Source organism: Acipenser ruthenus, chromosome 15 (genome assembly GCF_902713425.1).
Source record: "Acipenser ruthenus chromosome 15, fAciRut3.2 maternal haplotype, whole genome shotgun sequence".
Lineage (NCBI taxonomy): Eukaryota > Metazoa > Chordata > Actinopteri > Acipenseriformes > Acipenseridae > Acipenser > Acipenser ruthenus.
The window spans coordinates 24,965,117-25,026,064 of record NC_081203.1 but is presented as its reverse complement, the minus strand read 5'-3'; the positions used below and the strand labels follow the sequence as shown (position 1 = coordinate 25,026,064).

Below are 60,948 nucleotides of genomic sequence, written 5' to 3'. Positions count from 1 at the left end.
TTGCATTAATACAGATAAAGCAGAAAAATAAACGTGGTTCTAGCAATAAAGTAAACTGCAGTAGGCCTCAGAAATAACGCATACAGTATATTTACACCAAATGTTTCCACACTTTATACACTTTAAAACAATTTCATAGCCAGCCTCATAAACCAATGCTTTCGATTTTTAAAAAAATCCTCAAATAAAATTTGAATGTCATTTATCTAAACTGATTATATTAACTGACTCGTTTAACTCCATCATACTGTAATATACCGTATATTTATGTTTTTTTTGTTTTTTTTTTGTTTTTTTTTAAATAAAAGTAACAGTCTTAAGCCATACACCAAATTAACTTCCCTACCTGTTGTGTTGTATTTTTCACAGTACACTATTGCATGCTTCATGTTAGCGTACAGGTCTTTACATGTTTGTAAGGAGTGTATGTTTAACTCTACCATATGTGTAGTATACAGTGTAGTAGCTCTGTAATTAAGGTCAGTGATATTTTACTAGATGTAGAACAGGTATAGCATTGTCAATCATCCTTAATAAACAAATATATAGTATGAGCTAACATAATCTTAAGAGTAAGTTAAATGTATATTACTAGCCATTTTATAGCATAGCTCTAGCCTTAAACACTTACATGTTTGCAGAGATCACTCCATAAGATAATAATGAGAGATACAATAAGTCCAAAGCAATGACAGGAGGAAACAATAGCCTTTTAAATGTGTGCCTACTTCTTTTTGCCTTTAGCACTCTTTTGAGACTCTTTTTCTACTGTTGCATCGCTGCTTGATGCTGCTGTAGGCATTTCTGAAGTTTCAAAGTACTTCATTTTTTCAGAGTGCATTGTGTCTTTTAGCCTTTGGAGTGACGAAATTGCCTCCTCTGAGAGTACTTTTCCTGAAGCTGTATACCCTTGCTGTGATGGAATTCCTTTGGTTATCACAACTGTTTCCTTCTCCTCACCAAATCTTTGTTTCACAACATGCCTTTCAACTGAGACACACTTTTCTGTGGGCACATTAAAACTCGTTTGAGCTGTTTCTTCAGGCAGCCAAGGTGCAGAGCCCAGTTTCACAGTAACTTTTTCTACAGGTAATTTGCATTCTGTTTGAACTTTAGTGATAACTGTTGGATGTTCGATGGTAGGTGTGCCTTTTTGTGTGGAAGACTTAAAGGTTGTTATTTTGCCTGGCGTTGTTGTATCCCCTTTCACAGTTTGGGCACTGGCCACTGCGCACTGTTGTGATTGATCTCCTGATGAGGGAACAGTGGTGATATTTATTTTTTCAGGTAATTTTGGTTCTAGTAGAATTAATTCTGTTCTGGCTGTTGATGTAATAATATCACTGGGAACCACATCATGGCCAGCTATCAAGATGTCAGGTTTTGTGTATCTCACAGTAACTTTTGAAGGAGTACCAATTGATTCATTAGCAGTGCTGGAATCAACACCCTGCAGGCCTTCAGTTGATTTGACATCTCCTTGAACAACATCAACATCAGCAGCTAAGCTTCCTCTTAACTCTTCCGTAGGGGTGCCAAGCTTCTCTTTATCAGAATCCTTAGCCTTTTTTGAAGGAGAGAAATTACCTCGTTTTGGAAAAGTAAACCAACCACTTTTTTCACTTTTTGACGTGGTTTTTGACGTGGTTTCATTTTTTTCAGTAGTTTCTGAAGCCTTGTCTTTTGAATCATCGACAGCACTTATTGTTTCTGTCTTGTTGCTTTCTTCAGAAGAATCGGTAAAACCTAGCCTCGGAAGCCTAAACGTAAATTTACCAGACTTCTCCTTATTTTTTGTGCTGTCTTTATCCTTAGACTCAGAAGCTGTATCTAAACTTGAGTCTGGCACAACTTTTGTTCTTTTTTGTTTTGCTTGTTTTGCTGTGTCTTGCTGAGAAATTTGAACTACAGGTGTTCCAACAATCACCTCTCCAAGGACATTGGATATACCATCATTTACCTCAGCGTGAGCAGTTTTGTCTGCTGGCAAATTTACTTCCTCTGTTTCTGGTGAAGAAGCATCAGGATCTAAATTAGGCAAATGAAATTCAAGATCTAGCCCTTTAAACAATTCTCCAAACCCTGGCAGGCGTATTTTGGATAATGTATGCTTCTCCCCTGAGTCTATTTTGATGTCTGATGTTTGATGGGGATCTTTTTTATCAGCCTCAACATTTTCTGGTAAAAGTTCACTTGTCTTTAACTGTGATCCTTTGGCGCCTGCTTCTGATTTAAGCAAAGGTATATCAAAGTCGGGTTTTGATATGCTGCACTCTATTTCAGAACCCTTGTCCTTTGAGAGTGGAACGTCAGTTTTAATGTTACAGTCTGCGGTTTCTACTTTTGCCTTACCGGTTGGCTCTTGTATGTTGATTTTAGGGAATTCAGCTTCTGGTTTGCTTAATGAAACATCTATTTCAGGGATTTTGATTTCTGCATCTGTATCAGGAGTCCCTGCTTTAACTTTAGGACCAGAAAAACCAAACTTAGGCATTTTGAACATTGGTAGTTTAAATGTGCTATGAGATCCTTGCATGTCAATCTCTTTGTCTTTAAGTGGAGTTTGCATTTTTGGATTTTTCATTTCTACCTGAGGCCCTTGAATGCCTAATTCCACTTTTGGAATGGATATATCTCCTTCAGGTAATTTCACATCTGAATCTAATTCAGTAAGTTTGACAGCAGGTTGTGTTGCAGACACATTTATTTCAGGTTTAGGTAGGTTCAGATCGATGTCAGTTTCACCTGATGTGAGCTGCGGACCTTTTAATTTGATGTCTGTTTTTTCCAAGCTCACATCACCTTCTATTTTAGCAGCCTGAAGCCCAGATGCTGACACTCTAAATCTAGGCATTTTAAGGGGTGGCATTTTGAATTTTCCTTTTCCTCCCTCTGTTTCAATTTTAGGGATGTCCACATCTGCTTCAACAGATGGACCTTCAATATCTATCTCCGGTCCCTTAAGCTCAACTTCTGTTTTTGGTGCAGAGAGATCAATTTCTCCTTTGGGCATACTCAATTTAACATCAGGACCTTTGACTTTGGGGAGAGAAAGATCAAACTCTGGCATTTTGGGCATTTTAAATTTGCTGTCTTTCCCTTCTACATCGACTTTTCCCTTGACATCAAAGGCTAATTCAGGTGTTTTGATGTCTATATCTGGACCTTTAAGATCAACAGCAGGTTGTGTTGCAGACACATTTATTTCAGGTTTAGGAAGGTTCAGATCAATGTCAGTTCCACCTGACGTTAGCTGTGGTCCTTTAAAGTCAATGTCTGCCTTTGGAAGAGAGATGTCTGCTTTTGGCAACTTTACTTCGCCTTCTACTTTAGGAGTCTTCACCCCAGATGTTGACATGCCAAATGTAGGCATTTTAAAGTGTGGCATTTTGAATTTTCCTTTTCCTCCCTCTGTTTCAATTTTAGGGATGTCCACATCTGCTTCAACAGATGGACCTTCAATATCTATCTCCGGTCCCTTAAGCTCAACTTCTGTTTTTGGTGCAGAGAGATCAATTTCTCCTTTGGGCATACTCAATTTAACATCAGGACCTTTGACTTTGGGGAGAGAAAGATCAAACTCTGGCATTTTGGGCATTTTAAATTTGCTGTCTTTCCCTTCTACATCGACTTTTCCCTTGACATCAAAGGCTAATTCAGGTGTTTTGATGTCTATATCTGGACCTTTAAGATCAACAGCAGGTTGTGTTGCAGACACATTTATTTCAGGTTTAGGAAGGTTCAGATCAATGTCAGTTCCACCTGACGTTAGCTGTGGTCCTTTAAAGTCAATGTCTGCCTTTGGAAGAGAGATGTCTGCTTTTGGCAACTTTACTTCGCCTTCTACTTTAGGAGTCTTCACCCCAGATGTTGACATGCCAAATGTAGGCATTTTAAAGTGTGGCATTTTGAATTTTCCTTTTCCTCCCTCTGTTTCAATTTTAGGGATGTCCACATCTGCTTCAACAGATGGACCTTCAATATCTATCTCCGGTCCCTTAAGCTCAACTTCTGTTTTTGGTGCAGAGAGATCAATTTCTCCTTTGGGCATACTCAATTTAACATCAGGACCTTTGACTTTGGGGAGAGAAAGATCAAACTCTGGCATTTTGGGCATTTTAAATTTGCTGTCTTTCCCTTCTACATCGACTTTTCCCTTGACATCAAAGGCTACTTCAGGTGCTTTGATGTCTATATCTGGACCTTTAAGATCAACAGCAGGTTGTGTTGCAGACACATTTATTTCAGGTTTAGGAAGGTTCAGATCAATGTCAGTTCCACCTGACGTTACCTGTGGTCCTTTAAAGTCAATGTCTGCCTTTGGAAGAGAGATGTCTGCTTTTGGCAACTTTACTTCGCCTTCTACTTTAGGAGTCTTCACCCCAGATGTTGACATGCCAAATGTAGGCATTTTAAAGTGTGGCATTTTGAATTTTCCTTTTCCTCCCTCTGTTTCAATTTTAGGGATGTCCACATCTGCTTCAACAGATGGACCTTCAATATCTATCTCCGGTCCCTTAAGCTCAACTTCTGTTTTTGGTGCAGAGAGATCAATTTTTCCTTTGGGCATACTCAATTTAACATCAGGACCCTTGACTTTGGGGAGAGAAAGATCAAACTCTGGCATTTTGGGCATTTTAAATTTGCTGTCTTTCCCTTCTACATCGACTTTTCCCTTGACATCAAAGGCTACTTCAGGTGCTTTGATGTCTATATCTGGACCTTTAAGATCAACAGCAGGTTGTGTTGCAGACACATTTATTTCAGGTTTAGGAAGGTTCAGATCAATGTCAGTTCCACCTGACGTTAGCTGTGGTCCTTTAAAGTCAATGTCTGCCTTTGGAAGAGAGATGTCTGCTTTTGGCAACTTTACTTCGCCTTCTACTTTAGGAGTCTTCACCCCAGATGTTGACATGCCAAATGTAGGCATTTTAAAGTGTGGCATTTTGAATTTTCCTTTTCCTCCCTCTGTTTCAATTTTAGGGATGTCCACATCTGCTTCAACAGATGGACCTTCAATATCTATCTCCGGTCCCTTAAGCTCAACTTCTGTTTTTGGTGCAGAGAGATCAATTTTTCCTTTGGGCATACTCAATTTAACATCAGGACCCTTGACTTTGGGGAGAGAAAGATCAAACTCTGGCATTTTGGGCATTTTAAATTTGCTGTCTTTCCCTTCTACATCGACTTTTCCCTTGACATCAAAGGCTACTTCAGGTGCTTTGATGTCTATATCTGGACCTTTAAGATCAACAGCAGGTTGTGTTGCAGACACATTTATTTCAGGTTTAGGAAGGTTCAGATCAATGTCAGTTCCACCTGACGTTAGCTGTGGTCCTTTAAAGTCAATGTCTGCCTTTGGAAGAGAGATGTCTGCTTTTGGCAACTTTACTTCGCCTTCTACTTTAGGAGTCTTCACCCCAGATGTTGACATGCCAAATGTAGGCATTTTAAAGTGTGGCATTTTGAATTTTCCTTTTCCTCCCTCTGTTTCAATTTTAGGGATGTCCACATCTGCTTCAACAGATGGACCTTCAATATCTATCTCCGGTCCCTTAAGCTCAACTTCTGTTTTTGGTGCAGAGAGATCAATTTCTCCTTTGGGCATACTCAATTTAACATCAGGACCTTTGACTTTGGGGAGAGAAAGATCAAACTCTGGCATTTTGGGCATTTTAAATTTGCTGTCTTTCCCTTCTACATCGACTTTTCCCTTGACATCAAAGGCTACTTCAGGTGCTTTGATGTCTATATCTGGACCTTTAAGATCAACAGCAGGTTGTGTTGCAGACATATTTATTTCAGGTTTAGGAAGGTTCAGATCAATGTCAGTTCCACCTGACGTTAGCTGTGGTCCTTTAAAGTCAATGTCTGCCTTTGGAAGAGAGATGTCTGCTTTTGGCAACTTTACTTCGCCTTCTACTTTAGGAGTCTTCACCCCAGATGTTGACATGCCAAATGTAGGCATTTTAAAGTGTGGCATTTTGAATTTTCCTTTTCCTCCCTCTGTTTCAATTTTAGGGATGTCCACATCTGCTTCAACAGATGGACCTTCAATATCTATCTCCGGTCCCTTAAGCTCAACTTCTGTTTTTGGTGCAGAGAGATCAATTTCTCCTTTGGGCATACTCAATTTAACATCAGGACCTTTGACTTTGGGGAGAGAAAGATCAAACTCTGGCATTTTGGGCATTTTAAATTTGCTGTCTTTCCCTTCTACATCGACTTTTCCCTTGACATCAAAGGCTAATTCAGGTGCTTTGATGTCTATATCTGGACCTTTAAGATCAACAGCAGGTTGTGTTGCAGACACATTTATTTCAGGTTTAGGAAGGTTCAGATCAATGTCAGTTCCACCTGACGTTAGCTGTGGTCCTTTAAAGTCAATGTCTGCCTTTGGAAGAGAGATGTCTGCTTTTGGCAACTTTACTTCGCCTTCTACTTTAGGTGTCTTCACCCCAGATGTTGACATGCCAAATGTAGGCATTTTAAAGTGTGGCATTTTGAATTTTCCTTTTCCTCCCTCTGTTTCAATTTTAGGGATGTCCACATCTGCTTCAACAGATGGACCTTCAATATCTATCTCCGGTCCCTTAAGCTCAACTTCTGTTTTTGGTGCAGAGAGATCAATTTCTCCTTTGGGCATACTCAATTTAACATCAGGACCTTTGACTTTGGGGAGAGAAAGATCAAACTCTGGCATTTTGGGCATTTTAAATTTGCTGTCTTTCCCTTCTACATCGACTTTTCCCTGGACATCAAAGGCTACATCAGGTGCTTTGATGTCTATATCTGGACCTTTAAGATCAACAGCAGGTTGTGTTGCAGACACATTTATTTCAGGTTTAGGAAGGTTCAGATCAATGTCAGTTCCACCTGACGTTACCTGTGGTCCTTTAAAGTCAATGTCTGCCTTTGGAAGAGAGATGTCTGCTTTTGGCAACTTTACTTCGCCTTCTACTTTAGGAGTCTTCACCCCAGATGTTGACATGCCAAATGTAGGCATTTTAAAGTGTGGCATTTTGAATTTTCCTTTTCCTCCCTCTGTTTCAATTTTAGGGATGTCCACATCTGCTTCAACAGATGGACCTTCAATATCTATCTCCGGTCCCTTAAGCTCAACTTCTGTTTTTGGTGCGGAGAGATCAATTTCTCCTTTGGGCATACTCAATTTAACATCAGGACCTTTGACTTTCGTGAGAGAAAGATCAAACTCTGGCATTTTGGGCATTTTAAATTTGCTGTCTTTCCCTTCTACATCGACTTTTCCCTTGACATCAAAGGCTACATCAGGTGCTTTGATGTCTATATCTGGATCTTTAAGATCAACAGCAGGTTGTGTTGCAGACACATTTATTTCAGGTTTAGGAAGGTTCAGATCAATGTCAGTTCCACCTGACGTTAGCTGTGGTCCTTTAAAGTCAATGTCTGCCTTTGGAAGAGAGATGTCTGCTATTGGCAACTTTACTTCACCTTCTACTTTAGGAGTCTTCACCCCAGATGTTGACATGCCAAATGTAGGCATTTTAAAGTGTGGCATTTTGAATTTTCCTTTTCCTCCCTCTGTTTCAATTTTAGGGATGTCCACATCTGCTTCAACAGATGGACCTTCAATATCTATTTCCGGTCCCTTAAGCTCAACTTCAGTTTTTGGTGCAGAGAGATCAATTTCTCCTTTGGGCATACTCAATTTAACATCAGGACCTTTGACTTTGGGGAGAGAAAGATCAAACTCTGGCATTTTGGGCATTTTAAATTTGCTGCCTTTCCCTTCTACATCGACTTTTCCCTTGACATCAAAGGCTAATTCAGGTGTTTTGATGTCTATATCTGGACCTTTAAGATCAACAGCAGGTTGTGTTGCAGACACATTTATTTCAGGTTTAGGAAGGTTCAGATCAATGTCAGTTCCACCTGACGTTAGCTGTGGTCCTTTAAAGTCAATGTCTGCCTTTGGAAGAGAGATGTCTGCTATTGGCAACTTTACTTCGCCTTCTACTTTAGGAGTCTTCACCCCAGATGTTGACATGCCAAATGTAGGCATTTTAAAGTGTGGCATTTTGAATTTTCCTTTTCCTCCCTCTGTTTCAATTTTAGGGATGTCCACATCTGCTTCAACAGATGGACCTTCAATATCTATCTCCGGTCCCTTAAGCTCAACTTCTGTTTTTGGTGCAGAGAGATCAATTTCTCCTTTGGGCATACTCAATTTAACATCAGGACCTTTGACTTTGGGGAGAGAAAGATCAAACTCTGGCATTTTGGGCATTTTAAATTTGCTGTCTTTCCCTTCTACATCGACTTTTCCCTTGACATCAAAGGCTACTTCAGGTGCTTTGATGTCTATATCTGGACCTTTAAGATCAACAGCAGGTTGTGTTGCAGACACATTTATTTCAGGTTTAGGAAGGTTCAGATCAATGTCAGTTCCACCTGACGTTACCTGTGGTCCTTTAAAGTCAATGTCTGCCTTTGGAAGAGAGATGTCTGCTTTTGGCAACTTTACTTCGCCTTCTACTTTAGGAGTCTTCACCCCAGATGTTGACATGCCAAATGTAGGCATTTTAAAGTGTGGCATTTTGAATTTTCCTTTTCCTCCCTCTGTTTCAATTTTAGGGATGTCCACATCTGCTTCAACAGATGGACCTTCAATATCTATCTCCGGTCCCTTAAGCTCAACTTCTGTTTTTGGTGCAGAGAGATCAATTTTTCCTTTGGGCATACTCAATTTAACATCAGGACCCTTGACTTTGGGGAGAGAAAGATCAAACTCTGGCATTTTGGGCATTTTAAATTTGCTGTCTTTCCCTTCTACATCGACTTTTCCCTTGACATCAAAGGCTACTTCAGGTGCTTTGATGTCTATATCTGGACCTTTAAGATCAACAGCAGGTTGTGTTGCAGACACATTTATTTCAGGTTTAGGAAGGTTCAGATCAATGTCAGTTCCACCTGACGTTAGCTGTGGTCCTTTAAAGTCAATGTCTGCCTTTGGAAGAGAGATGTCTGCTTTTGGCAACTTTACTTCGCCTTCTACTTTAGGAGTCTTCACCCCAGATGTTGACATGCCAAATGTAGGCATTTTAAAGTGTGGCATTTTGAATTTTCCTTTTCCTCCCTCTGTTTCAATTTTAGGGATGTCCACATCTGCTTCAACAGATGGACCTTCAATATCTATCTCCGGTCCCTTAAGCTCAACTTCTGTTTTTGGTGCAGAGAGATCAATTTCTCCTTTGGGCATACTCAATTTAACATCAGGACCTTTGACTTTGGGGAGAGAAAGATCAAACTCTGGCATTTTGGGCATTTTAAATTTGCTGTCTTTCCCTTCTACATCGACTTTTCCCTTGACATCAAAGGCTACTTCAGGTGCTTTGATGTCTATATCTGGACCTTTAAGATCAACAGCAGGTTGTGTTGCAGACATATTTATTTCAGGTTTAGGAAGGTTCAGATCAATGTCAGTTCCACCTGACGTTAGCTGTGGTCCTTTAAAGTCAATGTCTGCCTTTGGAAGAGAGATGTCTGCTTTTGGCAACTTTACTTCGCCTTCTACTTTAGGAGTCTTCACCCCAGATGTTGACATGCCAAATGTAGGCATTTTAAAGTGTGGCATTTTGAATTTTCCTTTTCCTCCCTCTGTTTCAATTTTAGGGATGTCCACATCTGCTTCAACAGATGGACCTTCAATATCTATCTCCGGTCCCTTAAGCTCAACTTCTGTTTTTGGTGCAGAGAGATCAATTTCTCCTTTGGGCATACTCAATTTAACATCAGGACCTTTGACTTTGGGGAGAGAAAGATCAAACTCTGGCATTTTGGGCATTTTAAATTTGCTGTCTTTCCCTTCTACATCGACTTTTCCCTTGACATCAAAGGCTAATTCAGGTGCTTTGATGTCTATATCTGGACCTTTAAGATCAACAGCAGGTTGTGTTGCAGACACATTTATTTCAGGTTTAGGAAGGTTCAGATCAATGTCAGTTCCACCTGACGTTAGCTGTGGTCCTTTAAAGTCAATGTCTGCCTTTGGAAGAGAGATGTCTGCTTTTGGCAACTTTACTTCGCCTTCTACTTTAGGTGTCTTCACCCCAGATGTTGACATGCCAAATGTAGGCATTTTAAAGTGTGGCATTTTGAATTTTCCTTTTCCTCCCTCTGTTTCAATTTTAGGGATGTCCACATCTGCTTCAACAGATGGACCTTCAATATCTATCTCCGGTCCCTTAAGCTCAACTTCTGTTTTTGGTGCAGAGAGATCAATTTCTCCTTTGGGCATACTCAATTTAACATCAGGACCTTTGACTTTGGGGAGAGAAAGATCAAACTCTGGCATTTTGGGCATTTTAAATTTGCTGTCTTTCCCTTCTACATCGACTTTTCCCTGGACATCAAAGGCTACATCAGGTGCTTTGATGTCTATATCTGGACCTTTAAGATCAACAGCAGGTTGTGTTGCAGACACATTTATTTCAGGTTTAGGAAGGTTCAGATCAATGTCAGTTCCACCTGACGTTACCTGTGGTCCTTTAAAGTCAATGTCTGCCTTTGGAAGAGAGATGTCTGCTTTTGGCAACTTTACTTCGCCTTCTACTTTAGGAGTCTTCACCCCAGATGTTGACATGCCAAATGTAGGCATTTTAAAGTGTGGCATTTTGAATTTTCCTTTTCCTCCCTCTGTTTCAATTTTAGGGATGTCCACATCTGCTTCAACAGATGGACCTTCAATATCTATCTCCGGTCCCTTAAGCTCAACTTCTGTTTTTGGTGCGGAGAGATCAATTTCTCCTTTGGGCATACTCAATTTAACATCAGGACCTTTGACTTTCGTGAGAGAAAGATCAAACTCTGGCATTTTGGGCATTTTAAATTTGCTGTCTTTCCCTTCTACATCGACTTTTCCCTTGACATCAAAGGCTACATCAGGTGCTTTGATGTCTATATCTGGATCTTTAAGATCAACAGCAGGTTGTGTTGCAGACACATTTATTTCAGGTTTAGGAAGGTTCAGATCAATGTCAGTTCCACCTGACGTTAGCTGTGGTCCTTTAAAGTCAATGTCTGCCTTTGGAAGAGAGATGTCTGCTATTGGCAACTTTACTTCACCTTCTACTTTAGGAGTCTTCACCCCAGATGTTGACATGCCAAATGTAGGCATTTTAAAGTGTGGCATTTTGAATTTTCCTTTTCCTCCCTCTGTTTCAATTTTAGGGATGTCCACATCTGCTTCAACAGATGGACCTTCAATATCTATTTCCGGTCCCTTAAGCTCAACTTCAGTTTTTGGTGCAGAGAGATCAATTTCTCCTTTGGGCATACTCAATTTAACATCAGGACCTTTGACTTTGGGGAGAGAAAGATCAAACTCTGGCATTTTGGGCATTTTAAATTTGCTGCCTTTCCCTTCTACATCGACTTTTCCCTTGACATCAAAGGCTAATTCAGGTGTTTTGATGTCTATATCTGGACCTTTAAGATCAACAGCAGGTTGTGTTGCAGACACATTTATTTCAGGTTTAGGAAGGTTCAGATCAATGTCAGTTCCACCTGACGTTAGCTGTGGTCCTTTAAAGTCAATGTCTGCCTTTGGAAGAGAGATGTCTGCTATTGGCAACTTTACTTCGCCTTCTACTTTAGGAGTCTTCACCCCAGATGTTGACATGCCAAATGTAGGCATTTTAAAGTGTGGCATTTTGAATTTTCCTTTTCCTCCCTCTGTTTCAATTTTAGGGATGTCCACATCTGCTTCAACAGATGGACCTTCAATATCTATCTCCGGTCCCTTAAGCTCAACTTCTGTTTTTGGTGCAGAGAGATCAATTTCTCCTTTGGGCATACTCAATTTAACATCAGGACCTTTGACTTTGGGGAGAGAAAGATCAAACTCTGGAATTTTGGGCATTTTAAATTTCCTGTCTTTCCCTTCTACATCGACTTTTCCCTTGACATCAAAGGCTACTTCAGGTGCTTTGATGTCTATATCTGGACCTTTAAGATCAACAGCAGGTTGTGTTGCAGACACATTTATTTCAGGTTTAGGAAGGTTCAGATCAATGTCAGTTCCACCTGATGTTAGCTGTGGTCCTTTAAAGTCAATGTCTGCCTTTGGAAGAGAGATGTCTGCTTTTGGCAACTTTACTTCGCCTTCTACTTTAGGAGTCTTCACCCCAGATGTTGACATGCCAAATGTAGGCATTTTAAAGTGTGGCATTTTGAATTTTCCTTTTCCTCCCTCTGTTTCAATTTTAGGGATGTCCACATCTGCTTCAACAGATGGACCTTCAATATCTATCTCCGGTCCCTTAAGCTCAACTTCTGTTTTTGGTGCAGAGAGATCAATTTCTCCTTTGGGCATACTCAATTTAACATCAGGAGCTTTGACTTTTGGGAGAGAAAGATCAAACTCTGGCATTTTGGGCATTTTAAATTTGCTGTCTTTCCCTTCTACATCGACTTTTCCCTTGACATCAAAGGCTACTTCAGGTGCTTTGATGTCTATATCTGGACCTTTAAGATCAACAGCAGGTTGTGTTGCAGACACATTTATTTCAGGTTTAGGAAGGTTCAGATCAATGTCAGTTCCACCTGACGTTAGCTGTGGTCCTTTAAAGTCAATGTCTGCCTTTGGAAGAGAGATGTCTGCTTTTGGCAACTTTACTTCGCCTTCTACTTTAGGAGTCTTCACCCCAGATGTTGACATGCCAAATGTAGGCATTTTAAAGTGTGGCATTTTGAATTTTCCTTTTCCTCCCTCTGTTTCAATTTTAGGGATGTCCACATCTGCTTCAACAGATGGACCTTCAATATCTATCTCCGGTCCCTTAAGCTCAACTTCTGTTTTTGGTGCAGAGAGATCAATTTCTCCTTTGGGCATACTCAATTTAACATCAGGACCTTTGACTTTGGGGAGAGAAAGATCAAACTCTGGCATTTTGGGCATTTTAAATTTGCTGTCTTTCCCTTCTACATCGACTTTTCCCTTGACATCAAAGGCTAATTCAGGTGCTTTGATGTCTATATCTGGACCTTTAAGATCAACAGCAGGTTGTGTTGCAGACACATTTATTTCAGGTTTAGGAAGGTTCAGATCAATGTCAGTTCCACCTGACGTTAGCTGTGGTCCTTTAAAGTCAATGTCTGCCTTTGGAAGAGAGATGTCTGCTTTTGGCAACTTTACTTCGCCTTCTACTTTAGGTGTCTTCACCCCAGATGTTGACATGCCAAATGTAGGCATTTTAAAGTGTGGCATTTTGAATTTTCCTTTTCCTCCCTCTGTTTCAATTTTAGGGATGTCCACATCTGCTTCAACAGATGGACCTTCAATATCTATCTCCGGTCCCTTAAGCTCAACTTCTGTTTTTGGTGCAGAGAGATCAATTTCTCCTTTGGGCATACTCAATTTAACATCAGGACCTTTGACTTTGGGGAGAGAAAGATCAAACTCTGGCATTTTGGGCATTTTAAATTTGCTGTCTTTCCCTTCTACATCGACTTTTCCCTGGACATCAAAGGCTACATCAGGTGCTTTGATGTCTATATCTGGACCTTTAAGATCAACAGCAGGTTGTGTTGCAGACACATTTATTTCAGGTTTAGGAAGGTTCAGATCAATGTCAGTTCCACCTGACGTTACCTGTGGTCCTTTAAAGTCAATGTCTGCCTTTGGAAGAGAGATGTCTGCTTTTGGCAACTTTACTTCGCCTTCTACTTTAGGAGTCTTCACCCCAGATGTTGACATGCCAAATGTAGGCATTTTAAAGTGTGGCATTTTGAATTTTCCTTTTCCTCCCTCTGTTTCAATTTTAGGGATGTCCACATCTGCTTCAACAGATGGACCTTCAATATCTATCTCCGGTCCCTTAAGCTCAACTTCTGTTTTTGGTGCGGAGAGATCAATTTCTCCTTTGGGCATACTCAATTTAACATCAGGACCTTTGACTTTCGTGAGAGAAAGATCAAACTCTGGCATTTTGGGCATTTTAAATTTGCTGTCTTTCCCTTCTACATCGACTTTTCCCTTGACATCAAAGGCTACATCAGGTGCTTTGATGTCTATATCTGGATCGTTAAGATCAACAGCAGGTTGTGTTGCAGACACATTTATTTCAGGTTTAGGAAGGTTCAGATCAATGTCAGTTCCACCTGACGTTAGCTGTGGTCCTTTAAAGTCAATGTCTGCCTTTGGAAGAGAGATGTCTGCTTTTGGCAACTTTACTTCACCTTCTACTTTAGGAGTCTTCACCCCAGATGTTGACATGCCAAATGTAGGCATTTTAAAGTGTGGCATTTTGAATTTTCCTTTTCCTCCCTCTGTTTCAATTTTAGGGATGTCCACATCTGCTTCAACAGATGGACCTTCAATATCTATCTCCGGTCCCTTAAGCTCAACTTCTGTTTTTGGTGCGGAGAGATCAATTTCTCCTTTGGGCATACTCAATTTAACATCAGGACCTTTGACTTTGGGGAGAGAAAGATCAAACTCTGGCATTTTGGGCATTTTAAATTTGCTGTCTTTCCCTTCTACATCGACTTTTCCCTTGACATCAAAGGCTACTTCAGGTGCTTTGATGTCTATATCTGGACCTTTAAGATCAACAGCAGGTTGTGTTGCAGACACATTTATTTCAGGTTTAGGAAGGTTCAGATCAATGTCAGTTCCACCTGACGTTAGCTGTGGTCCTTTAAAGTCAATGTCTGCCTTTGGAAGAGAGATTTCTGCTTTTGGCAAGCTCAGTTCGCCTTCTATTTTTGGAACCTTGACCCCAGATGTTGAAATTCCAAATTTAGGCATTTTCATTTGTGGCATCTTGAATTTTCCTTTTCCTCCCTCTTTTTCAATTTTAGGGATGTCCACAGATCCCTCAAGAGATGGAGCTTCCATTTCCACATCAGGAGCCTTGATTTCAACATGTTCAGGTAAAGCAATGTCAGCCTCTGATTTGGGCAGACCGAATTTAATTTCAGGACCTTTGACTTTGGGGAGTGAAACATCAAAGTCTGGCATTTTGGGCAATTTAAACTTGCTTGCTTTCCCTTCTACATGGATTCCTTTACCCTTCATATCAATGTCTAACCCAGGTGCTTTCATGTCTACATCTGGACATTTAAGATCAACAGCAGCTTGTGCTGCAGACACATGTATCTGTGGTTTCGGTAGGTTCAGGTCAATGTCAGTTCCACTTGTTGTAAGCTGTGGTCCTTGTATATCAATGTCTGCCTTTGGAAGAGAGATTTCTGCCTTTGGCAAGCTCAGTTCGCCTTCTATTTTTGGAACCTTGACCCCAGATGTTGAAATTCCAAATATAGGCATTTTCATTTGTGGCATCTTGAATTTTATTTTTCCACCCTCTTTTTCAATTGTAGGGATGTCCACAGATCCCTCAAGAGATGGAGCTTCCAATTCCACATCAGGAGCCTTGATTTCAACACTTTCAGTTAAAGCAATGTCAGCCTCTGATTTGGGCAGACCGAATTTAATGTCAGGACCTTTGACTTTGGGGAGTGAAACATCAAAGTCTGGCATTTTGGGCAATTTAAACTTGCTTTCTTTCCCTTCTACATGGATTCCTTTACACTTCATTTGAATGTCTAACCCAGGTGCTTTCATGTCTACATCTGGACATTTAAGATCAACAGCAGCTTGTGCTGCAGACACATGTATCTGTGGTTTCGGTAGGTTCAGGTCAATGTCAGTTCCACTTGTTGTAAGCTGTGGTCCTTGTATATCAATGTCTGCCTTTGGAAGAGAGATTTCTGCTTTTGGCAAGCTCAGTTCGCCTTCTATTTTTGGAACCTTGACCCCAGATGTTGAAATTCCAAATTTAGGCATTTTCATTTGTGGCATCTTGAATTTTCCTTTTCCACCCTCTTTTTCAATTGTAGGGATGTCCACAGATCCCTCAAGAGATGGAGCTTCCAATTCCACATCAGGAGCCTTGATTTCAAAACGTTCAGGTAAAGCAATGTCAGCCTCTGATTTGGGTAGACCGAATTTAATGTCAGGACCTTTGACTTTGGGGAGTGAAACATCAAAGTCTGGCATTTTGGGCAATTTAAACTTGCTTGCTTTCCCTTCTACATGGATTCCTTTACCCTTCATATCAATGTCTAACTCAGGAGCTTTCATGTCTACATCTGGACCTTCAAGATCAACAGCAGCTTGTGCTGCAGACACATGTATCTGTGGTTTCGGTAGGTTCAGGTCAATGTCAGTTCCACTTGTTGTAAGCTGTGGTCCTTGTATATCAATGTCTGCCTTTGGAAGAGAGATTTCTGCCTTTGGCAAGCTCAGTTCGCCTTCTATTTTTGGAACATTGACCCCAGATGTTGAAATTCCAAATTTAGGCATTTTCATTTGTGGCATCTTGAATTTTATTTTTCCACCCTCTTTTTCAATTGTAGGGATGTCCACAGATCCCTCAAGAGATGGAGCTTCCAATTCCACATCAGGAGCCTTGATTTCAACACTTTCAGTTAAAGCAATGTCAGCCTCTGATTTGGGCAGACCGAATTTAATGTCAGGACCTTTGACTTTGGGGAGTGAAACATCAAAGTCTGGCATTTTGGGCAATTTAAACTTGCTTTCTTTCCCTTCTACATGGATTCCTTTACCCTTCATATCAATGTCTAACCCAGGTGCTTTCATGTCTACATCTGGACATTTAAGATCAACAGCAGCTTGTGCTGCAGACACATGTATCTGTGGTTTCGGTAGGTTCAGGTCAATGTCAGTTCCACTTGTTGTAAGCTGTGGTCCTTGTATATCAATGTCTGCCTTTGGAAGAGAGATTTCTGCCTTTGGCAAGCTCAGTTCGCCTTCTATTTTTGGAACCTTGACCCCAGATGTTGAAATTCCAAATTTAGGCATTTTCATTTGTGGCATCTTGAATTTTCCTTTTCCACCCTCTTTTTCAATTGTAGGGATGTCCACAGATCCCTCAAGAGATGGAGCTTCCAATTCCACATCAGGAGCCTTGATTTCAACACGTTCAGGTAAAGCAATGTCAGCCTCTGATTTGGGCATACTGAATTTAATGTCAGGACCTTTGACTTTGGGGAGTGAAACATCAAAGTCTGGCATTTTGGGCAATTTAAACTTGCTTTCTTTTCCTTCTACATGGATTCCTTTACCTTTTATATCAATGTCTAAATCAGGTGCTTTCATGTCTACATCTGGACCTTCAAGATCAACAGCAGCTTGTGCTGCAGACACATGTATCTGTGGTTTCGGTAGGTTCAGGTCAATGTCAGTTCCACTTGTTGTAAGCTGTGGTCCTTGTATATCAATGTCTGCCTTTGGAAGAGAGATTTCTGCTTTTGGCAAGCTCAGTTCGCCTTCTATTTTTGGAACCTTGACCCCAGATGTTGAAATTCCAAATTTAGGCATTTTCATTTGTGGCATCTTGAATTTTCCTTTTCCACCCTCTTTTTCAATTGTAGGGATGTCCACAGATCCCTCAAGAGATGGAGCTTCCAATTCCACATCAGGAGCCTTGATTTCAAAACGTTCAGGTAAAGCAATGTCAGCCTCTGATTTGGGTAGACCGAATTTAATGTCAGGACCTTTGACTTTGGGGAGTGAAACATCAAAGTCTGGCATTTTGGGCAATTTAAACTTGCTTGCTTTCCCTTCTACATGGATTCCTTTACCCTTCATATCAATGTCTAACTCAGGAGCTTTCATGTCTACATCTGGACCTTCAAGATCAACAGCAGCTTGTGCTGCAGACACATGTATCTGTGGTTTCGGTAGGTTCAGGTCAATGTCAGTTCCACTTGTTGTAAGCTGTGGTCCTTGTATATCAATGTCTGCCTTTGGAAGAGAGATTTCTGCCTTTGGCAAGCTCAGTTCGCCTTCTATTTTTGGAACCTTGACCCCAGATGTTGAAATTCCAAATTTAGGCATTTTCATTTGTGGCACCTTGAATTTTCCTTTTCCACCCTCTTTTTCAATTGTAGTGATGTCCACAGATCCCTCAAGAGATGGAGCTTCCAATTCCACATCAGGAGCCTTGATTTCAACACGTTCAGGTAAAGCAATGTCAGCCTCTGATTTGGGCAGACTGAATTTAATGTCAGGACCTTTGACTTTGGGGAGTGAAACATCAAAGTCTGGCATTTTGGGCAATTTAAACTTGCTTTCTTTTCCTTCTACATGGATTCCTTTACCTTTTATATCAATGTCTAAATCAGGTGCTTTCATGTCTACATCTGGACCTTCAAGATCAACAGCAGCTTGTGCTGCAGACACATGTATCTGTGGTTTCGGTAGGTTCAGGTCAATGTCAGTTCCACTTGTTGTAAGCTGTGGTCCTTGTATATCAATGTCTGCCTTTGGAAGAGAGATTTCTGCCTTTGGCAAGCTCAGTTCGCCTTCTATTTTTGGAACATTGACCCCAGATGTTGAAATTCCAAATTTAGGCATTTTCATTTGTGGCATCTTGAATTTTATTTTTCCACCCTCTTTTTCAATTGTAGGGATGTCCACAGATCCCTCAAGAGATGGAGCTTCCAATTCCACATCAGGAGCCTTGATTTCAACACTTTCAGTTAAAGCAATGTCAGCCTCTGATTTGGGCAGACCGAATTTAATGTCAGGACCTTTGACTTTGGGGAGTGAAACATCAAAGTCTGGCATTTTGGGCAATTTAAACTTGCTTTCTTTCCCTTCTACATGGATTCCTTTACCCTTCATATCAATGTCTAACCCAGGTGCTTTCATGTCTACATCTGGACATTTAAGATCAACAGCAGCTTGTGCTGCAGACACATGTATCTGTGGTTTCGGTAGGTTCAGGTCAATGTCAGTTCCACTTGTTGTAAGCTGTGGTCCTTGTATATCAATGTCTGCCTTTGGAAGAGAGATTTCTGCCTTTGGCAAGCTCAGTTCGCCTTCTATTTTTGGAACCTTGACCCCAGATGTTGAAATTCCAAATTTAGGCATTTTCATTTGTGGCATCTTGAATTTTCCTTTTCCACCCTCTTTTTCAATTGTAGGGATGTCCACAGATCCCTCAAGAGATGGAGCTTCCAATTCCACATCAGGAGCCTTGATTTCAAAACGTTCAGGTAAAGCAATGTCAGCCTCTGATTTGGGCAGACTGAATTTAATGTCAGGACCTTTGACTTTGGGGAGTGAAACATCAAAGTCCGGCATTTTGGGTAATTTAAACTTGCTTTCTTTTCCTTCTACATGGATTCCTTTACACTTCATTTGAATGTCTAACTCAGGAGCTTTCATGTCTACATCTGGACCTTCAAGATCAACAGCAGCTTGTGCTGCAGACACATGTATCTGTGGTTTCGGTAGGTTCAGGTCAATGTCAGTTCCACTTGTTGTAAGCTGTGGTCCTTGTATATCAATGTCTGCCTTTGGAAGAGAGATTTCTGCTTTTGGCAAGCTCAGTTCGCCTTCTATTTTTGGAACCTTGACCCCAGATGTTGAAATTCCAAATTTAGGCATTTTCATTTGTGGCATCTTGAATTTTCCTTTTCCACCCTCTTTTTCAATTGTAGGGATGTCCACAGATCCCTCAAGAGATGGAGCTTCCAATTCCACATCAGGAGCCTTGATTTCAAAACGTTCAGGTAAAGCAATGTCAGCCTCTGATTTGGGTAGACCGAATTTAATGTCAGGACCTTTGACTTTGGGGAGTGAAACATCAAAGTCTGGCATTTTGGGCAATTTAAACTTGCTTGCTTTCCCTTCTACATGGATTCCTTTACCCTTCATATCAATGTCTAACTCAGGAGCTTTCATGTCTACATCTGGACCTTCAAGATCAACAGCAGCTTGTGCTGCAGACACATGTATCTGTGGTTTCGGTAGGTTCAGGTCAATGTCAGTTCCACTTGTTGTAAGCTGTGGTCCTTGTATATCAATGTCTGCCTTTGGAAGAGAGATTTCTGCCTTTGGCAAGCTCAGTTCGCCTTCTATTTTTGGAACCTTGACCCCAGATGTTGAAATTCCAAATTTAGGCATTTTCATTTGTGGCATCTTGAATTTTATTTTTCCACCCTCTTTTTCAATTGTAGGGATGTCCACAGATCCCTCAAGAGATGGAGCTTCCAATTCCACATCAGGAGCCTTGATTTCAACACTTTCAGTTAAAGCAATGTCAGCCTCTGATTTGGGCAGACCGAATTTAATGTCAGGACCTTTGACTTTGGGGAGTGAAACATCAAAGTCTGGCATTTTGGGCAATTTAAACTTGCTTTCTTTCCCTTCTACATGGATTCCTTTACCCTTCATATCAATGTCTAACCCAGGTGCTTTCATGTCTACATCTGGACATTTAAGATCAACAGCAGCTTGTGCTGCAGACACATGTATCTGTGGTTTCGGTAGGTTCAGGTCAATGTCAGTTCCACTTGTTGTAAGCTGTGGTCCTTGTATATCAATGTCTGCCTTTGGAAGAGAGATTTCTGCTTTTGGCAAGCTCAGTTCGCCTTCTATTTTTGGAACCTTGACCCCAGATGTTGAAATTCCAAATTTAGGCATTTTCATTTGTGGCATCTTGAATTTTCCTTTTCCACCCTCTTTTTCAATTGTAGGGATGTCCACAGATCCCTCAAGAGATGGAGCTTCCAATTCCACATCAGGAGCCTTGATTTCAACACGTTCAGGTAAAGCAATGTCAGCCTCTGATTTGGGCATACTGAATTTAATGTCAGGACCTTTGACTTTGGGGAGTGAAACATCAAAGTCTGGCATTTTGGGCAATTTAAACTTGCTTTCTTTCCCTTCTACATGGATTCCTTTACCCTTCATATCAATGTCTAACCCAGGTGCTTTCATGTCTACATCTGGACATTTAAGATCAACAGCAGCTTGTGCTGCAGACACATGTATCTGTGGTTTCGGTAGGTTCAGGTCAATGTCAGTTCCACTTGTTGTAAGCTGTGGTCCTTGTATATCAATGTCTGCCTTTGGAAGAGAGATTTCTGCCTTTGGCAAGCTCAGTTCGCCTTCTATTTTTGGAACCTTGACCCCAGATGTTGAAATTCCAAATTTAGGCATTTTCATTTGTGGCATCTTGAATTTTCCTTTTCCACCCTCTTTTTCAATTGTAGGGATGTCCACAGATCCCTCAAGAGATGGAGCTTCCAATTCCACATCAGGAGCCTTGATTTCAACACGTTCAGGTAAAGCAATGTCAGCCTCTGATTTGGGCATACTGAATTTAATGTCAGGACCTTTGACTTTGGGGAGTGAAACATCAAAGTCTGGCATTTTGGGCAATTTAAACTTGCTTTCTTTTCCTTCTACATGGATTCCTTTACCTTTTATATCAATGTCTAAATCAGGTGCTTTCATGTCTACATCTGGACCTTCAAGATCAACAGCAGCTTGTGCTGCAGACACATGTATCTGTGGTTTCGGTAGGTTCAGGTCAATGTCAGTTCCACTTGTTGTAAGCTGTGGTCCTTGTATATCAATGTCTGCCTTTGGAAGAGAGATTTCTGCCTTTGGCAAGCTCAGTTCGCCTTCTATTTTTGGAACCTTGACCCCAGATGTTGAAGTTCCAAATTTAGGCATTTTCATTTGTGGCATCTTGAATTTTCCTTTTCCACCCTCTTTTTCAATTGTAGGGATGTCCACAGATCCCTCAAGAGATGGAGCTTCCAATTCCACATCAGGAGCCTTGATTTCAACACTTTCAGTTAAAGCAATGTCAGCCTCTGATTTGGGCAGACCGAATTTAATGTCAGGACCTTTGACTTTGGGGAGTGAAACATCAAAGTCTGGCATTTTGGGCAATTTAAACTTGCTTTCTTTCCCTTCTACATGGATTCCTTTACCCTTCATATCAATGTCTAACCCAGGTGCTTTCATGTCTACATCTGGACATTTAAGATCAACAGCAGCTTGTGCTGCAGACACATGTATCTGTGGTTTCGGTAGGTTCAGGTCAATGTCAGTTCCACTTGTTGTAAGCTGTGGTGCTTGTATCTCAATATCTGCCTTTGGAAGAGAGATTTCTGCTTTTGGCAAGCTCAGTTCGCCTTCTATTTTTGGAACCTTGACCCCAGATGTTGAAATTCCAAATTTAGGCATTTTCATTTGTGGCATCTTGAATTTTCCTTTTCCACCCTCTTTTTCAATTGTAGGGATGTTCACAGATCCCTCAAGAGATGGAGCTTCCAATTCCACATCAGGAGCCTTGATTTCAACACGTTCAGGTAAAGCAATGTCAGCCTCTGATTTGGGCAGACTGAATTTAATGTCAGGACCTTTGACTTTGGGGAGTGAAACATCAAAGTCCGGCATTTTGGGCAATTTAAACTTGCTTTCTTTTCCTTCTACATGGATTCCTTTACCCTTCATCTCAATGTCTAACTCAGGTGCTTTCATGTCTACATCTGGACCTTCAAGATCAACAGCAGCTTGTGCTGCAGACACATGTATCTGTGGTTTCGGTAGGTTCAGGTCAATGTCAGTTCCACTTGTTGTAAGCTGTGGTGCTTGTATATCAATGTCTGCCTTTGGAAGAGAGATTTCTGCTTTTGGCAAGCTCAGTTCGCCTTCTATTTTTGGAACCTTGACCCCAGATGTTGAAATTCCAAATTTAGGCATTTTCATTTGTGGCATCTTGAATTTTCCTTTTCCACCCTCTTTTTCAATTGTAGGGATGTCCACAGATCCCTCAAGAGATGGAGCTTCCAATTCCACATCAGGAGCCTTAATTTCAACACTTTCAGTTAAAGCAATGTCAGCCTCTGATTTGGGCAGACCGAATTTAATGTCAGGACCTTTGACTTTGGGCAGTGAAACATCAAAGTCTGGCATTTTGGGCAATTTAAACTTGCTTTCTTTCCCTTCTACATGGATTCCTTTACCCTTCATATCAATGTCTAACCCAGGTGCTTTCATGTCTACATCTGGACATTTAAGATCAACAGCAGCTTGTGCTGCAGACACATGTATCTGTGGTTTCGGTAGGTTCAGGTCAATGTCAGTTCCACTTGTTGTAAGCTGTGGTCCTTGTATATCAATGTCTGCCTTTGGAAGAGAGATTTCTGCCTTTGGCAAGCTCAGTTCGCCTTCTATTTTTGGAACCTTGACCCCAGATGTTGAAATTCCAAATTTAGGCATTTTCATTTGTGGCATCTTGAATTTTCCTTTTCCACCCTCTTTTTCAATTGTAGGGATGTCCACAGATCCCTCAAGAGATGGAGCTTCCAATTCCACATCAGGAGCCTTGATTTCAGCACGTTCAGGTAAAGCAATGTCAGCCTCTGATTTGGGCAGACTGAATTTAATGTCAGGACCTTTGACTTTGGGGAGTGAAACATCAAAGTCTGGCATTTTGGGCAATTTAAACTTGCTTTCTTTCCCTTCTACATGGATTCCTTCACCTTTTATATCAATGTCTAAATCAGGTGCTTTCATGTCTACATCTGGACCTTCAAGATCAACAGCAGCTTGTGCTGCAGACACATGTATCTGTGGTTTCGGTAGGTTCAGGTCAATGTCAGTTCCACTTGTTGTAAGCTGTGGTCCTTGTATATCAATGTCTGCCTTTGGAAGAGAGATTTCTGCTTTTGGCAAGCTCAGTTCGCCTTCTATTTTTGGAACCTTGACCCCAGATGTTGAAATTCCAAATTTAGGCATTTTCATTTGTGGCATCTTGAATTTTCCTTTTCCACCCTCTTTTTCAATTGTAGGGATGTCCACAGATCCCTCAAGAGATGGAGCTTCCAATTCCACATCAGGAGCCTTGATTTCAACACGTTCAGGTAAAGCAATGTCAGCCTCTGATTTGGGCAGACTGAATTTAATGTCAGGACCTTTGACTTTGGGGAGTGAAACATCAAAGTCCGGCATTTTGGGCAATTTAAACTTGATTTCTTTTCCTTCTACATGGATTCCTTTACCCTTCATCTCAATGTCTAACTCAGGTGCTTTCATGTCTACATCTGGACCTTCAAGATCAACAGCAGCTTGTGCTGCAGACACATGTATCTGTGGTTTCGGTAGGTTCAGGTCAATGTCAGTTCCACTTGTTGTAAGCTGTGGTCCTTGTATATCAATGTCTGCCTTTGCAAGAGAGATTTCTGCCTTTGGCAAGCTCAGTTCGCCTTCTATTTTTGGAACCTTGACCCCAGATGTTGAAGTTCCAAATTTAGGCATTTTCATTTGTGGCATCTTGAATTTTCCTTTTCCACCCTCTTTTTCAATTGTAGGGATGTCCACAGATCCCTCAAGAGATGGAGCTTCCAATTCCACATCAGGAGCCTTGATTTCAACACGTTCAGGTAAAGCAATGTCAGCCTCTGATTTGGGCAGACTGAATTTAATGTCAGGACCTTTGACTTTGGGGAGTGAAACATCAAAGTCCGGCATTTTGGGCAATTTAAACTTGCTTTCTTTCCCTTCTACATGGATTCCTTTACCCTTCATATCAATGTCTAACTCCGGTGCTTTCATGTCTACATCTGGACCTTCAAGATCAACAGCAGCTTGTGCTGCAGACACATGTATCTGTGGTTTCGGTAGGTTCAGGTCAATGTCAGTTCCACTTGTTGTAAGCTGTGGTCCTAGTATATCAATGTCTGCCTTTGCAAGAGAGATTTCTGCCTTTGGCAAGCTCAGTTTGCCTTCTATTTTTGGAACCTTGACCCCAGATGTTGAAGTTCCAAATTTAGGCATTTTCATTTGTGGCATCTTGAATTTTCCTTTTCCACCCTCTTTTTCAATTGTAGGGATGTCCACAGATCCCTCAAGAGATGGAGCTTCCAATTCCACATCAGGAGCCTTGATTTCAACACTTTCAGTTAAAGCAATGTCAGCCTCTGATTTGGGCAGACCGAATTTAATGTCAGGACCTTTGACTTTGGGTAGTGAAACATCAAAGTCTGGCATTTTGGGCAATTTAAACTTGCTTTCTTTCCCTTCTACATGGATTCCTTTACCCTTCATATCAATGTCTAACTCAGGTGCTTTCATGTCTACATCTGGACATTTAAGATCAACAGCAGCTTGTGCTGCAGACACATGTATCTGAGGTTTCGGTAGGTTCAGGTCAATGTCAGTTCCACTTGTTGTAAGCTGTGGTCCTTGTATATCAATGTCTGCCTTTGGAAGAGAGATTTCTGCCTTTGGCAAGCTCAGTTCGCCTTCTATTTTTGGAACCTTGACCCCAGATGTTGAAATTCCAAATTTAGGCATTTTCATTTGTGGCATCTTGAATTTTCCTTTTCCACCCTCTTTTTCAATTGTAGGGATGTCCACAGATCCCTCAAGAGATGGAGCTTCCAATTCCACATCAGGAGCCTTGATTTCAACACGTTCAGGTAAAGCAATGTCAGCCTCTGATTTGGGCAGACTGAATTTAATGTCAGGACCTTTGACTTTGGGGAGTGAAACATCAAAGTCCGGCATTTTGGGCAATTTAAACTTGCTTTCTTTCCCTTCTACATGGATTCCTTTACCCTTCATATCAATGTCTAACTCAGGTGCTTTCATGTCTACATCTGGACCTTCAAGATCAACAGCAGCTTGTGCTGCAGACACATGTATCTGTGGTTTCGGTAGGTTCAGGTCAATGTCAGTTCCACTTGTTGTAAGCTGTGGTCCTTGTATATCAATGTCTGCATTTGGAAGAGAGATTTCTGCCTTTGGCAAGCTCAGTTCGCCTTCTATTTTTGGAACCTTGACCCCAGATGTTGAAATTCCAAATTTAGGCATTTTCATTTGTGGCATCTTGAATTTTCCTTTTCCACCCTCTTTTTCAATTGTAGGGATGTCCACAGATCCCTCAAGAGATGGAGCTTCCAATTCCACATCAGGAGCCTTGATTTCAACACGTTCAGGTAAAGCAATGTCAGCCTCTGATTTGGGCAGACTGAATTTAATGTCAGGACCTTTGACTTTGGGGAGTGAAACATCAAAGTCCGGCATTTTGGGTAATTTAAACTTGCTTTCTTTTCCTTCTACATGGATTCCTTTACCCTTCATATCAATGTCTAACTCAGGAGCTTTCATGTCTACATCTGGACCTTCAAGATCAACAGCAGCTTGTGCTGCAGACACATATATCTGTGGTTTCGGTAGGTTCAGGTCAATGTCAGTTCCACTTGTTGTAAGCTGTGGTCCTTGTATATCAATGTCTGCCTTTGGAAGAGAGATTTCTGCTTTTGGCAAGCTCAGTTCGCCTTCTATTTTTGGAGACTTGACCCCAGATGTTGGAAGAGAAATATCTACTTTTTCAGTGTTGATATCAACATTAAACTTAAGAGCATTTTCTTCAGTTTCTATGATGTGTCTCTCTGTATTTGGCATGCTCATTTCCAACTGTGGACCTCTAATGTCTGCCCGTGGTATTTGGGTAATATTGCTTTGTCTATCTTCCTTGCTTTCTTTGCTTTCCAGATCATAATTGAAATAAGGTCTCTTGATATCCTCTGGTGTGAGTATTGGTTCTTGTTTGCCTGTTTTAGGGTGAGATTTGTTTGGCTTGTCAACATCTATATTTCCTCTTCGATGTTGTTCTTTTGGCATCCGAATGTTTCCTTTTTCTGCATGAACTGTAGCAGCAGATACTCCTAATTTTGCCTCATAACATTTTATTAAAGTTTTAGCTGTGCGAAAAGAGTGGGACTCCTCAGTTTTGGGCTTAGTAAATTGAATCTCTGGATCCCTGGCTTGGATTTCTTTTTCTGTACCACAGTCTGTAGATACTTCTTCACACAAAGAATATCTGGTGTCTTTGGGGGCTTTCATTTCAAGTGTGGGTTCTAGTTTTTCCAGTGAAACATCAGACTTTGGCACCATCCCTTTCTGTGTTTTAAATTTTACTTCTGGGTCGTGAACTTTTGCTTGGTCAACATCTAGGTGTGGTGTCTGAGCTTCTACCTGCACTGTTGCTTTTGTTATTTTAACCTTGCCATCAGTCTCTTCCTTCAGAATATCCACATATTTTGTTTCATCACATATCTTTGGCTTTATAATATCAACTTTAATTCTAGATCTGATAGAGTCTTGGGGGTTTAGATCAATAGCAAGTTGACGCACCTTCATCTCTGATGTAACATTTTGTCTTTCTCCATCTCCTAGAATCACTTCTTTTGGTATTTGGATACCAGTTTCTGTTGTTTGAAGCTGAAATTGAAGTTCTTTGCCCAGCTTGTCAGGTGAAGCTTTTACCAGTAAAGTTTGTGGTGACCTGCCTTCTTCTTCAGGGCTTGTATCTGTTTTTTCTTTTCCTATGATATTTATCTTTAGTTCTGATCTGAGATTAGGCTTTTCTATCTTTTTTTCTGGTGTTCTTTTAGTTTTAAATTCATCTCCGGGTTCTACATCTGTATCCAGCTTTGGTCCACACACTGAAATATTAGTTGTTTTGAGCGTTTTATCCAATTCATAGAGTTCAGCTTTGTGTTGGATGATTTCAACTTCAGGGCCTGTGACATTTGAAAATGAATATTCATTTCTAATTCTTGCAGTGTCAGTTCTTTGATCTGAATCAAATTCACAGATTTGTGTTGTTTCACTTTTTCTGATGTCAACATCTTCTGAGGATTGCACTTCGGATACATCATCTTCAGGATAGCTGCATATTAATTCCAGATGTTCAGAAGTTTCTGCTACAGTTTCTTTATCGTGTTGATCCTCTGATTTGCTCCTTAGGCCCCTCATTCCTAGGCTTGGCAGCTTCAGTTTCTGCTTTTTCTTAGTTTTCAGAGGTTCCTGAGACTTATTAGGAGACTCATTGTCACTGTTAGAAAGACTGATATCTAGCTTTTTATGTTCCTCTGCTTCTGATGTGCTGTGGGACCTTTTGAACTGCATCCTTTTTCCTTTGGTAAATGATGAGAATTTAGGCCATGATATCCTGGCATCTTGTCTTCTAGCTGTTTTTGCTCTACCCCTTACCACAATTTTTTCTGCAGGGTCCTCAAATGTGCCTTTTAGTGTTTTGTCTGTTTCCCCCTACAGGAGTCAAATAGCATGAAAATAGAGATTAATAGCATACCGAAAAATGAAAGCTGCATTTTGTTTTGCCTTTTAAAGATCAACAACTTCTAAACCAATTGTTTCTATACATACCTTTGTGTAGGGTTTTAAATTTGGTAAATATCTGTTTTAGTTGGCCAGGGGTTGTTACCTTGGTAATTTCCCTGTTGTAATCTGTTGGCATTAGAGTGGTACTCTGTTGGCATTAGTACTGGTTTTGTACTATATTTTAAAATGACAAATAGCTCACTGACAAATCTGAATTCATGGTAAGTTACTAAATCCTCAAGTTGACTATTTCCTGACAATGGATAGTGGAATAGTTTAAAACTGACATTACTGGTTACCCATTAAAAAAAAAATCAATGGAGAAGGTAATTCTAGAAGCTATATGGTAATTACCAGCAACATTTTTCAATCTATTTTAATGACCAGCTTAAACTTACTTGAGCAACATCCTGCTGTTGCACAGTCGCTGAACTGACAGTGTCTGTTACACCAGGGGACTTGCGTTTCAGACAGAACTGTGTTTTATAGGGCCCAGCATGCTCCAGAATCTTAAGGGCATCTTCATATTTGACATCATCAAAATATATTGTAGCACTGAGTATTTGATCACCTAAATTAAAAATAAAAATTAAAAATATTAATGAACATGAACTTTGAAGGGACAAAGTGATGAAGTTAACTGTTGTAATTAACTAATGACATAATTCATGTTTTTACAATTTATTTATCTTTTACAGGAAAGCGGACTGTGAAAATGTTAAATTATTTGTAACAGTAAAATAATTAATTTTACAGACGAAAGATACAAAATATGCACCTTCTCTCATGCTCGGGACCTTTGATTCGGGCGTATCCTTCATCACTTTCTCGACAAATATGCCCTCCTTTCCTCCTCCACTTACAACGATTGCCTTGGCACATGCTTCAGCTTCGGTTTGTACAATTTCATCTGACTCATCTGTAGGCCTAAATTCCTGGAGAACAAGAGGGGGAGAAAAGAATTTGGAATGACATGAAATATAAAACATAGCGCAAAATATATTGCAAATATATTCTGTTGTCTGTTAATCTGGCTACCGGATTAGTTTCAACATTATTGTTCTTGAGGTCAGCTTTGTATTTTAGAAAAATCTGTCCCTTTTGTCAGGAGTGATAATAACCATGGCTTTTAGTCAGGATATGTCAATATTTAAAATGCAATGCTACAGGGAGACGGATGTATTGTTCCTCAAATCCTGGAGTCAGGAAGCAGAATTTTTTTTATCCATAGATTGTATTTAAAACACCAGCATCTCCCAAATTAAAGTATAGAAAACAATAAAAGAACCAACACAAGAAAATGGATGAGCAATGATATGGTTGCTGGTTCAATCAATTTTAAAGCATTGGTTAATCTGTAAATAATACAAGATAAAGAAGATGGATATTGTTTGTCTGGTAGGTAGCATGTGACTTCTGGTCCTGGTAGAGAGAGATAAGGTGTTATGATATTTAAGGTAATGTAGAGTCTCTGTCTCCAATAAATAAAAAAAATCTTATCAGCATTCTGAGGCAGTCTGTAACTTTTAAAATATGCACAAAATGGAGTTTCTTCTTGAAAAGCATGGGCAGTATTTTTAATAAAGCTACAATTATAGTACAAGTATTATACAACCTTTTTATTATTATGCTTCTAGGCTTATCACATACTACACTACACAACACATCACTTAAATATAGGAGTCTAATAAAGACAAATCACTTCATCCATAATAGTGTAGATAATGCTTTTTTTTTTTTTTTTTTTACAGAATAAAGCCATTTGTGAATATCATTCTGATGACCTGTGATGTTACACTTACCTCTGTCTGACTCATTTTTGCAGAGAAGTGCTTTTCAAAGAATGCTCCAAGCCCACTTTTTCTTTTTCCTTTTTTATAGTCTGTACTTTGCTGATCTATTTCCTCCTCGACCTGAAGATGAGAAACGTAAGCACTGTTTTGATTTCAAGTTCTCTGTCTCTTAAAGAGAAATAGTTGTAGCATCTGCGTTATTGTAATGTTTTTTTCCATTGATACTGCTTTCCATTCAGGGTTTGCATTTAGGGTTGTAAACGTTGCATGATACCTGTTTGTCTAAGTCTCTGTATTCCTCTTTGATTGCGTATTCATATACTGGCGAGGAGCCTTGGGGCCGAGGTCTTTCCCCTTCTATGAATTCTGGTGATTCTTCATTAACCTGCAAGACATAGAGGCTATATCTTTTACACAAAATAGAATTTCACATACAATAAAGACAATCAGAAGACAGTGTGTTGTTTATTCCTGTGTGGTTTAAGTAATAGCTTTATGCAGTATATTAACTCTAACCAAAATACATAAAAGCCTGCAGTTTGTCTCGGCTATAGTATTTATAGTGAACAACCTCAAACCATTTATGCCTGGCTCTTTTTTGCCAGTTTTTATTCATGCAAATGCAATGCAGTTTTAAAAAATAACATTTAGGTACCTGGTTAAAACAATATCCTTGGCAGTATGGGTTCTGTCAGTCAGTGGAATGGATATTGTTTTTTTGTTTTAGTTCACAAATCTGGTCTGGCACTTTATATAATGTACATTTTCATACCATAATATTTCCTGATATGTTTAATATGCTATTATGGGCCCAGTTCATACAACTTTATTGTCATTTTGTCAAGTGCTGTTTAAAGCAAATGTGTGTTAACACTCTTCAAAAACCGTCCTTAAAGTTATATGGCTTTATGTGTGTTCTGTATCATTCTTTGTTGTGTCTGCTTAGATTATTTTCCAGACTTACAATCTGAGGTTGAAAGGTTAGTTTTACTGTTCACTTTTAGTTTTAGGGGAATCAACCAGCATTTTCACATTTTATGGTTTCAGGAATAACTGATTTGTTTTGTTTATTAGTGTTTTTCACTTACAGATTCATTTCCTTCTTCGTCCAGTTCAGGTCCCTTCAGCTCTCTTCCAGACCCTTTTAAAAAATGAAACAAATTATATTAATAATTTGGTAGTTCATATTTTACCTAACTGTTTAGTGTTGGAGATCAATAGTACAATATTATTTTCATTTAAAGTGACCCCCCCAGACAATTATTGCAAAATCCAAAAGATGGTGCGTTTAGATGTGACATGTGAAAATAGTACTTTCCTATATTAGTTAATATTCCAGTTTTTCATGCTATACGCAATATTATAAGTAGACAAATGTTTTGACTAGTGTCTTCTTCAGTACACTTTTTTGGATTGCTGGCTGGTTTCACAGACCCCGATTAGCACTAGTCTTGGATTACTTTACCTAAAATAACATTACTTAGCCGAAGATTAGTGCTAATCTGGGTCTGTGAAACCAGCCATGAGTGATTTGAAGTTGTTGATGATTATGTTTGCAAAAATAAAAACTGTGCCTGGGATTAAATAAGTTGTGTGAAGTCCCTCTGTCCAAAACGTTGCTTTGTTTTTAACCTTGTTCTTTTTAAATAATAATAATAATAGTAAAGAACGGAAATGTGATCTACGATCTATTACTATGACGTTGACGTTGTGCCTCTACTTTCATCAATTTAGAGCTGGTTAGATACATCAATGGTTTGAATTACTGCTGCACTAAAACCAGAGACAATCAAATAGAGCACTGTAAATGACTGTAAATGCTTCCTCCTGTAATGAAGTAGTTTCTTGCTGTCACAATAGTTTCATGTGCCTTTGCTTTTGTATTGCTTCAAAATAAGGTCCTGGTGTTGATGATATTATTAGAGCAGACACTAGAGGGGGCTAAAGATCAGTGCAGGATCAGGAAACACAAACAACCATCTGGTAGAACTTTTACTTCCCTGCAGACTCAATAGCAGAAATATAAAACTGCTAGTGCACAGGGGATGGCATTTAATGATCAGTTTTGTTGTTTAAATACAAACTACAATGCCATTCTGCGCCTATAATACAGGGCAGCGCACCTTGGTTAAAAGCCAGTTCAACATTATGTACTCCAGTAAGGAGTATACGTTACACTTGAGCTTTAAGACTACAAACTTTGAGTAAGAATAAATCACGGAGCACGCTGAAAAGGGTTTGGCCTCAAAATTGTTTTTAGAAAGCTAGAAACAAGTCATACTGCCAGAAGGCTCCTAAATATGGTTGTGCTGTTGAGCTTGATTTTGAAATTGTGTAAAGCAAGTGGGGCTGTTTTTCCACATTCATGCAGAGAGTAGCAGGAGTGGGCACAATAGGGCTTCTGTACTATACTGTACAGCTGATGCATACCTAAGCCCTTGTCAAGCTGTTACATCACGCTGCTGACTTCAGGGCCTGTAAATGCTATTTTTTAATGTTAGTACAAAAGCTCTCGTTGGAGTCTATTTGAAAGAATAAGTAGCTTCAAATGTCATTTGAATTGCTTTTTTTAAACATCTTCCATGCTATTCTATGGTGGTTCTGGGTCCTGTTACTCCCATGTTGAGTTATTAGGATTATTCTCTTTGAGCTGCTTTGACCTTGTCTGGAGTAACCCAAGTATCAGTACTGAACAGCCTTCATCATTCCAAGCAACTGATTATTTCTATATAGAGAGAAAGAGAGACAGTGAGAGTAGGTGGGCTGACAGAGTTGAAAGGTCACATTGTCACATGATTAATTATTGAAACAGTGGCAGATCTAAATACCACTGCCCTTTAACTGTATTAATCCTGCTGTGTTTTTTTCCCACAAGGGTAATTTGTTGGCCCATTATTAACCTTACTACAGTACAATAAAAGTTTTTTTTAGGGCAACAATATGAAGACCCACCACTGTTTAGACTAATAAAATAGACCCCTTTATCTATGTGTTAAAATATAAACCTCAGATGATTATTTATTGAAACACAATTGTTGTGTTCCAACACAATTGTTGTTTTCCATTGCCATGCAGTCAGAATAATGAGACCTGACTGCTGACACAATAAAACAGATACAATGACTCTGCATTGGACTAGTGCAGCATTTCCATGAAAGAAACCCCAGGGGGGAAAGCATTCCACCAGTCTCATAAATATACTTGTCATGTGACCTGTGATATTGATTATGAGGATTTACTTACAATCATATCTGCAGGAGGAAGGTCAAGGAAAGTAATGGAGATCAACTTTAAGGTGGTGATTTAAGTCTGCAGTAAGACCCTGCATTAACTGTACAGAATATTCAGACTGTTCAATAATCTTTACAACATGCTGTAAATGTACACTTATTGTGACGTTTCACACCCTGTATGTATTTAACTTGGCACATATCTGGTAAGTTAAATATGCCACACATTCCTAAAGCTCTTAACATATAGCCTACAACTACCACAACTTCAATCAACTTCTGGAAAGAAAATGCAGAAAATTGTATGATTCAGGACAACATCAAAAAAAAAACAAAAAACTGGATTAGCCAAAACACCCCACACACATGTTTAAATGTTACTCTTAGTATCAGCTGCATCAACAGCATTGGCTGTTACTTAATCTCATTGAAAGAATAACGAACAAATACCCCAAACTACAGTAGATGTAAAATAACGGAACTGCACTATCCAGTTTGCATTTTTTTTAAATTGCATTGTTCTTTGGTTATGTCATATCTCCTTGCAACATAACAGAAAAGGTGTTGCAAGTGCTGAAAAAAAAACAGCAACTTAAAACCAGGGGTTACAGCAAAGCAATTGTCAAGGATGTTTCTTTAAAGTGCCACAAGTCTATTGTAAGTGCAGTGTAGCTGCACTATAACTACATTGTAAATGTAATTTAAGAATCCCATAATTATATTGTACCTACAGGACCATAACTGCACAGCTTCACTGCAGTACATTCATGTGATTTCCTAGAGGGTGAAATTGTCCCCATCCCTTCACTTATTTTCTGTCAATAACCAATCCACTGCTCTCCTTTTTCAGCCAGTAACATGACACTGCTGGGGTGAAATGACCAAGGAGGTAGGGCAGCAACTGACTTCCTAGATACCAAGGCAAGCAAACTTAGGACAGTGTAATACCTGATGTCTATTTTAAAATGAAAATACATGTTTGCTATAATATGTGTTTCTTTAAAACTGCATATATGAAGCTAATGGAATTTATGGAATTATTTTGCTAGCTACAATTACTTTAGATATCTGGAACAAGGTCAGGTTTGCAAAGCACCGAAAGATCTACAAGTGGCACCAACTTCTCTGGACCTTATTTAACCAATTTGTTGTCTGCAGAAATGTGATACCTAGTTGTCATTTCTAAATGGGTTTACAAGATGAGCATTTTTTCTTACTATTAATGCAGGCTTCTTTCCATGCACTCACTTGTAATGTAATATGCATGCAAAGAGAGTAATAGTTGTTTTCCTTTTTAAATCTAGAAATCTGTAAGTTCTTTCAAAAGCGTAGCCAGGATTAGAGGGCAAGCACAAGACATTCCAGGCTAAAAATAATTAGGGGATCAGAGGACTCATGTGGCTCCACTCCATCAACCTGAAACAGAACCCTCTACAGCAGCACCATTACAAGAACGGCCTTGAGGGATTTTCAATTCCATTAACGGGACACTTTATGTCATCCTTTGAAAAGACAAGTCAAAACCGATTTCCTGAACTGATAAGGAAGCATATCAGTGATGCATATGCACCAGTGAGCAATGATTGACTCATGGGCTTCATGCTGTTTCCCTGCATGAGTTGTCTTTTCAGAAGTATTTTTTTTATGGAGAAGTTAGTTACCATGGTGTTATTAGCAGTTATAAATGAAAAAAAACCTGGTGTTTACTTAGCACAGTGGTTAATGCTTCGTGAATATGGTCCGAAATACCAGGAAATATAAATTAATATATGCTATCCCTTTAATACCCTTTAATTTCTACTAGATTCTTTTTTTCATTTTTTAGACAAATCCCCATGACTGCAGTTACAGAGCTTTAGTCACAAATTAGAAATTTCAAAAGAGCAGTAAAATGGCAAACAGGGATCTACATTATACACATTAAGAACAAACTATTCAGAAGATGTGAAAAAAAAACTCTTCAAAATGAAGAACCAAAATGAAGAAAGCAACTGAAATTAACCTCTATGCTTAGGTTCTTATGGATTATTTTAAATGTCAGCTGTGTCAGTTTGGGGAAGTACTCTTACCATGTTTTTTTACAGCATAAGAACTGCTGCAGACACGTATTTAACACAATACTGTACTTACTCACATGACAAATATGTCATTGCCTAGAAAACTTACAAATAGAAATGATGCAGGTTTCAGTAAAAATAACTGAGAAAAGAATGACGCCCCACCTTAACACACCAGTTCAGAGTGCTGATTCATCAAATACTGTAGAAATATTTAATTCACAAGACCCCAGACTAGATTTTATCTAGGTCAACAAACCATTTTAGAAATGTGAAAGTACAAGGTAAAGAATATAATACAGCACATGTCTATCATAGTTGTTGATCGCTTCCAAACTACATACTGTATGAACCTAATCAAGATTAGGTTCATACGGTATATAGTTTGGAAGCCAAAGCAAGACTATTAGGTCTACTTTTGAAGTTCATGAACATGCTGTATTGTACATGGTAAAGAGTGACAGGATGATCTGCATATATTGTACAATAATTTGGAATCCAAATACAATTAAACTTGACAGAATGATTGCACGGTGATATTTAACATTTAGGGTATTAACTAAGAAAAGTTATATTCATATTTATATTCATTTCATGAACCCAGTTTTGCAAAATGTTGCTGTCTCGTAACATTTCATTTTGTTATTTCAATGTTATCTTACTGTTACATGCCCATAAACTTCCAAACCTAACAAAAATGCCTGAAAAAGCATGTGTCAAGGCAAGGGTTAATTAGTCAAACATATTAGTAAATTAAGGGTTCAAATGCTCTATCCAGATTACTGATACTTTTTATTTAGTGGATTGGCTTTCAGGATTAGTGCCTTAAAGGGATACTTTCCATTATCTACATTTTCCTAATATTTACTACTGTTACTTACCTGTTTAACATCCTATTGTGTGTATTCTGTATGATTACATTGTTAATTCTGCTTACTAACTCAATTCAGAAAAACTTTTTAAACTTTTTAGAAGCAATCTTTACTGGAATAGTAAGAATGGTGAATACTAATCTAAACAGAAATAACAATAGATAGGAATACAGAGCACACATAATAGGATTAAATATTGAGAAATGTAGATCATATAAATTATCCCTTTACATTGTTTGATATTCAAAGATGAACTAAAGTTTTTGGCAGAAAGTTCCCTATTTCCTTCCTATTGAAGCACTTAATGCTCAAGCTGTTAAAAGGAGTGTTAAAAGACTGTTTAAACACAAATGAGCTTTTAATCGTTTCATCTGTTCTCATAATGCATTGTTAATTGTTTTCTTGTAACCCTGTGCCTCTGTAAACAGGATATTGCTGCAAGAGCAGATACTCAAAGAGAGGACACACTCCCAATGAAACACTTTACATGAAAAAAGATATAAACACAACATGCATGGTCTGTTGCAGTGGCCAGTTTTTTTCTGTTTGCAGGATTTATTTGCATTCTGCATGTCACTGCTAAGTGTTTTGGTGAGTGCTAGAAATACAAATCACCAACTATGCATGCAAAATGTAAAATGACACCTTTATAGTCCACTAAAGAAGAGCCTGTTTCTTGGAAAACAGTCATAATCATATAAATTAAACAGTCCCACCAATGGGGAAATGTCCAACACAATTTTAACATCTTTTTGAAATACAATCTGTAGCAATTTATGAATTGAATTCACATACAGCTGGAACTGGTAAGTTAGCCGCACCCAGCTGGGACTGCGTGTTACCAACTAATGCCTGCAGGTTTTGCTTGGAATTACACCAACTACTTCTCATCTAGTAAGAACACAATGAACGATGAAAAGACTTATCCCTGCCCACATTGTACATTGAGCTATCAGTTGGGCATGGGCAGAGAAGCCAAAATAATGTTGGTGCCTCAATGACCTTGATTTATTGTTTGGCTGGAAAACAGCACATTAAATGGCCACATATGTCAGATACGCATATTTGAACACAAGACAACAGCCACTCTGTGTCACACTTAAGAACCAGATTTATATTCGGTCCCACAATTGTGTGAAAAAAGTTTCTCTGTGTATCTGGATCTGAACCTTTTCTCTTCAGCTGTCATTTCAATTCCACCCTGTGACAGGATACTGTCACAGCTTTCTGTTCTTGTACATTACCAAGTGTTTTGGTGGATTTTGCTGCTTTTCCCAGCATACAATTAACTGAGTGTTAGAGTATCAGCTTAATTTCATTTGACCAGCGAGTTCATTAATGGTCAAAACAAAGTACAATGTCAGGAAACATAATTAGAACCACACCCATACAAAACAAAAATGTCTTGGAAATGTTCCTCTCAGGAAACAGATGCAGGTGCAAAAGCAAAACTATTGTTAGTTCCATGGAACCAGGTATCGGAATTCACAATAAGAGATTCTAGATGACACTGTGATACAATGCTCCTTTAATAGTCTTGGTTCTAAAGGTTCCTCATAAAAGTAAAGCATTTACACCCTTAGAACATGTCATTAGGAATGATGGTGTACTTCGGGGTGCAGATACAGTATGTGACCCTGTCACAGTGTTTGCCAGTTCATTTTGTATTATATCAGAATGTCAGCTACAGCTGTTGTCAGGGGTGTAACAGATCAGTATACTTTCTTTACATGATCTATCATATCATAATAAAGGTGTGTACACTGATACATGTCAAGAAGCCACATGTACCGGAATCTCAATGGTTCTGAAATAATGAATACATGTGATTTACATCTGCTTTTCTGAATGAACTTGTTTCTTTTAATGAAATAGTCATTGTTAATGATCTGTTTATCTTATCACACATTGCTCAAAGTAGCCCAGAACAGATCAGTTGCATACACACTCGATGTGGCAGAACCAACACGCCTTTACATTCACTCCACTATTTATACCTCAGCTACCTGCCACTCCAGTTAAAGGTACAGATATGTATCAAAGCCATTTGGTCAATTTGTACGTGCATTAGTTTACATTTAAACTTCAGCTGCTTAAAGTATGCTTTTAGTGATGTCCAATACACCACAATAGTACTTCCAAATATTAGTCAGCTATGTTTTCCACAGTGCTATAGTGTACTTATTTTATTTATTGAAAGCTGACAGATCAAAATTTGCCACAAGGAGAAGACAGAAATATGTTTAAGAGAGTTGGATACACTGTTAGAGATTAGTTTTCATAAGCTTCGTACACAGTGGATGACATTTTAATTCACCCAAATAACAGTAGTATTTGTATCCACCTCTCCCATCTATACAAGTAATGTGCTGACCATTAACTCAGAAACAGGTCCTGGAGTTCAATTACAGGTTTAACAGGTACAATCAAAAAGTACTTTCAATTGGTTCAATGTAATAATTAAGGATATGGTTGGAACAAAACCACTTCTTATGCATAACTAATGCCTCCTCAGTGTACAGCTACAGTAATACCCAGCACTAGCACTGCGGTACCCACCTTTGGAACTGTGCCTCTAGTACTACACAGGTTTAACATTCTGTAGAATATATGTATACCCATTATCCACCCCCAGAACTAAACTTATTTGCTGGAATAATAAGAAACACATTCACAGGTGCATTTTATTCCAATAAGGTAATTTGTCTATAATTTGTCCAACTTGTTTCACAGGAAACACAGAGCTCTTAAAACAGACTCTTGGATTCAGAGTCTATTAGAAAAAAACTACTCTCAGAATGACCTCACTTTACATGTATGTAACTCTGTGCCTACATTTTGCAGAGGCATTTCCCTTATAAAAATCTGTAAAGCAGTTATTTGAGCAAGTCAATCTGTTGCACTTGAAATGCTTACATCCTCCTCGACACACTCATCTGAATTACCAACCCCTTCAATTACAAGAACAAACTACAAATCAAACTTCTCTGTTAGTTTCAACAAATATATGTAGAATAATACCTGGCATCAACCACTTACTGTAAGTAGTCATAATACTGACAATTAAATGTGAAAATAAATACAAATCCCTTTAATACTTCCTGTTTAAAATACCCTATACTGCATAGAAAAGGTTGCCCATTTAGCTGATCTTAAATCACAAAAGCAGGCCATTCATATTGTTGACAATTTTCAAATTCTAGAATTAAGCACACAGTTTCCAACAAATATTTGCACTGAAAGTGCCAAGGTTTCCTGCCCCTCCTTGCTTTAAATGATAAACCTGCTAGGATTAACGCTCAAGTGAAACAACTACCAGTATTTTAGCTGCGTTACCACTATAGCTATCAAAAGGTCAAGGAAAATATTTTCATGCTACGGTATTTTTGTATAGTGTATGTAAGTGCAATTGTCCTTTTCACACTACATATGAAACAACTTTGAAACATAACACTGCGAAAGGACATTTGTATAATGTAATTGGACATGTACAGTAGACAATATTAAACCACAGTCCAATTATCCACCTACAGAGGCAATTACAATTACAGGTTATTATCATTGTGTTACCAAATGTTACAAAACAAAATTTACAACACAACCTGTGCAGTACCACTCCCATACCTGTGGGAAGAGGTTTTCTCTTATTAGTGATCTAAGTTCCACACCCTTGGCAAGCACAACGCAATTCATAAAAAGCACAGGTACAAACAACATAGGTAATGCAAATCTCTAAGGAATGTCTTAAAGATACTAGTACAAATACACTGTTATCTGCTTAAATTTCAGATAGAAAAGGAATGTATTTCGACATTCTGAAATGTATTCTTTCACAGATTATTCCTATATCCTTGGTATTTCATGATGTACCATACTAAATTCCACATAGTTTTTATCAGCTACAGCTGGCATATTGCAGCTAGAGTACATCCTGGTGGAAGTTACTCCTTGTAGCGTAACAACATTCACACATCAAGTCCCTAATGGTTTTGCTGTTGATGTTTTCATTTCAACTCTATATCCTGTTCCTGTCATAATTCTGTAAGTTCAATGGAAGTTCTTCTTCCCCAATCAGGCTGAGCCCCCATGCTCAGCATAGCAGGGAGTCCAGTTACCTACAATCCAGGGAGTGAACTGTGGTTGGAGAATTGGGCTCTTACTACATAATAATGGTAAAAAAAAACAATACAGTGCTAGCAATAACTGCAAACCAGTCAGACTAACTAGTTTTCACACCCATGAAGGAATTCTGAATGAAAGGCTGGGTGATACAGTACATTGTACACATTTTGACTCAGGAGAATGTTAAATACAAATTGTGGCACACCTGCCCTGTTTATATAGGTTTACTTCTATTAGTTGCACTATTTAGACAGACCATTAAAGCACATTATCACCCTGAACACATTGCATTCAAAATGTTTAATACTATACTGCTAGCAGACCACTGCATTATATGCAAAGGCAACACAACCGATTTGCAATACAAAAATGCACAGTGGTCGTGATAAGTACAGGGACACTAATCCAGAGCTTTACCAGTGTGTTTTGGTTAACAACACTGTGATGCCAATGGCTTGTCAAAATATGAAAATGTTACCACCATGGCTAACAATGATTTATACTCTTCTGCTGGGTAAAAATAAATGTAAACAGGCTAAATCATTGATGAAAAGAAGAAAAAAGGATCAATAATAATAATAATAATAATAATAATAATAATAATAATAATAATAATAATAATAATAATAATAATAATAACAGTTTAAAGCAAAAGTAATCAAACCTTTGATATAAGCATCCTTTAAAGCTATTGAAGCAGATGGAGCAGTCAAACCTGTATTTAACAGCACCTGTATAAAAGTATACCTGTATTATATAGATAGATAGATAGATAGATAGATAGATAGATAGATAGATAGATAGATAGATAGATAGATAACTGTTTATTCAACATGGCATAATATCAGCAAATAGTAATAATAGTACTTTTGGTGTAGTCAGCCTAGAGGGAAGGTGTGTCAGTGATGTGTTTAAAGACAATCTCCAGCTGTAGGTTGTTTATCTAGGGTTTTTGCATCACAATTCAATGCAGATAGCCTCTCTCAAGCAAAATGTAAGATCGCTGTTATACAAAAAATATACACAGAAAGTACAACTGCAAACAATGTCAAGCTTTTCAACAACCTGTTGAAAACCATTTCCAAACAACCAGAACTCATTTGTTGCCAGATAAGCAGTCTGAAAATAGTTTACCATTTAGATCTTTGCTTTCATTTATTTGTCTTTCACATACTTTCAAATGTGCAGGAGTTATTAAAAAATCTAAATAGTTAGGAAAAATAACAGCACCAGTTTCCATTTCCAAAAAATGCACAGGAAAATATGTGCAATATAGTTCATCATATGACTGTTCAAAACCTCTCCAAAAAATACTCTGTATGCGGTACCAACTTTACACACTGTTTTTTTTTTTTTTTAGAAATGTTTAAGTGAAAAACTTACCAGGAGTGAAAATCTGTAGCCACTGGCCCTGAAGTTGAAGTAAGCCCAGTGTCTGGAGTCCTTGCCCTGTTTACCAGAGTCTGAGTGATACAGTAACTGAGCAGGACTTGGGTGAAACAATTTTTCTTCTATGTAAGGCTGAAGGGGAGCGGTCTGTCCAGGACAAATAGGGAATGGATACCCCACCTCTTGGCTGCTCGCCTTGTGCCAAACTAATAGTCCCTGAAACCAAAGAGCTCAACACACATATTACAGTAGTAAGAGCAGCAACAGCTGAACCACTTTATTTAGTTAGTCTCCGAGTTCAACAACTTTTATTCTCTCCCTGAGTGCTGCAGGGCTGTGACTAAGAATTGTGAGAGTGGCTGGAGCATGCTCTCTTTCCCATAACAGGATCCTTAGTCTCTCCTAGTGAGGGAGTGCTTTCTTTCCTCCCTCACAATAGACACTTCTATGGGTGGAGTTTTTTTCTTTCTTATATTTCGATACCACCAAGAACTGTAAACAAACCTCCCTTTTTTATATCTCCAATCTCATTCTCAACACCTTAGCCCTCAAGCAGGTACTGTATATATTATCATGTGTCAACCTGCATGGGGTGTATATTTATACAGACGTGCTCAAATTTGTTGGTACCCTTACAGCTCATTGAAATAATGCTTCATTCCGCCTGAAAAGTGATGAAATTAAAAGCTATTTTATCATGTATACTTGCATGCCTTTGGTATGTCATAGAATAAAGCAAAGAAGCTGTGAAAAGAGATGAATTATTGCTTATTCTACAAAGATATTCTAAAATGGCCTGGACACATTTGTTGGTACCCCTTAGATAAGATAATAAATAATTGGATTATAGTGATATTTCAAACTAATTAGTTTCTTTAATTAGTATCACACATGTCTCCAATCTTGTAATCAGTCATTCAGCCTATTTAAATGGAGAAAAGTAGTCACTGTGCTGTTTGGTATCATTGTGTGCACCACACTGAACATGGACCAGACAAAGCAAAGGAGAGAGTTGTCTGAAGAGATCAGAAAGAAAATAATAGACAAGCATGGTAAAGATAAAGGCTACAAGACCATCTCCAAGCAGCTTGATGTTCCTGTGACAACAGTTGCAAATATTATTAAGAAGTTTAAGGTCCATGGAACTGTAGCCAACCTCCCTGGGCACGTCCGCAAGAGGAAAATCGACCCCAGATTGAACAGAAGGATAGTGCGAATGGTCGAAAAAGAACCAAGGATAACTGCCAAAGAGATACAAGCTGAACTCCAAGGTGAAGGTACGTCAGTTTCTGATCGCACCATCCGTCGCTTTTTGAGCGAAAGTGGGCTCCATGGAAGAAGACCCAGGAGGACTCCACTTTTGAAAGAAAAACATAAAAAAGCCAGACTGGAATTTGCTAAAATGCATATTGACAAGCCACAATCCTTCTGGGAGAATGTCCTTTGGACAGATCAGTCAAAACTGGAGCTTTTTGGCAAGTCACATCAGCTCTATGTTCACAGACGAAAAAATGAAGCTTTCAAAGAAAAGAACACCATACCTACAGTGAAACATGGAGGAGGCTCGGTTATGTTTTGGGGCTGCTTTGCTGCGCCTGGCACAGGGTGCCTTGAATCTGTGCAGGGCACAATGAAATCTCAAGACTATCAAGGCATTCTGGAGCGAAACGTACTGCCCAGTGTCAGAAAGCTCTGTCTCAGTCGCAGGTCATGGGTCCTCCAACAGGATAATGACCCAAAACACACAGCTAAAAGCACCCAAGAATGGATAAGAACAAAACATTGGACTATTCTGAAGTGGCCTTCTATGAGTCCTGATCTGAATCCTGTCAAACATCTATGGAAAGAGTTGAAACTTGCAGTCTGGAGAAGGCACCCATCAAACCTGAGACAGCTGGAGCAGTTTGCTCAGGAAGAGTGGGCCAAACTACCTGTTAACAGGTGCAGAAGTCTCATTGAGAGCTACAGAAAACGTTTGATTGCAGTGATTGCCTCTAAAGGTTGTGCAACAAAATATTAGGTTAGCGGCCCCATAATTTTTGTCCATGCCATTTTCATTTGTTTTCTTATTTACAATATTATGTTGAATAAAAAATCAAAAGCAAAGTCTGATTTCTATTAAATATGGAATAAACAATGGTGGATGCCAATTACTTTTGTCAGTTTCAAGTTATTTCAGAGAAAATTGTGCATTCTTCGTTTTTTGTGGAGGGGTACCAACAAATTTGAGCACGTCTGTATATATTATGTTATTTTTTTTATAATAACACGCTTGGTAGTCACAATATCCTCTTTTCAAATGAATTATTAATAGTTTGTAAGCACAGACCTAAAACATGTCTACAATCCTTTTGATAGGCACAGCTGACCTTGCATTACCAGCCTTTAACACTGCTGTGTCTCTTTCAAAAAAGCTTAATAAGTTTCTGCAACATTATGTCCAGTCTGTCTCTTCTAGCATTCAGTATTAATGTTTGGCTTATGGATTTTGACCCTTTAAAGCATATAAGGCTATATTACGCTAGTAAAATAATGTTGTAAATATTTTTTTTTTATATATGCAAAGATAATATTCAAGTTATGTCAACCTGTACTGTGTTACTCCTTGTTCAAATATTTTCTATATAGGCCTTGTTCAATGGTTATATAATACAGTTTGATCGGAAGGAAGTGTTAACCATAATAGCTTTGCCAATCCCTTTCATTGTTCACAACATGGGTGAAAAACAAACAATGAGTGGCTCACAATGAGTGGCTCAGTAAAAGCCACTACCATGTGGAGTGGAGTGTGAGTCATGCAAGTGGGATTTTCCTGGTCATGTCAAGTTGTCAATCTTGGTTGGGGACTAAAAGGGAACATATGCTTTTGCATTCAAAGGGGATTGGGAGGAAAATTGGCTGGAGTCATGTGACCTGGTCAGTGCCAGATGTGGCCAGATGAAGAATAGCCTGCTGATGAGGTTTGACTGTAAAGAGGTGACAACAGTGATTGCTACTGGTCTAAACAAACACAAGTGTGGTTCAAAGTACCACAAGCACGCATTTTAATCTTTTCTTTGTAATTTTGTCTTGTATATCTGTATGTTTATTCAAGCAAGACCAATTATATACTTCAGTTGTGAAATAAGTGTACACCTTTGTCTTTAAGCACTATTACATGTTCATGTTGGAGCAAGTCACAAGTATTTACAGCTGATTATTTTCCTCTAGCTATAATGATTTCATTGTGAGTGTTAATACATGTACACACCAGTCATGTGCATTTGATTATGTGTGGGATGTTGTTTACTGCTAACTAGCTTTGGCCCTATCCACTTTAGTATCCACTTTACTTCTTTAGTACATTCACAGATTGAAATGAACTTTTTGTACCTACTGCTTTCTACCCAGTTAAGTCTGCTTCTCAAGTATGTACAATGTAATGACAAACCGGTATCCTAAACTCCACTAAATGGGTACTTCAGCTGTTAATACTTAATCAAAAATGCCATAGCCTGGAGCTCAATGAACAGATTAAAAGATGTATACAAAAAATGGGATACTGAAAGGTCCACACACCCTGGGACTGATACAGACATTTTCATGATTAAAATGATATGCAGCATGTGATAAGGTATTATTGGTACGGTATGCTTATTTTTCTGAAGAGTTAAAAAAATAATTCAAACAAAACAGATACTGCCTTTTTTTTTAGTATGTCCACATACCTTACTGTGTCTTCAATGTATCAGGACCATTGGGGAAATGATTGTACTGTATTTTATAATATTCAGTTAGTTGATATAGATGGCATCTTTTTTGGAAAGATAAACTAACCTTATTTGACCGCTCCTAAAACATTTTGAAAGACGGTACTGTTTTAATTTGGTCGCTGTTCGCTGCTTAGTACGTACAATACCTTACACCTGAGAAAGTCGCGAGGACTTGAGCTCTTCTGGTGCTAGGCCAGTAAGGGCCACTTAAGGGCTGTGAGGTGAGGTCCCTGACAATTTTGCCTCCCTAACCCACTACACTCATCATAGAATCCCCAGCAAAGAACATCAACTTTATACAGCTGTGACGTAACCCTACATTCCTTGACTGTAAGACTCACCCTGCACACCACACAGCCATGCCTTTACCGGGGGAGCCTCCCAGTGTCTGGGATTTATTTATCTGTAGAACTCAAAAAATCTTTATAAAATAATCATGAAACAGACATTCAGATGTTTTTCCAATTAAAAACATTTGCAATTTGTGTTTGATATATTACTTGAATTACATAAGCCTAATTTAATGTAAGTCCTGATTCCCTGGAAAAGACTCTACAAAGAAGTCTCCGTTTTAACTAAGTTGGAATTTGATTTAAGATATGAAAAGCAACTGGAAAAAAAATATGAGGCTTGAAATTAACATGACTCTAATTTCTAAACAATAATCACGAGTCACTCCCAGATCAAGTAAATAAAGGGTACTTATACAACCCCACACTTAATAATAGAATATGGAGAACAGTTGATAGCAAGGAGCCAAACACAGCCTATGGAAAACAGAACTTCAGCTGAACTTTAATGAAAGTTACTTTAATTGTAGTTTATAAACCCAAGATGGAATTATTTTCCTGTAACTAACTGAAGCCCATGTATTACTCTATATGTAATGCACTGTAATTACTAAATAGCAAAAATAAGTCCGACAATGGAATAATGTAAAATGTAAACAAAAAAAACACATTAATAGAGAGGGTAGAAAATGTTTTAAGTCTTTTTTTATGACCAATGGAAGATATGCAAGGGATTGAAAAGTTAAAAATCGAATAGAATACAAAAGTTTAAAATATAATTACTGTAAATATTCTTTAACATAAGGAACCACTTGAAAGGACAGAAAAGCAGAAAACTAAAGAATGGCTAATTTTTTACATTCAATTCAACACAGTTTTCTTTGCTCTCGTTGCTGTTTAAAGATTTCAGTTCGAATGATGTGTATATGTTGTGATGTTGTTGTTGGGTTTAGTGCTGAGGCTGAGGAGATTGCTCAGCCAATTTCCCATGTGATTTTATGACATACAGTTTATAGAAATTAGAATCTCTGGTGGCAGCTTGCCTGGTAACCATAATGAATAATTCCAGACTTCACTGATTGACCCGTTCTCTGCTGATCCAAAGTTCTTCAAGTCAGAAAACCATTTTAAATTATATCTTGCAATATTTTACTGAACATTATTTTACTGCTTTTAAAAAGTAATGAAACAAACACATGAGCTCATCACTCCTGGCCCTGCACAGCTGTCAAACCTGATCCTTGCCAAAATGATGATTTGCATGAGGACCTGGGTTTACATCATGCTCTTAGGATAGGAAAGCCTGTTGGTTTTAATAACTCTTACTATAAAGTACTGCAGTAGTACTGTAACATATACAACATACTTATGAAGCAGGTTTGCATTAAATTGCATCGAAAATGTGTTTTGTAGTCATGCATAACCACGGCACAATTCAATATGTGTGGCCTGATACCTGAGTGTAATGAGCTGCATGTATTGTAATCATGGTTAATGGTTAAATATCAATGAAATAAGAACTGAACAGCAATGATGTAGTTTTGGTAATTAGTAAGGTTTGGACTGTCCATACGCATATTATTTTTGTATAGTACTAAGTAATAATGTCACTTGATAAACCATGAGAGCAAAGCATTATATATAGAATAATAGCTGGGCTTCAGTGACTTACAGGAAAATAATTTCATCTCGGGTTTCTGTGACGTCATAAATTTATAAACTGTCACAGAAACCCGAGATGGAATTGTTTTCCTGTAACTCACTGAAGAGGTCCATCTATTATTTTTTATAATACATGGATACCCTTGTGATGCTAATATTAAAGAAGACGAGGTTCTGCAGTACAGTTCGGATTTTTTTAAACGTATTGTTTCAGTGCTGTACAGACGTTCTATGTCGTTATCCGTTTCTCTGAAATCCGAATGTTCCAGTTTTACATCTTTTTTTTAACGTATTCTCATTTTGTTAATCATTAATAAACATTTCTGTATTGTGGGTGTTGTCAAGTGATTGAGAACAAGACATTTTGTGTTTGAATTGAAAGTGATGGTCTCGAGGAGTCGAATGGGTCAAAGTTCAAGTATATTTTCCTCTAGAGGAATTATCACTTTTTGACATCACTACTGTGGTATTATGCCTTTTTTAAAATGGCTCACAGGTGTGTTTGCCCCTTTTAAGCAGACCCAGACACAGAAATTGAAGTTTAGCTTGGTTGCTCAGTTTTATTAGTCACAAAACAAAAACCAAACCTAACTCCCACATGGAGTACAAAACAACACTTTGTTTTCTTCAACTAACTATAACTGGACAGCTTAGCCGTTTACCAGTAACAAACAAACACAATACAATACACCACACACACCACACATACCACACCAACCATACCACACACATCACACCAACCACACGACACACACCACATCACACCACACCACACCACACACAGCAGCAGTGCGGAGTAGTGGTTAGGGCTTTGGACTCTTGACTGGAGGGTTGTGGGTTCAATCCCAGGTAGAAGACACTGCTGCTGTACTCTTGAGCAAGGTACTTTAACTAAAATTGCTCCAGTAAAAACCCAACTGTATAAATGGGTAATTGTATGTAAAAACAATGTGATATCTTGTAACAATTGTAAGTCGCCCTGGATAAGGGCGTCTGCTAAGAAATAAATAATAATAACACCACACACCCACATTTATCTGGCAGGGACAGAAATGAACCCTATCCCTGCCAACCACCAACTCTTTTTTTTGCCCTGCGACAATATATATATACAGTTTTAGTGTGTTATTGATTAAACAGAATACTTAGATATTGAACTATTTACTGTCACAATATGTGATAGCCTTCTTGATCTTTTTTTTTTAAGTTGTTTCCTTATAAATTGCCAGCTTCTTTGTCAAAGAAAATACAGTCACGTGGGACTGCTGCAGTCTGACAGAGGGATAGCCAATGAATGGGCACCACCAGATTCACAGCACTGACTGCAAGGTGGGTGAGGTGGAACCAGCAGGATAAAAGCACTTATCTTTTACCTCTCTAGGGTATTGTAGCCTAGGCTGGACTGAATCTCTCTCCATTTCTATGGCTTTCAAAATCATCAACCATCAAATTTTAGTATTTTTGACAAAATATAATTTCTATAGATTTGGGACAAATCCAGAATAATCGGTGTGGTTCAGGTTTCACCCAGTTTGTGCAGAATGTTTTTAAAGCAGCTCAGGCAAGTTCTATTTTTAATAAATGTATAATTGCAATTGCATAGCTACCAATGTAGTAACCCCCTGTTATGCAGGTTTATCCAAAATACATCTATAACCCTGTGGTGCCCATTTCTGTGTCACATATGATATAATGCTTAGTCACCTCTCTATAGTATTATTTTTTAATTCCAACCTCACAAGCCAGAATTTATCATATACAGTATATGAAGTGTTGCTGGACATGGGGACAAAAATAAATCTGTTTTGTACAAGAAATTGAACAAGAAATTGTATATTTTCCTGAATTATGTGTATAAGTGTGACAGACAGACAGACAGACATACAGACAGACAGACAGACAACCCCATGCAGACACAAATTAGGATACACTGAATAACTTGTGCTAAAGGTTCTTAGAAAGTTTCATTAGAATTGCACAAGCGCTCTCTTGGTATTTGCAAAACCTTACTATGCGACATAGAGTATGTACGTATGCCTACCTCAACTATATACCCTAGCTGGGGATAACAAGGGTCCCCTAAAAGAAACCCTTTGTTCTTACACAGTTAATGTAATGTGTTTTTTATCAATATATGAGAACCAAGCTGAATATAGTAATGCATTTGATGCTTTTAGCATTCATGGAAGAAACCAAAGACTGCTCCACTTTGCAAACTGATTATACCTTAAGTGCAGGCAGCTTCTGCATGCCCACCATCAACTTCAATACAGAATCCCAAGGGCAGTCTGAGCACTGAGCAGCATTTGTTAATTGGTTGTAAACTGTTAGCTGACTACACTACTAAGCAGAATAATGATCTGACATGTCATTGCTTAGCCTTTTGTGCAGTATAACTGTGCTTAATTCAAATGCAGTTTTTTTTGGTACAGTGCAGTTTTGTATTTACTCTATCATGGTGATAGGTGGATATAAATCATATTTGGTCAGGACATGGTTAATGTCCCACCCATGCTTGTGGCACAACTCCCATCACGGAACAATACAGATGAGACTCTAATTGTGGAACCTATCTTTGCACCCATTGTATTAATTCAAATCACAATCCCATTATCTCTAATAGGCTGGTATCATACAGATCAGTTCCTAATCAAGTACTTCACATTAACCCTCTGTGGGGTATTGAATCATACATTTACAATGAAAAAGTTATTGAAAAAAGTAAATTCCATCTCTAAAACAAATTACGGTACAAACTGTTAACTCTTATGTCCATACTATCTTGCTGCTGAAATGTAACAAAGATATGTAAAGTTTGATCATGGCTTTGAAACAATAGTTTTTGAAATATATGTTTAAACAAACAATATACTAGAGTATCAAATACTACTTGGTGAGTAAGGAAAAGCAAACAAACTTATACCAACATAGCCAAGAAATCAACATCTCCAATGCAACATCTTTAACGAACCCTGAACATCCCAGAAGAAAAAAAAAAGCACTGGCTATATTAAAAAAAAATAACAGCAAGCCACACCCAGACATGAAAGCAATGAATTAGACAAGTTAATGATGCTTTAAATTATCATTGGTGATTGAAGCTCCTGAAGTTATATATGCTGACTATATAGCACAGAACACTGCAAGATCATCATTACTGAATCAACTAAGGCAATAGAAATATATTCAAAGCATGCAGTTTTACATTTTAAATTTTTTCATTTAAAAGTATTCTCTATGGAGATTATTTAGAAAGTGCCGTATGACTTCTGGCTTTGCCTAACCCCTCCTTATTCTCTCTCTGTGCACTGGAGAAGCAGACACGCCCTGGATGCTGCAGGACTTGGAGGGAGTTGGCAATGCAGTTACACAGAGCAGCTGCACAGCATGACATAAGTAGCATAAGAAAAAGGTAAAAATCGCACCAGTGACTGGAGCCCCTGTCCAGTTGGGAAACGGTAGGTGAAAACAGTCACACATCTTGGGGGTCCAGTCCGACGCTCCTCACAGGAACACTGTCTGTTGTTTCCTGATGCAGAGATCGAGAGCTTGAAAACAGTCTGACGAGAATGAGAGATGAGGTGGGAGCAGAGCACAGAGAAACGTTTGCATCCAGGCTCAAGAAACAGTGCAGCTAGAATGAGGCAGTCTGCTGACACGCTCTCCTGTCTCTCCCCGATCAGTAAATACTTGTCCCTGGACGTGAACCAAATTAGATGCCTTGCGAATCCATTCCACCCAATTGATCAGGGTAGGAAGCGAAGGACGTCCAGGTCGTTGCTGAGAGATGCATCCAAAACTTCCATTTTACAGTTTTAGTGATGTGTAATGGAATCTGACACCACTCAGTGTATCATTGTGGGTATCTGTAAGAGGACAGAGGATGTTTCTGTGAGCTAGATACACTGATAGATAGATAGATAGATAGATAGATAAGATAGATAGATAGATAGATAGATAGATAGATAGATAGAATCCCAGACTTCTGGTGATTACTTACTGGGTTAGGACAAGCTACCCTGATTAGAGCTACATTATCAATGGGATCAGCTAATGGGACAGCATACCATACTGGTGTGTCTAAGACCTTGAGGGACAGCAAGAAAGATACCTGGTTTTCGAGAAGATGGCATTTACATGCTAAAGAAGTATGTCAGTAACATAAACATACCCTGCCCCTGCCATAGCTGTAAATTCAAAATTCTGATGCTCTCAATAAATGATGATAATGTTAATAGCAAGTTTCATGACAATCCAATAAGCAGTTCTTCAGATATATTCATCCCTGGCAGTGGGGCTCCAGAATATCTACCAGCAAAACATGCCAGCACATAATTGGCACTCCTTAAAGACGGGAGCATATACAGTGGCTGGTTTACCTAACTTTAAGTTTGGTTTCCTTTTTTTGACATGGTCAACTCTTATTTGATCAGTCATGCTATAGAGTAATCAGGCAGTACTACCCTGGGCTCCCGGACCCGATAGCCGTTTTTCTGGACCTCAGTGAACTCCTATGGAGGAATCTGGTGTTAAAATGCTTTCATTGTTGTGTCTTATACTGCATGCATGTATTCCTGAAAGACTGGGTTACCAACAGATACTATTTGTGTACATAACTTTTATATCCTGTCTTCAGTCCAGGCAGAAAGAGGAGACAGTGTGTGTTTTAAGGTGAGGTTTATTTCTGTGTTGTTTCCTGCTGCATACATTTAGTACCAGCCCTACAAATAAAGTAAATGCAGTGCTGCTGTGGTACTGTGCTTCCGTGGTGCAGTGGTGCAGTGCCGCAGTGGTGCAGTGGTGAAGTGCTCTTGGTGGAGTTTTTAGTTTAGAGAAATTGCCTTTATTTATTTATCTTTATTTCATTACAGTAATTTGAAGCCAAAATGTTGCTTACTGTTCCTTTCTCATTGTTTTAAAATCTCTACTGTTATTTTTTTTTCATTCCTCTTACTATTGTATGGTGTTTATAATCATTCAGAGTGGTTCTGGGTGGTGTTGCTCCCATATTGAATGATTATAATTGTTCTCTAAATCTGTCTTACCTTGCTTTGAGCTGCTTTGTTAGATAGTCCTAATTGCCAGGACTGAACAGCCTTCCTCATTCCATCCAAATCATGTGACAATGTGACCTTTCAACTCTGCCAGACCAACATAGTCTATATAGAAACAAAAGTAAGATGATTTGAATGGAATGAGGAATGCTCTTCATCCCGATAATTAGGATTCTCCAGACAAGCTCAAAGCTGCACAGTAAAATCAAAAAACACATTTTAATAGAGCAATGTGCTGTTTTTGCCAGAGCACAACAGGAACACAAACATTCAATTTCCGAGGCAGTCAAAAGGTTAAAGGCACATATAGACTAGACAGCCCAGGAGAATTCAGACTGAAGTCCACAATGGTAGGTATTATATTTTGAAGTCAATAAAGAGAATATGCAATAAATATAACCAAAATATGCCTTCTGTGCCACTAAGCTCATCTATCTTTAGTGCATTACTGCCCTTGGGGTGGAATTTAATAGTTCTAGTAATGAGCAACTATTGGAAGATAATGGATACTTGATAGGGTATTGTATGCAGTACATAAATAGTGTTCGACTGTAGTTCAATCACAGGTTTCGGGTGACGTAAAAAAAGTCTCTTGACTGCTTTTAGGGTTAAATTATTTCTTTGTATTTAATTACCCTATTTCTTCCACTTAATTGGCTTAGAATTTTAGATAGTCTTTTTTGTTAACTTTGGTTCATAACTGACATTCAGCAATGGTTAAATTTGCATATCCCAACGCTTTGAAGTCAGTAGATGAAAGTACTCAACAATTGTAAATTTCACTGCCAGTTGACGAAACATTTATTACATTTATCAAGTTATAGTGCAGTATTTCTACATTCAGTACTATTAAGTGTTATGATTAATAGAGAACACACATGAAATTACATATTTGGATAAATTTGGTGATATAAATTTTGCCTGTTAATTCGGTTCTCTTACAGAAATCTGAAATGCATTTTGACATCTAAGTTTACAAGTCGGTTATTATTTCTTATGGTTATAATTATCATACTGCTGGAATGTATTGCTCCACTATCTTTGTTTCAAGCTATGATCTGTACTAGAGAAGGATACAGTCAATATTTAGTATAGTACAGAATAGTATTTCTGAGTAATTGCCTTTAAAAGGTATTTGTTAGCAGATATTAAATAAAACAAAACACACCTATTTATTAATGTGTTGATTTTAAAACAAGAAAAACTGCCCTTCCCTCACCCTTACAACTAAGTGCCAATCAATGGCAATTGACTACCACATTGAGTGTATTAAACTGGCAATGAAAATATGTTGCGAAACAAGCAAATGCTAGTAAAACATGACCGTCTCTTAAATTCAAGCTATATTTTACATACAATTACCCATTTATACAGTTGGGTTTTTACTGGAGCAATCAAGGTAAAGTACCTTGCTCAAGGGTACAGCAGCAGTGTCCCCCGCCTGGGATTGAACCTACGACCTTCTGGTCAAAAGTCTAGAACCCTAACCACTACTCCACACTGCTGCCCTAGATATTTTTGTTTAGTGGAAAATAAATCCTATATTTTCTAAGTCCATATTGAATTCGAATAGTTCATGTAGTTCAAGATCTCCTAAACATTCCCATGTTGTTTTGCAACAGTGTAGCCTCAGTCGTCACCTGTCAGATACTTGTCCCTATGTTGATTGAAATGGAATCTCCCATAGCAATGACATCACGTCTTTAAAGCGCTGCCAGTTACCAGATCGGAAATTCCCATTCGGCTGAGTGCAGTTTACACCCACACTCAAGGACTAACACATGTTAGTTTCAAGAAAAACCTCCAAGATTCCAGATTGGAAAGGAGGTCAAATGAATGATTGCTCAACAAGGATGTGGATGTTCTACCTTCCAAGTATCAGGACAATATGACAAATAGTTCCAATACAGCGACAGCCAATATGTCAAGCATCAGTTCCATCACAATCTTTATTCTCTCAAACCCTTTATTGTATTACTTGTAGCTTTCCTATTTCTGCCTCTACTTTGTCCTTTAGCAACTAGCTACTTATTGGACTACTGTGTGCTTCAGCAAAGATTTTTATTTTCAACCAAGATGTCTAAAGGCTGACTTTTCAGCTGAATGCCATAATGTTGTGGCATATTCAAGAAACAACCATGCTGACGATCTCTAGTTGTTAAAAGCAGGGAGGCCAGTTAATTGAATACACCACGAGAATATGACACGACTTATCCAGTTTCTACAAACTTATACAGGATATCTGTCTGCTTCCATGCCACAGTTGATTTATTAAGCCAGGGTTCATCATTAATACAAGCAGTCATGTTGAAAATGATATTGCAGGGGTACATACAGCACACCTACTGTAAGTAGTACTACACTGTGTAAGTAAAACTTACGATAATTCTGCTCATAATAATATACTAGCCTGAAATATTAAGAAGCAGCACATCCAGACATCAAGAAGCTGTCTGCCAGCAGCACAGATGAGATTATATAACAGTAGTGCATGAGGCATTGCATTCTGCTTAGAACATTTAATGGTAACTTAATGAGGTAAGTGTTGTGAAATCACTCAGCAAATACCTTGAGGGGATTTATTTCATACCTTGCATCGCCAAAATCAATATAGCATGAAAAACATAGGAAAGATGAACCTGACCATGTCCTGTAAGTTAAAGAAAACAAAAAAAAACATTAAAACAATAACAATTAAATGCACAGTATTTATAAAATGTCAAGTCTACATATCTCAATGCACTTTGTAGTCTCATTCTAATCAGTACCATGTCCTTCTGTCACATTTAATTGATATGCTGGAGAAATATGAAGGCGTCAACAGAAGCTGAAACATATCGTTGTTCTTATTATTCAAAAAGCAAAATCTACATTATATGGAGCACATCAGTTAGTTTGAATAAGGAAATACAGGTAACTTTGTTTGAAGAGTTTAGAACGAAATTAGTTTTTCTTTTAAAAATGCCACTTTTTCTATAATTTTCATGGCACTGTGCTGGGGTACATTCAGAAGGCTGAGGTTCCAAGTCATATGTAGATGGTATTAAGAATATACAACTGAATTATGCTTTTATTCATTTCTTTTTGATATCTTAATAATACATTTGTTTTATGGTATTATGTCATAAATATATAATATAAACAGTAAAAAAGTAACAAAAGAAGTAATAGATAAAAAGTACCATATTATAAAAATAGTGCGGCCAGTTGTATAAATATGTGAGATATACACAATAAGCCAAGTTAAACAGGACATATATACCTTTTATACCACTGCATTCCTGTTCAAGTGTACGTGTGGTTTTATTAAAGTTCAGAAGCACCTGGGTGTTTCCTAAAACCAACACAGTGCAAAATATGTTGACTCTAATTATAAGAGTATTCAAAGGCCCCTGCCTTATTTCTATATGGGAGTTTTCTCTCGGTACCTTTTGACTCATCACATAATTTATTTTCATTGTGACTTCAGGTCCACTATACACCTCTGAAAAAGGGAACTCAACTGAATTAGTTTTGCCAGCAAAATATTTTATAATCAATATTAAATAATAAAATGTACTCTATAACTATATTATATGGTAACCCATATAAAATATACTATAGCACCATCCAAAAACACTATTACTATAGTAGACTGCAGTACATAGTATACTATATTAAAGTATACTGTAGTGTTTTTGGATGTTACATTAAATAGCAAATAGCTGAAAATGTACTTTACATCACATGCCATTAATTTGAATGATTTGCTTTTTCTATTTTATTTAACAAAGTGGCCACAGATATAAGAGCTTTAAAGTATATCTTACTTTTTTGAAGACAGGATGCAAAGATGGAATAATCTCAGGGGAAATGGCCAAGATTATAAATAAAGAAACCTAGGGCTGTAATTTTCTTGAAGCAAACAAAAAGATGCAATAGAATAATGGATGCACATATCTCTGAAAATCGATTCCTGTACATTCACTCACAGTAAAAGGCGGCCGTGTGTCACTTACCACACCATCTGGTCTTAACAAGCCTAACTCTGCACTTGCTGCAATCTGACATTCACTCTGTGAATTGTTATTCAGCGTCAGTGTTCAAGCTGCTGGGATGACTCTGCATTAAGAGCTGCCTTCGTGTCAAGGAACTGTTCCATCAAATCAATTTTAAAATGAAAATAACTCGTCCTTAGACGAGAGATGCATATAAATATGCCTCAAAAACCCTGGACGATAAATTGCATTGTGTTTTCTTATTAAGAAAACCAGCCTTCTATTTGATAAGGGGACTTGCAACTAAAGTAGAGGACAACATGAAACCGATTTCAAAAAAGTCACACCCGAGGTATTCTCTGTTTTCTTTTAAAAGTAGAATGGAAAGAGTTTTTAAAAAATGTTTTCTTCTCTTACACACTTCATGTTATTTTGAATTCATTCATGTTATTTTGAATTATTGTCTTGTTTCTGTTTTTTCATTGCCTTCAGTCTCACACAAGGACTTTTTGCATCATCAATGTGAGACTAAACGTTAGAGAGTGAGACTAATCATTTGATTATTAGTCTCACCTTCAACACTTGTGCAAGGTTCCCTGCTGATGATTGCTAATGAGATCTATTTAAATTCATATGGATTTGCAGCTTTTTTAAAGTGTTACCAAAAATCTTCTAGTGGCGTAAAAGATTGTACAATATAATTGAGGTCTTGCTGGTGGTAAATGATGTGCAATTACATGGAAATGGGATTATGAAAAACAATTGTAAGATGATGTAATTACATGGTACAGGCCAATTCCTGTGACTGTAATTACACACATATTACCACCAGCAGATACCATGTAAAACAGAAACCATTGGAAGTTCTCAGTTATTACCATATTGCCAAATGCTATAATTTCAATGTTATAAATATTAATTTGAAAGTTCACAAGAAAACTAGAACATGCTAGTTAGCCAGATGCTACTTCTATGAAATTCTATTTGTCCTATGATTTCTTTTTTTTTTTTTTACCCCAATTATACTGCAGTTAAACGTATGGCCATCTATATTGTTTCTATTTTTCTCTGTAAAATTCAGTGTGACTTTTAATATTTGCTCTAGTTAAATCCAAGACATTCATTTTTCCTAATGGTACAGAATTAGAACAAATCCTTTGGTGTACTTAAACTTCAGTGAATTCAAAATGCAGGCTAGAAGGCTTGATACAGGACCAACTTGAAACTAAACAGGGCTCTGTGTGGTCGTTCTGAAAACAGAAAGAAAAGTGCAGTCTTAATAAACAGTGCAGGCTCTCATTGAGACCAGGGAGAGGCAGCTCAGGGACTTCAGAAGCATGTTTACTCTCCGTATAGCTTGTCAAGTCATGCCAGCTAATAAAAGCAACAGTTTGCTGCACTGTCTAGATCGATACAGAAACAGAAGTAAAATGCCATTCAAATGACAGGGATTGTGGTGGTGAACCCCTAGTTTCCCCATAAAGTTTGGAACTGTATAAATAGTCACAGTAGTTGCTCTAGCCCAGGGGTGTCCAATCACGGTCTTGGAAGGCCATTCCACTCCAGGTTTAACAGGTAAAAGAATACAATTAACTATTTCAGGGTCTGGATGAGGGTCTAATTAGTTCAAAACAATTTAGAAGAGGGTTGGAACAAGGATATTGGAGTGGAAGTGCCAACTACGGACCCTGGTGATAATAGAGAATTGTTTAACTAACCCAGATAATCTCGATTTTCAGCAATGGAAATGCATTGAGAAATGTTTCAAAAAGAAGATTCTTCTCTGTTGCGGGGGGGGGGGGGGGGGCGGGGATGGAGTGGCTGTTATGATATGTGTGGATCCCCCAGTCCACAGATAGAATATAAGGTATAATGTCTGGCTGCTGTGAAGTTTCTTTAAAGAACTCCTATGTGACCCGGTTGTGAAGTCTTGTGAGTGATGGTCTGCCTGGAATGAGTTAATGGGATTTCAGATGCGGTATTGGTGAGTCACTGGAGAAAGTTGCCAAGGCACCACCCAGAGTTCTAATCTCATTTTGGAAAGTAGTCAGAAGGGAGGGAGGGAGCACCAGCAGGACCTTACTTGATAAGGAAGTATGAACAGCCGAACAAGCTCATTTCCATAGGATTTTCTGGCTCAGTGGGAGTGAGGCAAAAGGCAGTCATGTAACTTGCCCAAGACCACACAGCTCATCATTCAATTTAAACCCAGGATCACCAGGCTCACAGGCCTTTGCTTGAGTCATTATTAGATTCAAAGTGCCAGCCTACTTGATATGTCTAATCTGATATTATGTAGCCTCTACCCTTGTGACTTCGAGGGAGTTCAAAAGAATCAGATGACTTGTGATGTTATCTGATCTCAAAGCTGCTGAATTTCATGCACCTCTACTGGCAATTCATTGTCTATATTTGTGTCTATTGAGCCAGAGGCCCAAAGGAATAATAAGAGGACGTTTTCATGTAACTTGTAAGAAAAGGAAACATTTTCATGAGTTATCAATTCCCTCTTTGTGTCTAATGCTGTGTGTACAATAAAATGCCATGCTGATTTCAATGGCATATGGAATCTGTTCCTGGCTAGCTTCACTGCATACTAGTCACACAACTATAACACAAACTGTATTCCTGTACATTTTTAATCTAGCTTTTGTATTATCTGTAACTTACACAAGTGTATTACTTTAAGTGTATCTGAAATATTTGTGTTTGACATTTTGAACACAAATGTGCTACAGAACAAAATATTTTTCCTACATACAAAATTAAGGAAAAAAAAAAGAGCTCTTTCAGGCTTTTAAACAACTGATTTTTATAACCCAAAAAGTCTGTAAAGGCTGGGGCTCCTTCGTATTCCATCGCCGCCTACTCCATCACAAAGGATTTCCTAGCTGTCAAACACCTAAGCATTTGACTTTGTCATAATACACAAGTTCTTATTTGTATGACTTTTCTTGCACTTTAATGCCAGAAGCAGGGCTCTTAACCCTTCAATTACAACATTTGCACAAACCCAGAATAATATATTTACAGTTTTTCTAATATGTTGTGTATGATTGTGAATGGACCCCAGCTACCCTATCACATGTGCAAGGTCCACTCACCCTGTCACAATTATATTGAGAAAACCTTAGCAGGCCTCAGCAATGACAACACAATGGAGTCGTACAAACGTACGTGTTACCAGTTGCATACACACGCTTTCAGAACTACTTCATTGGGTAAAGTTAGAAACTTAGCTTAAGTTTAATGTTTACATGCAGAAATAACACTAATTTGCAAGCCTCGTAACAATTGTCATTACTTTGATACTGCCATTACCGAATGATCTTCAATGGCAAGCCAGTGACACTAGAATAGCAATGTTATGATTAAAAGGACAGTGACATCTACAATGGTATTAGACATTGGTAAAATGTACCATTTATATTTTGGCATACCGATGTTATTAGAGTGGTATGAAGCAATACACACACTGGTACCATACAGAACCAGAGTGGTGTGTTCTCCTTTGTTTTCTTTAGGTTAATAGAATGATGCTGTATCCTAGACAGTTCTCAAACCTCTCTGTAGACGAGGACTTGGGTGGGGAAATGCCATTGGATTATTGTATCAAATATCATATCCCAGAACCTGGGAATAGATAAATGTATGAGTGAACAAGGCAACTGCTGGGGTGCACATGATAAAACCACTGGAACATGTACCATTTAAATAACGTATGTTTTTTCTTTTTTGTAAATCATTTTGTGTAACAAATTTAAAAATGGGGGGTTTGTGTTGTGACTATTACATGAATACTGTTAGGTTACTGGAAAATATACATGCAAAGTATTTCATAAAGTGAAAATGTCTGCCCTCCCCAGAGGAGTAAGCATAAAAACAGCCCAGCCATTGTTATTGCACTGTGTGCCTTGCATCTTAATTGCAGCTTTGTCATCCTCATAATCCAGCACTGCAAGTGTAGCAGCTGAATGAAGCAGGGGGTGAGCCGTCATTAACTGACCACCAATCACTCAACCTTGATACGTGTAATAAATTAGGTCAAATCATTCAGAACTGTATATTCATTTGTATACATTTTCCAACAATGCCTTTCCCGTAGTAGGTAAGTAATGATGTGCAAGTTCTGCAGTCAGTAAACCCTTATGACAGTGTTATGTAAGCAAGATCGCTCATTTTTGCTGCTTACTTATCATGCCCTCGCTGCTTATCCCCTCCTTACTTTGCTGTCCTGGGTGCCAGCAGCTCAGATCAAGGCTGGTCTCAAGAGGTTTCACTTTTTGTTGGGGAAAAGAAAGGAGTTTTCATGATCACTTCTGGCCATGTTAAATCATTCCTGGCTTAGAAATTAACACACATCCTGCTACTTTGCTTACCATTATTTATTTTTTTTTTTAACTAACAGAGGCTTGAAGGCAGTTCTTTTATTGGCTTGAAATGCTTAACATGCTAAATAATTTGGTTTATTTCCAAATTATCTTGGCTCTTTTAGTTTCAATGTACAGTAACAGGTCACAGTTCTTTATCATTGTATTTATTTCTGTAAGATCAATTGAATCATACGCCTCTACCATTGTCTCATAACCAAGAATGTACATGGCACTGCATTCAAAGGTAAGATTTATTGTGAGAATTCGGTTTTAGGTCATTTCTGACACAATTGGATGTCAATGCTCCACTCCTGTAACAACTATTAATGGGCAACAAATTATTACATTATAGAGTATTATTACATTATCGG

At 38.4% G+C, this 60,948-nt stretch overlaps 1 protein-coding gene across 1 annotated transcript; it reads right to left on the bottom strand.

Moving 5' to 3' along the window:
- Positions 1-232: 232 nt before the first annotated feature.
- On the bottom strand, positions 233-41,777 carry LOC131697592 (neuroblast differentiation-associated protein AHNAK-like). Its single transcript, XM_058987601.1, has 7 exons — positions 41,464-41,777; positions 30,888-30,940; positions 30,074-30,184; positions 29,809-29,919; positions 28,785-28,941; positions 28,405-28,577; positions 233-27,934 (listed from the first exon to the last, which is right to left on the bottom strand). Exons 4-7 carry the CDS (start codon positions 29,821-29,823, stop codon positions 725-727), a joined length of 27,555 nt encoding a protein of 9,184 aa, XP_058843584.1. The 5' UTR covers positions 29,824-29,919; positions 30,074-30,184; positions 30,888-30,940; positions 41,464-41,777; the 3' UTR covers positions 233-724.
- Between the last annotated feature and the right edge of the window lie 19,171 nt (positions 41,778-60,948).

Excerpts from the sequence above, each read along its gene's own strand:
- LOC131697592 (XM_058987601.1), bottom strand. Across the intron at positions 28,578-28,784 it reads GGTCCCGAGCATGAGAGAAG|GTGATCAAATACTCAGTGCT; the intron begins GTGCATATTTTG and ends TTTTTAATTTAG. Across the intron at positions 27,935-28,404 it reads AACAGCAGGATGTTGCTCAA|GGGGAAACAGACAAAACACT; the intron begins GTAAGTTTAAGC and ends TGACTCCTGTAG.